The 72,089-nt window shown below is 34.1% G+C and overlaps 1 protein-coding gene and 1 long non-coding RNA gene across 5 annotated transcripts; both read right to left on the reverse strand.

The window, feature by feature from the left end:
* Positions 1 to 19,525: 19,525 nt before the first annotated feature.
* On the reverse strand, positions 19,526 to 53,150 carry LOC143236740 (CKLF-like MARVEL transmembrane domain-containing protein 8). Of its 4 annotated transcripts, XR_013019733.1 has the most exons (6): positions 52,803 to 53,150; positions 49,611 to 49,784; positions 48,704 to 48,802; positions 41,850 to 42,015; positions 25,374 to 25,516; positions 19,526 to 25,172 (listed from the first exon to the last, which is right to left on the reverse strand). XR_013019733.1 is itself a non-coding variant. In XM_076475211.1 (5 exons), exons 1-4 carry the CDS (start codon positions 52,941 to 52,943, stop codon positions 41,860 to 41,862), a joined length of 570 nt encoding a protein of 189 aa, XP_076331326.1. In that variant the 5' UTR covers positions 52,944 to 53,140; the 3' UTR covers positions 19,526 to 25,172; positions 41,850 to 41,859. The 4 variants fall into 4 exon arrangements, 3 of the variants coding, with proteins under 3 accessions (XP_076331326.1, XP_076331328.1, XP_076331327.1); XM_076475211.1 differs by lacking the exon at positions 25,374 to 25,516 and having other exon boundaries at positions 52,803 to 53,140; XM_076475213.1 differs by lacking the exons at positions 19,526 to 25,172; positions 25,374 to 25,516 and adding an exon at positions 25,661 to 25,681.
* Positions 53,151 to 65,619: 12,469 nt separating this feature from the next.
* Positions 65,620 to 68,080, reverse strand: LOC143236741 (uncharacterized). Its single transcript, XR_013019735.1, has 2 exons — positions 67,848 to 68,080; positions 65,620 to 66,548 (listed from the first exon to the last, which is right to left on the reverse strand). It is a non-coding gene; the product is annotated as an uncharacterized LOC143236741 (long non-coding RNA).
* Between the last annotated feature and the right edge of the window lie 4,009 nt (positions 68,081 to 72,089).

Here is a 72,089-nt window from a genome sequence, read left to right on the forward strand (position 1 = left end):
TATTGCCAGACTCACCCAACAGAAAGATGAAGAACTCAAGAATAATAATGGGATCAGGGCCAACTGACCCAAGCTGTCCGAATTTGACAAATAGAAAACTGACATAGATGCTTTCCTGGAGAGGTATGAAAGATTTACTCAAATTCACAACCATGTTGTCTGAAGATGCCATAGAAGATGACAAGTTAAAAGTGGTCTTATTGAAATGCTATGAAGATTTTCATTGGAAGTTCAGAGAAGTCACACCTGACAAAGCAGAAACTGTTTCAGTTTGTAACACATTTTCAACAACATTTCACAAGATGGACTGCTGTAGAAAAGTCTGAAAATAGTTGTAAAGGACTGATAGATATACTAATATGTGAACAGTTCATAAACACATGCTTAACTGATATGTCATTGTTCTTAAATAAAAGAACACTGAAATTCGTAGCCAAAATTATCAAGGCAGTAGAAAACTATAAGGAAGCACATGGAGGGAATGTAACTAATAGCTCCAGTTAAAAGTCAAATCCATTAGCAGCTGACCTGAAACAGGATACCCCTAAAAGTATCAAGAACTTAACAGGTAAAAGGGAAAATAGGTACTATGCTTGTTTTAAAATGTAGCGAATTTTTAAACGAGTGCAAGCCTTTCACCAACAAGGAACAGCAAAAACTTCAACATAGAGCAGCTGGAAACTACTTATAAATATGTTGCTAGCAAGACAAAAATATTGCCTTGGATACTGCTGGCAAAGTGTATAAGCTAGGCATAACACTACATATTCACAAAAAGAAGGAAGTGCTATATCCATGATTAAGTAGTTGATGACCTGATTGTTAGATCATGTTGGCAAATGCCAGTAATAATTGGAGCATTGAAAAGCATCAAGAAGTGCCAACAAACCACCAAATCCAAATAGGTGAATGCTATAATGGGGACAAAATTAAAGTCCTACAAGACACTGGGAGCAGTGCGCAGCAGTGTGAATAAGTATAGTATCTGATGACCATAAGACAGGCAAGGTATATCTGTGTGTGCTAATTGATGAAACAGTGAGAAAGGTGGACACTTCATACTCTGTGGGAGATCTTGAAACCATGTGTATGAAGACACCCACCTAGGACTTGATGTTTGGAAATATGCCAGTCAGAAGAAGATTGGAGGAATCAGACAGCAAGAAGGCTAATGAAACATCTGAAGTCACAAGTAAAGCTCAAGATAAGAAAAATAAGCAAGACATCAAACCCTTACAAGTGCCAAAAGTGACATTCCAAATGTTTGTGTGGGCTGATGAAAGCAAAGAAGAAAAATCTTTCACTGCAAAAACTATGAGATAGTACCCAAAACAGAGTTGAGCATAAGATAAAGGAGGAAAGAACTTAAAGAAGAAAGGACAATGAAGGAGTGATGGAGCAAATCTGTCAAGGCAGTTCTACTGGGAATGTTGATTAGATCACTGTACTAACAGAATACTGAACTAAAGTGATGAAGATGGCTCAGGAGCATATTGTGGGAGGACATCTAGGAGTAAAAAAGATAGCAGACACAATCACTAACAATTTCCAGAGATTTGACCAGATTCTGAAGATCATTAACATCTTCCAAATGATAATACCTAGAGAGAAGATACCAAAGGCGCCATTTAGTGAAATGCATATCACAAAAGAACCATTAAGCAGAGTAACTGCATACTTGATTCGACCACTAACACCAGTATCTTACATAGATATACAGTACATGCTGACAATATTCGACAATGCAACACATTAGCTAGAAGGCATTGCATTGCCAAAGTTACAAAGAGAGTGTTCTGCAGTGTAGGCCTCCCCAAAAAATTCTTGAGTGATAGACAGACCCAGTTTACCTGGGAGCTGATGCAAGATGCATGAAGACTCATCAGCACTGGGCAACGTTTTACCATTTCATACAACCCCAGATGTAATGTAGTTTGTGAGATGGGGTCAATGATGTCTTAAACGTCATGCTGAAAATGTACCAAGAAAGATCCTATTAAATGGAAAGGTACCCGCTTATTGAGAAGACCCACAAGCAAATAAAGGATTTTCATCGTTCAAGTTGCTACACAGAAGAACAGTACAAGGTCTGATGCAAGTATTGAAAGAGCTTGGACATTAGACAAAGAGTTAGAAAAAAAGGAGCACACACCAATATGTGTTAGGTCTCAGAAACCAAATGTAGGTAGTTTTTAATTTGCCCAAGAGAGCTTGAATGCAACTCTAATCATTCAGAAGCACTTATATGACAAGAAGGTTGGTTGGTTGGTGTGATGTTTTATGGTGCAAAGCAACTAGGCTATTTGCGCCAAACATTTGGCAAAAAGTTAAAATTAAAGAAAATTAGTAAAACTCACAAAAGGAAATTAAGGTAAAACAAAACAAAGTTTAATATTTTAATTAAAACATAAATAGCATTAAATCCAATTTTTACATCAAGTCTACAGCAGTAAAAGAAAAACTACAGTAATACAAGTTGTAAATGGTGAAGCATTGTCGTCAAAACCCACGCTGGATGGGCGAGAGGAGGTTGTTTGATTCAAGGAACCAAACAAAATGAGCATTAACCATTCTCTCTAAGGTCTTATACAGACAGCTCATCAAAGCAATTGGACTTTAGTTTGAAGAATATTGTTGTTTTTGAATAAAGAACAAAGCTACACAATGGGCTATCTGTGCTCTGCCCACCACAGATATCGAAACCCGGTTTTTAACGTTGTAAGTCCGCAGACATACCGCTGAGTCACTGGGGGCAGTTTGAAGGAATGTTGGGATCCTTCTCAGGCTTAGAGAAAGGTATGACAATAGCCTGGCACCAGGCATCAGGAAAAAACTTCTCCTGCCAGATCCAGTTAAAAACAATGAGAAGAATAGCAAGAGAAGAAGGAGATAGATGGCACAGTATTTCATAGTGTACATCATCAAGTCCATCCAACATACTGCCAGATCGATGATGGGCCAGTTTGAGTTCTACCAGTGTAAAGGGACGATCATAGTCATAGAGACAATCAGCTCGAAAGGAAAGAGGTGATTGCTCTGCCCGGAGTCTTGATGGCTAAGGTGGAAGAAGAAGCAGAAGTGCCAGATACCCGCCAAAAGCTTTCACCTAGAGTATTTGCGATGTTCTGGGTATCAGCTACTTCCTAGCCATTAGAAAGCAATATCGAAAGGAGGACAGAGCTACATTCAACATTTTGAATCTTGTCTCATATGACTTTGGAACTAGTGGTAGAAAATATGCTGGTTGTGAATTTAATTCAAGATTCCTTCTGGCTTTGACGTCTCACCCACCAAGCATGTGCATGGGCATGCTGGAAAGTGCGAGAGTGTGGAATACCTACGAAAAGTATCCCAGAACCGGTTTTGAGCCTTCCGTGCCAGGTGGCAGGCAGGATTCCACCACAAACGAGTATATCGTGGAAAAGGTGTCGAAGTTTTAAAAATACATTAAGTAGATGCCTGTGTAATAGTCAGTTACTGCTGCCACACAATCATCTATTGATGCCTTACAGACGACGGCAGGATCAAGTTCTGCAAGAGCAGCGAAAGGGAGTCAGTTTGCTTGATACAGCTTTCACTGGGGCATGCGGGTAGGTGGCATCGACCATGGCCAGTCTCTCTCAAAATTATAGAAAAATGATCACTGTCTCGTGGATTATTGTCAACCCTCCATGAAAGTGGAAGAATAGTTAATGGGAACAAATTGACAGATCAATAGCAGTAAAGGACAGGCTAGGTGCATGAAAATAAGTATTAGAACCACTATTGAAAAGAGAAAGGTTATGATCAGAGAGCATATGCTCTACGGATTGACCCCTTTCATCAATATCAGCACTTTCCCAGAGGGGATGATATGCATTCAAGTCCCCAGGATTAATAAGGGAGACGGCAAATGTTCAATGAGAGCATCAAGGTCCCATTGATCATAGGTCTCTCCAGGCAACAGATAGAGAAAACAAACAGTGATGGTACAACCCAAGGAAACACGGATGGCTGTGGCCTCCAAGGGTGTGTTAAGTGGCAAAGACAGGGTGGGCACATGCTGATCAACCAACAGTGCCACTCCTCCATGCAGTCGTCCATCACACAGCCTGTCATTTCTGTACAAAGAAAACTGCCAAAAGGTGACTGTATCAGCAGGTTTCAGAAATGTTTCCTGTAAGGAAAAATATACAAGATGGTGAGAAGCAATCAGTGTTTTGATGTCATCCGGATTATAACGTAAACCTCGACAGTTCCATTGTATTAAGGTGGCTATTTTTATTTATGTGTAGACAAATTGGGTAGAGAGCCCTTCTGTTTATGACCACATCTTTTTTCTTTATTCGAGGGAGGTCTCTCGACCTCCAAGGATAATACTCTGGTTTGATTGGGCATGTCTTTGCTGTTGGAAGAAGATTCCAGCAATTAAGCATGTGAACAATTGATTGTTTTGCATCTTGGGGTGGGAGATGCACCCAAGAAACTGTCTGTACCCAGAACCAAATGAAGTGGATCTTGTATTTGCTGAAATGTATGTTAGGGCAGAGATAGGTGTTGAAGTTGATTCATTAACTTTTTTAACCATGGAGATCAAAAGACTTTCCGTTTGATTTGATAACTATTCTGTGGTAGTGGAATAAAGTGAAGCAGCATACTTCCGATAGGAAGAGGTGGACAGCAAATTTCGATTCTCATGGTAAGTAATGTTTTGAATCGTTTTCAAATGTTGCACCTCGTTTTCTTCCAACCACTTAGGGGAAGAACGAAAGGAGGATGGGTGAGAGCCATTGCAATTGACACAATGAGGGTCAATTTCACACTCATAGGCATCATGGTCCTTGCCACATGATGTCTCTGAGTGACTAAACTGCTGACACTGGAAACATCAGAGAGGGTTTGGAATGTATGGCCGTACCTTGTAATTAAGATAACCTGCCTTGACGGTGGCAGGTAAACGTGGTAAATGTCAGAATGAGGACATTGGTTGGCATCATAATTCAATCTTTAGGAGCAGAGATACACCTCACTGTAGAAACTCCTTGAGTGGAGAAACCAGCAAGAATATTGGACTAGGGGATGTTTTTCAAATACCTCTCAAGAGTAACTCCTCGTGAGAAATTCAAAAGAGTATGAGGCATAACCTCAATAGGTATATCCCCAATTGTCTTTGAACGCATGAGGAGTTCACTTTGTTGAGAAATGGATGTTTCCACCAATGCCACTTTAGTGAAATATCTTTATTGACTTTGGTGAGCCAGCAAGTCCCTCAAGTTCTTTCTGAATGAAAAAGGGAGATATCTGACCTAAAGCATTGTCTGAAAGATAATGTAGTATAATAAAATAAGGTACAGGTGTTACAGATGTTGAAGATTGCTGCTCAGAATCTTTAAGACATGGTCGTTTATCTATGGACTGTTTTTCACTATTTTAAGTTTTTATTTGGAGGATCCATAACAAAAAAAAATTAATATTTTGGTGTTCACTGACCCCACCCACAATGGAGCCCTATGAGTGGATGCACTACAATGCCAAACAAGGACACAACAGCAATGCCAGGGTTTCGTGAGCACTATACCCAAACACCAGCATTGGATACGTTTACAACACCTGTTGAGAACATCCAACAGTGGCACTTTATTCACCCTAGCCTAAGTGGTCCTGCTGACTGACCATAGAAGCCATCCAAAGGCTGCCTGTCTAAAGGAATTCAAGGCCAAAGTTGTGTGTTAGGGTTGGACCTCTCAACCACCAGGATCCTTTCCTCCCCTCATGGTCGCCACGCATGGCAAACACGTGGGTGGATGTTTAGATCTCAGAGGAGATAAACAGAAAGAACAAAAACTTCCCTGGGAGGTCCTCTCATCACATACAGGAATTCACACTAAGGGGTGACAATAAAGTAAGGTTTGACGTTTCGAAGTCAGATGCATAAATATCTCGGTTCTTTTACCTATATACAACACCCTAAAGTATAAGTAACCATTTGAAGTACAGGAAGTGGTCAACAGAAAATAAGCTGGAATATGGATGGGAAGACTAAGATCTTCCATGCCAATCTGTTGTAGAAGTACAGTAAGAAAGGTAACTGGAAATTGCAGATGTGGCTGTCATTCAGAAACAGATGATGATGACTTTGTAACAGAAGATGAAGACCCACCTATTAGAAATAAGATTACTGGGTGGAAATGAAATGTACAACGATGTCATGTTAAGTGAAGAACTGACTGGCAGACCAAAAGAATATATACAAAAGCTATTATACCAGTATGCTGATGCCTTCACAGATAGACCAGGTAAGACAGGCCTTTTGCAATACGACTAGATGAAGCCTTATAATATGCCTTATGTCACATGAGACCTGATCAGGCAAGCAATCGAGGCAATGTTAGAAGCTGGAATCATTGAAAATTCGAATTCAGCCTACTGTTCCTCAGTGGTAATCAAGATGAAGAGAGGTGACTCAAACTGTTTCTGCATAGATTACTGGAAGCTGAACTTTGTGATGAAGATTAACTCCAAACGTATGATAGAAACCTGGATGAGGTCAAGTTCTTTATCAAGATCAATCTCACTAAAGGTTATTAGCAGATCCATATAGAGATGGAATCTAAAGAGAAGGCAGCTTTGGTGATACCAGATGAATGAGAATACCACATTGATAAGTCAACTTGGCAGCAACTTCTAATCACACGCTTAAGATGTTGCACAAAATTACTCACATTGAACATCATGTGGACATTTTGAACCACAAAGCCAAACGGGGAAATCAGTTGAAAAAATTCAGAATGCTGTTTGGGTAACTGAGAAGATCAGTTTTGACAATCAGGTGATCTAAGTACAACATGATTATTCTGAGCTAGACTTTGTTGGACACAAGGTGGGCGACTGACAGATAACTATGGAAGAGGAAAAGCTAGTTTCATACAAGCTGCACCAGCTCTGACGACCAAGTATTAAGTCGGATCCTTTCTAGAGTTAGAGGGATACTATAGGAAACCCATCCCAAATTATGCTGAAGTCACTACATAAGTAAGTGGCCTAAGAATGGACAACCAAACAAGGTAAAGTGAGAACAGCCACAGCAGATGACCTTTCAGATGTTGAAGAACTTGTTAACATAGATGCCAACTATTTCAAATGACTGAATGCAATGATTGCAGACAGAGCACTTTCACACTTTTAGTCCTTTTAGATTTGCCAAAAACAAGACAATCTGGTGAACGAGGCCTCTTTTTTTTTTCCACTTGTGAACGATCGCATTGGTGTTTCTATGCCGCTAATAAAACGAGAAATACCCATCTACGCGAGCGCTGATTGGCTGACAAGCACTGATGACGTAACTATGGATTCCCCCACCTACCCAGTATGAAGAAGCACCGCACTCAAACTATTGGTAAACGTCGAAGATACAAATATTTTTTATTATTTCAAGCACAAACACAATTATTGCAAGTAGTCATTTGGGCTATATCTTTTATTTATTATCAAAATTTATTTGTATCTCACTAGAAATTTTTTCACTTCTTTCAAGCCCTGGGGGAACAATTTATTACTTTATTGTATAGGCCTATATAAATATAATAATTTGGGAGTTGCAACAAGTAATATTTGTCTGTATGAGCGTATTGTCGTAATGTATACACCAAAATCGTAATGGTTGGCATCTATGCTTTTAAGGAAGTCAACAAATTCTTAGAATGTCAGTCATCAACAAACTGTTAATGATTCAAATTAATGCTTCAAACATTATAATTTGAGCAGTAGTAATACAAGAACATGAAAACAAACTGTTTCTAGTAATGTACATAAGCAAAAAGCTGTTAAATGGTGAAAAGAACTACTCTAATTGAGTGACAGTACCTGGTCATCATATTTTCAACCTAGAAGTTCCAGAACTGCCTTTATGAGAGGAAGTTTATCTTCCAAACAGACTATCAGCCCCTTTCATACATCCAGAGGTGTAAAATGAACTGTACAAGGATCATGAAATGGGCATCGTATATTCAAAACTACTAGTTCTATATTGAAGCCATCAAGGGGATTTCAAATGTTGTGCACAAACTGAAAATAATGTATGTAGTGTTAAAAAAAAGAGGTAAATAGTTTTCTTGAAGAGGGGATTGTTGTTAGATATACAAGACCATTTCATTTAAAGTGAATACGGTTTTGATTTAGATAGTTATAAAATATAAGTGTTAATTAAATTCACTATTTTTTTCAGTTGATAATTTATAATAGGTTTGCTCATGTAACTGTGTACAAATCATATATTGTATAGTTAGTCATATATTTTTGCATGATGTTACTCGAACCTTCTAACACTTTCTTGTTGTTTCATTGGGTATTGTTACATCATAATATATGGTAGTTTGTACAAAGTTCTAGGCCTCAGTAGGGTAATATATATATATATACATAGACAATAAATCAGTGCAAGTAAGTTTGAAAAAGTGAAAATTACTGAAGTAAAAGTGAAAAAAAGTTAGACAGCATACAAGTTTAGGCTTAATGGGTGATTTATAAAGCAAATGTCACAACTTGGATTGTAATAACAGAGACAGAAGAGAATAATTTGTCTTGTCAAAGTGTGTTCTAATGCAATTAAGCATGCCTGTGGTGGACTTTGATGGAAGAAAAGGCAATTATTCAACTATTTAAAACTCCAAATACAACTGTGATAACCAATAGTTGTAATGGTGATTTTAAAGTGAATATCACTGATTATATTGTAACAACAGGGCAGAGGAGAATAGTTCCTCTTGTCAATTAGTTTCCAAAAGTAACTGAATCAGACTATATGGACTCTTTATAAAAATAAAATAAAATAAAATAAAAAGATGATTATTTAGATCTCTGGATATAGCTGTAGTAATTAACTGTGTAAATATCTTGAGTCAAATAAAATCACCATTGGAGGAACACTTTTGAAATAATGGTCCTTAAAAGCTAACAGCTCAGGAGCTTTGATGTTGGTGCCTTACCTAATGAGAGAGTATCAGCTAAAAGCCTTGAGCTAGCTGTTAGAACTAGGCCCTTACAACAGTTTAAAGATATTCCTCTTCCAAAATTTTTTTTTGCCAAACAGTAAATAGAGTAAACATGATCAGCTAGCTTGGGAAAACATTAGGCAAACTTTGTTCTGTTTTCCATGTTGACTTCTTTTCAAGCATGATGCTCTACTACTGCAACTGCAAAAGGATGGCCACTAGCAACAGGTGGGAGGAAACTTTATAATTGGCTTAAATAGCATGAGAGAAGTGTCCATCGTTAGAAATGCTATACTGAGTGACGAGTGTGAGAGAAGTTTTGGAGTAAAATTCTATGTTGATTTACAGCTCAAGATGAATATTATTTCAAAAGCAGCCAAATGGAAGGTTACTCTAAAGAGAATTTTAGATGTTCTTTTCATGGGGGAGAGAGGTTTGCCTTCCATGGACCTTCACAAAGGACTAGTGCACCTGATAACGGTAATTTTTGGGAACATTTGCTTAGTCATTAATGATTTTGTTCTAAGGGAGCAAGTATAGAAAGTTGCAAAATCTCAGGTAGCAGATTACTGTGTTCAAGCCTACTACTTGTCATGTGAGTCCAAGAATGAATTCAAAGCAACTTACACTCACTCTGTATGCCACAATATTTTAGATAAAAGAAATGCAGCAAAATATTCTGCTATCACAGTAAATGCAACACCTTATCTCATTAATGAGAGACAACTTTTATCCTTAGTTTTGTATTCATCCCATCAGAATGTTTTTTTATTATCATTCAAGAAAGGTTTCTAAAATTTACTTAATACAATAAGAAGACTGGAGCTAATATTTCTAATCTAATACTTGATTGCTTAGCTGATCATGGAATACCAATAATGAATTGCAGAGCCTAAGGATATGACATTGGGTCCAACATGGCTGGTAAGTATAATGGTGATCCAAGCTCTGTTACTAAACGTTAATCCCCTTGGCTGAATTTTGACCAGAAAATCAGCCATTCTTTGAAATAGTTCAGAAACTTTACAACCTAATTAGCTGTAGCATATAGGAAAGGAGCATTCTTTTCAAGAATACAGGATATTCTTTTCATGGACTTTTGGGAACATGAAAGACAGAGTATATAATGTCAAATGTTTTATAGTTCACCTTCCTGGCATTCTGGATGCACTATTAAGAATTCTTCAACTCAGTCTTACATCTCAAACATAAAATTATGTCAAATGCATAAATGACTATGTGGCAGTTGCTTTCTAGTATCTTGATGGTTGGAATCCAGCTAAAGGTGAAATCAAGTATTACAGGCCCACAAAGCTACCACTGAAACTGAAATGAGCAACACTGAAAGACTGTTGATTGATTTAAACACACTGCATGAGAACTAGAGCTCAATTCTTCAATGAACTAAACTGGTTGCAAATAATATGAATCTTTTGTCACAACTACTTGCAAAATAGAAAACAGTTCCTAAGTATTTTCATGATAAAAAATAAATATGACTCCTTGCCTAATGGTGAAGAAAATGAATATGTGGTGGAAACAAAATTATGATGAAACACACTGTATAATACTATAGATTTTGTTATTGCTGGGCTCACTATAAGATGTAGGGTTTACATGGATATTAATCAGACTTATTTTTTTGTGGCAACATCTGGATATATTGGAGAATGATCTATATTCGAACACTAGGGAATTTGTTGTCAAGAGGAAATGAAACAACCAAAGATCATTCATAAAGCTAACTTTGGTGACACTACATTAAATCTTTTATATCTTCTAAACAAACCACAGATTCAAGCTACATCTACTTTTCCCAAATATTTCTATAGCCTTTGCACTTTCTGCCTAATTCCAGTCACAGTTGTAGAAAGATAAAGGTATTTTAGTAAGCTGAAACTGATAAAAGATTATTTGTATTTTACCATTGCTTAAGTCTCACTGAAAGATCTGATAATAAATCTATTTGTGCGTGTGTTTTTCTTATAGCAAAGTCACATCGGGCTATCTTCTTAGCCCACCAAGGGGAAGCAAACCTCTAATTTTAGCATTGTAACTATGTATACTTACTGCTGTACTAACAGGGAGCTAAAATAAATGAACACTACAAACCTCCTCTGTATTTAACCAGTTTTATCTTATTTTGCTATTACACAACTGAAATATTTAAGGATAATCAAGTACTGCTTTCATTTATTAACCAAATTAAACAATCATGAAATTTATTGTACGAGTATTTCTTTTTCATTATATTCTGTTATGTAATAAAATTCTTTAATCAGTGACTTTTGTGATTTCCTTTCAGGCAGCAGTGTGTTTATGTGATAGAACATTTGCCAATTGTATAGTAAAAATACATATTACTGATTTCTTAAAAATTTTTAGTCAATTTTCATCTCAGTAGTTTGTTGAGATGTTATTAATAATGACTTAGGGATATATTGAATTTGTTTGTTATGCATAAAATGAATACAATAATATACATAATAAAATACTGATTAAATATACTTTATTTTATAAAATAAGCATAAAGCTTTATAATATCTCGCAAATTTTTGTATTGAATTAAGGGAAACTAGTGACTACAACAAATCTATGCAAATACTGCTTTTAAAATTTCTCAAAACATGATATCTAGTTGCAAAATCTATAACACAAAAACAATAGGTTAGTACAGTATGTATGCCATGTTAAATCTCTCAAGATGATATGTGATAATTGCGTGATTTAAATTATTCTGGTAAAGTAACTACAAAATTCAGCTCATTGACAGTTATTTCGTACATACCTATCTGGGTTTTGGAGAAGAGAGACATGTATAATCCTTCTTACCACTGGCTACAAACTGTACTTATGACATCATTTATAATATACGGTATTTACAAACAATTAACATATTATTATATACATTTGAATTTTTCATATACCTATTTTTTCATGAATGTGGTATTACTTGCTTTAATGTGGTTATACACCGAATATAAGTTATTATGTAATAAACACCAAAACTAGAATATTGTGGTATTACATTTAGTAAACAGCATAGCAGTAAACTCAAGACTTTGTTATGAGAGAAAAACCATGTGTTCTATGTTTATTTGATGTTGGTGAAGAACATCTTGAACTCAGTTTTTAAATCAAAGTTCTTATGAGTGTGTGATTTTTTATTAAAAAGGTGAAAGTTGCAAATTGTTATTCCACATTGCACAATCAGGGAATAACAGTGTAATAAGTGTTTTCATAGTTATGGTGAAAAATGAATATATTCATTTAGAGATAATTTTTGCTAATTTGTCAAAAAATTGGAGTGATAATAAATAACTTGTTACAAAATAACTATGCATCCAGCACAAATATTTGTTTTTGTTTTGTGGAACTGAGCTACTTCTGAGTTTTGATTAATATTTACTTTGTATAAGTATACTGGAGTGACTGCACATTTTATATGTACTAAATGAATACACCTTTGAATTTGTGAGTAAATATTAATCAGTAAAAACAAAAGTTTTACTCTTGTTGCATTTAACTTGTAATAAAAGTAGTTTGATGTTGAAATGTTGTCTTAAAATATGTGTACAAAGGATAAATATTAATACTAGCATTTTAAATTTTACTATCAATATCAGGCTTCCAATTTTGACACTCACTTCTGTATTTGAGAGAGTCTATAAAAATCATCATAAACATCTTGATGATCTGATTATTTATCATTCTGAGATAGGACGTTATTTAATTTTAATACATGTGCTCATAATTTTGTTCCTCTATTAATACTAGTTAGTAACATACTTCTATAGTAAAAGATATTTCAGTTAAAAAAATGGTATAAAAACTTTATGATAGTTTCAGAATTATTCTTAGAGACAAATTATTTTAATTTTAAGAACTCAACCCAATAACAGAAAATTCTCTCTCCAGTTTGAAATTGAGTTATTAAACCATTCTTCACTAAAACTAAAAATGACTATTAGAATTAGTGATAAAATACACTAATAATACCTCCTAGTCTTTTCAGAATGAAAAGATTACAGTGTTTCAGGTTTTTTTTTCTTTTAAGTTAATTTCCCTTACCATAGTTAATATACTTTATAAAAACTTATTGTGTTGGTTTCATTGTTCTTCATTTATTGACTTTTGAAAGTTAATACAACACAATGCTATGGTAAAACTAGATTATTTCAGTTTAAGAAAGCAAAAAACTGCATCTTATTTTATATGTTCTAAAAATTAATTGCATATATATTTTCTGAATGAATGTAATTAATTTAATGTACTGGGAACATTATTTTAATTTTGAAATTTTTATAATTCAGTATTTTGGTGGCAAGAAATAAAGTTACAGAAAAAAAAAGTCAGATTTTTAATACCCAAATACAATGTAAAGTAATACAACAAAAGACATTTTAAATTTAGTCAGTTATTGAAATAATAGCATGGTATGTGACATTATATGAAATTACATCACACACACACTAATAACACAACTTATAAAACTGTTATACAGGGTGTTCAGAAAGTCACTGTGCAGTTTTGTAATCATATTTTATTCAGTCTATTTCAAGCCAGCAACTGATAGCGGTGTTTAGAAACAAAATAAGAAGGATCCAGGCCTGTATTGATGCCAACGGGGATCACTTTCAACATTGTTTATAATTGTCATTCATATTTACCTCCTGTATTCTATATTGAAAGATGTCTGTTAATAAATATGTAAGTGCACAGTGACTTTCTGAACACCCTGCACAAGGAAATATATATAAAAAAATAAATCTGGAACAAAACTACACTTCTAGTTTACCACTACTTATAGAACACAACTTTACATCTGACCTGAGGACAGTGGCATATTTAGGTAGGGAGCTCAGCCCCAGGGTCCATTGCTTTTATGGGAGCTCATTCATAATTTTATTCTGTATAAAATTACATGGAATGTAGGCCCCACAAAAATTATTAGCCCATGGGCCCACACAACCTTAAATTTCCCACTGCCTAAGGAATGTGGTGCTTAACCTGACCTAACATGAGATCAGTTTTGATTACAGTCCAGATGATTTCTTTTACATTTTGTATGTTCTCCAACATCATTTTATATAAGCATTTCTTGATTTAAAGTTAATGCTTTTTAGTTAAACAGCACTCTTCCTAGAGACTGTTAACTTGACAAGTACATTTATATGTAAGACACAGTTAAGTGCAATTTTCAGGCATATGAAAATTAAGTAATCATATAAATGAGTGGACTAATTTAATAATTTAATTTCTATAAACTTAGAAAATTACAAAAAAAACCTTTACAAATTGTGACATTTTTCTTAACTTTATAAACCTAGATTCAATTAGTCCATCCAGACAATATTACAAATTTTAAAATTTGAACAAAGAAGAAATAACAACATTAAAAACTCAACAGAAATAATAACAACATCATAACTAAATCTGATTAATGGAATAACATTATGATGGATAAAGGGGATTATCTAAGTAGATAACATTATGGATGATTCAAATAAAATGTTTAAACAAGATCATACAAATTTTACAGAACTGAAATAGCAAAATATTTATCAAAATTGAACAAAAATAATTTATAAATTCAAATATATTAATAAAAAGTTAGACCATCAGGAAATCATCTGATGATTTTTACATACTCCAGAAAGCACACAAGGAAAGATTTTCATTAAGTAGCTTTAACATACAAGGGGTATGTCAAATAACAATGATGTCCAGGATGTTGCACAAAGTACTATACAAAGATCAAAGTAGTGGAGTTAATTGAAATGAGTGTATTATATTGAGCATCAGATTGTTAGATTTAAGCCTTTGACTTGTGCAGGTAAGGAATTATTGGAGAGGAGAGAAGGATAAACTTAAGGGGTTGCATTTATACATGATTCTCTGACAAGGCATGTGGATAAGGTAGTCAATAAGGTAAGTAGGGAGAAAATAATTAGATTATGCTGATCAGTAGCATGTGTTGTTGATGTAACTGACAAAGCAAAAAGATATAATAATGAGTGCTAATAATGCTGCAGTTTTTGTTGTGCACATAGAATCTGATGGTATAGGGAAAGGTAGATCAGAAGAACTAATTGATAAGTACAAAGGGTTGATAAAGGCATTTTAAGAAAAAATCATAATTTAATTGTATCATAAATATTGGTGAGAATTAATTGTGGGAACAAACAGGTTGGCTGACAGGCTTGTGGGAAAAGGGAATATTTTAGAAAAGATGGTTCACATTTAAAAAGGGTAGGCCATAGTTTATTTGGAAGGGCTATATATTAACTTATTTGTAAGTAAAGTTTTATGCTAGAATTAGTTAAGATAAAATAAATGCAAAAAAATAAGATGTAGAGAAACGTTTAGAACAGAAAATGAAAATAGGAGTATTTCTAAAAACAGGCTTAGTTGTTACTATTGAAATGCTATAAGTAAAACACATGGCCTAAGAATACTGGTAGGAATGTAGAATTTTAATGTAATGGGAATAACTAAAATATGGTTAAATACAGACAGTTTTGATAACAGAAATGTCTTTGAAATACAGGGTTATAGGTTATATAATATGGATAGAGTACTGGAAAGAAATGGAAAAGTGACTTTATATGTAAAATGTGAGTTAAATCCCATTGAAGTTGAGATATCAAAGATGAACTCATTTGTGTTTATATCAGCAGATGTGAAGGGAAAAGGATTTTAGTTGGAATTTGTTACAGACCACTAAATGATACTGAAGAAATTAATAAGAAACTTTTTAGTGAAATTAAGATTTCAGCTGTTAACGAGATCATAATTATGGGCAATTTTAATTTCAGGCATATAGATTTGGAAATGTAAAATCACAAGTGAAAAAGTTTTGAAAATTGTTCAAGATGGTTTTCTTTACCAATTGGTCAGGGAAACTACTAGAAATAATGGTATTTTAAGATTTCTTGTTTGTTTTTGAGTTTTGTGCAAAGCTACACGAGGGCTATTTGCACTAGCCATCCCTAATTTAGCAGTATAAGACCAGAAGGAAGGCAACTAGTCATCACCACCCACCACTAACTCTTGGGCTACTCTTTTTACCAATGATAGTGGGATTGACAATCACATTATAACCCCCACAGCTGAAAGGATGAACATGTTTGGTGCAATGGGGATTCGTACCCACAACCCTCAGATGATGAGTCGAATGCCTTAACCCACCTGGCCTGATTTATTGTTAAATCCTAATAAAGAAATGGTTGAGAGAATGGTAATTAAGGAATATCTGGATACAAACTGTCATTTCTTGATTAGGTTTGATGTTTTGCCACAAATGGAAATCAGGAATAATTATATTATGGTTATACATTTCAAAAAAGCAAATTTTGAGGGGTTGCAACAAGAATTATCTCTTGTGAACTGAGAGGCTTAATTATTTAAAGACACTGATCAAATTTAGAAAATGTTTAAATATTCAAGATTAACGTTCCTTACAGAAAGAAATAGGTGACACCAAATAAAAAATCAGGTTGGTTCATGAAAACTGTAAGTTATAAATGAGAAGGAAAACATAACATTTTAAATTGAGTGGTGTGATGGAAGATTTAGAAGTAGAAGAAATATGTTCACATGAGAAATTAACATATCAAAAAGAATGTGTGAAAAAGATTAACTGAAAGTATAAAAATTAACAGTAATTAAGGGTAAACAAAATTTTAGGACTGAGAAAGGACCTTTTAAGAATGATAAAAGAAGACTTGTATCTGATGATAATGTAATGGCGGGGCTATTAAAATTTGCTTTTTCTTCAGTTTTTATTAATGAAGATTTATGCAGTATTTCTCATATATAACAGCTGATAAATGGAAACAAGATACATTTGCAGTAATCAGTTTTTTAAGAAAAAGACTGAGAGGTTTAACAAACAATAAGGTACCTGTGCCACACATTTCCCCACAAATTTTGAATGAAATTAAAGATTGGATATGTGAGCTATTTACTAATATTTTTGTAAGCCCTTGAATAGTCAACAGATACAAAGGATTTAAAGTTAATTAGTCATTCTTCTTTTCAAGTGAATTAATAAATATTATTGCAGTAATTATAAGCCTATTAGTCATACATCAGTTGTGGGAAAAATCTTGAGAAATCTGATACAAGATGCTTTGCAAAATAATTTAACAAAGTTTAGAATTTTATTGGATACTCATTGAGGGAAAATCTTGCCTTGCAAACATTTTGATGTTCTTTGAAAACATTAATGCTTACACAGGTGAGGGTAAGGGTGTAAATTTAAATTAGAGTTTCTTCATTTTTTACAAAGAATGTGACAAGGTGCCACATTAAAGGTTTGAAAACATCTATCTCCATATATGCAAGGGGTAAAATAGCTACTTGAATAGAAGAGTAGCTAGATGGAGAAAAGCAGAGTTCATTGAAGTTCGATTAATGTTGCACATAGGATACCTCAGGTCTCAGTATCAGGACTTTTGCTCTTTTTCATTTACATTAATGAATGACACTGATAACAGGAATGGTGAATAAATTAGATTAATGTGTTTATGATATTAAGGTCTTGGGTGTTGCTAGCTGTAAAGAGGATGCTGCTGCTTTATAAAATAATTTAGTGAGTTAGGTGAATGGCAGATGGGTTTTAATCATAGTAAATGCCAAATGATGCAAGTAGCTTATCCTAATTTGAAGTATAACTACAATTTGTGTGGGAATAACCTCAGCAGCATCATTAGAGCAATGGATCTTGGTGTAATAAATGATCAGTCTCTCAAGTCATTCAAGTACTTTGCTGTTGCTTGTGGAAGAGAAAAATATGATTTTATGTTGTATCTACAGAAATATTGAATAAGTTTAAAGAAGTTATAAATTCATTGTGTAAGTCACTGGTCAGGCCATATCATGTTCAGTCTTGGCCTCCTTATCTCCAAAGGATGTTGAATTGTTGGAAAAGATTCATAGGAGGATCACTAGAAAATTGCCTGTATACAGAGGTTGTGGTATCTAAAATTGTCTTCTCTTGAGAAAAAGAGTAAGAATGGATCTCACTGAGATTTTAAGATTGTAAAGGGAATTGATAGTGTTGATGTATCATCTTTTATTATACTTAATGGTGAAAATGGTAGGACTAGAAGACACAAGTAAAAAATTTGGCATTGTAGTGCTCATCTTCAGCTCAATTTTTTTTTTCTAACAGAGTGGTTTGGCCTCCAGAATGGATTGCCTTCAGATATTGTGGAAGCAGTAAACTTAAGTTTAAGAGGAAGCTTGACAACTATATGAAGGATAAGGGCTAGCTTTAATTTTTATTTAACTATTTAATATTTCTAGTTTAGAGAATGAAACAGCGAAGATGGGCCAATAAGTCTTTTATTATCCCTAAATGTTATGTTAGTGTGTGCTGTTAAGCCAATCTATGCATATAAAATTAGTGAATTTGTGTTTAATCATAAACAAATTTTATGATCAGGGTAATGGTATGGCAATATGCTGTAGATTGGTTCCTTCTTTAGCTAAAATTTTATCATGAAAAACAGTGGTTGGTAAAATATCTGAAGCCTTTTACAATTCTGTTATAAAAAAATATAAGGCATAGCACAGATATGTTAAAAGCAACAGCATTGGAAGAGTTCAAGAGGAAGCCTAATACGTAAGAGTATGAGAAGTCAAAGGTAGATACATGCAAATGAGTGTTTGAAAAATTCATAGGGCAGCCATTATGGGCCAAGGAGCCCGTACTGTTCCTCAAATTCTAAGTTATGTTAAAGATATTATCAGATATACAAGACTGTTTATTGTAGGTAAGATTAATTTATTTTGTGAGTTAATATTTCATGATTGTTTAGTTCTTTTCATAATAAGAGAGTTAAAAGCAGACAAATATTGGAAGTTGTGTTAATGAATTACTGATGTCAAGGCAACAGATTTCTAAACACATGAATGAGAAATTTAAATAGTTGCAACTAGATGAGAAACCAGAGAAAGGGAGAGAATCAAAGGTAAAGGTGAACAAAAGAGAAAAGTTGGAAAATGTAAAGTTAACTCTGGAAGGAGTGAACAGCCTAACAGTTGACATGTTAAAGTGAGATTAACAATTTTCTGACACTTTAGGAAAATAATTTGTCTCATCAGAGTGTTTTAAAGCAATTGAACCTGCTTGTGCAGGCTTTGATAAAAAGTAGACAAGTATCTGTTCAGGATACAACTGTAATAACTCATTAGGAAGTGTAACTGAATTATACAATGATAGTGTGATAAAAGAGAAAAAAGAAATAAATGAGTTATACACTAATGGTGTTAAAGAGAAAAATAGTTTGCTTATCATCTGAATTGGCCTACATGGACTTTTGACAAGAAGAGAACTGTATGTTATTTAAGATACAACTATGACATGAATAACGTGAATAATTTTTGTACACATATTTAGTTTGTTTTGAACATATTTTAAAACAAGTGGAGTGCACGCTTTTCATTTATAACTGAATTTATCAACAAGTCACAGATACCTACTGTAGAAGAATCTATAGCCCAACATAACCATATACATACTTTAAAATATGAAATACAAAAGACAAGTTTCCAACAGATGTTGATCATGTTTATTAATTCATGAAGTACCTAAATAACAAATACAACAGCATTTAATTGACTATGACTAACATCAAGTTACAAACCTTCTGTATTTTAAACATGTTGTTCCATACTGGTGTTAACATAGAGTACAAAGTTTATGACAAGAAAACATTTACTGGCTTGTATTTCTACTTTGTAGTCTTGCATATAAAATCTCAAGAAGTTATGAATTTTTTGACAAATAATTTAACATGAAGGAAAACTTATGTAAGAATTATTTTGAATGACAGATCAGTGACTTTATCAATAAAAAAAAAAAGAAAAATCACCTATAATAATGTTTTAAAACTCACTATCTACAGGTTTAATTTAAAATAGTAAACATGCTTTGTAAGTGAAATAATAAAATATGTACCTTTAGTCTTACAGCTTATTTGAAGGAACTATAAGAAATAATGACAGAATATAACAACTGTAAATATCAAATGTCAAAAGACTGTAAACACATACTAAAGCACATGGCAATGACTAGAAACTTATGTTATTTTGGTTCTATCTCCCCTTTGGAAAGGAAATAGCCAATCTGAAGGGGTTGACACAGATACTTGTAGATATTTCTATGAGAATGGTTTTTTTTTCTCCATGTAAATATTTAGTCTATGATATCTGCACCATTAGATTTTAGTATACTGTAATGTTTTTGTCTGAATTTGCCACAATATGTAAAAATTAAATGCCACTGTCAACTCAGAGGCCATGGTGCAGGATTCCTCCTGTTTTTGTCATCTACCCCAGAAGCCAGGGGCCACCTAATTAGTGTGTCTTAAAATAAGATTGTGAAAAATAACTGTGTCAAAATTTTTGCATTTTTTCTTTATTGCAGGCTGGGTTCAATTTATCTTCACAGCTCTTTGGGAATCTGCTTCTTGACAGCTCTTATAATCAATTACAGTGAGAGTTACCTGTTCTTTTTTTGTTTTTTAACTTGCTTCTTACATTCTCATAGTAGTAACATACTCATTTTCTACATGAAATGTGTTGATAATGAATTTTATTACAATTCTCCTTAAACATGTGAATAAAATATCCTATGGTTACATATTTTTTCCACACTAATATTAAGATTACAATGGAAAATTTGCTAAAGACTTAACACCAAGTTTTCTAAAATTTTCACTTTCACTGAATACAGATGAATCACTGGCCTATAGATAAGTCATTACACCAAAACACAATGTAGCTATATTTAATCTTGAGTCACTAAATTCTTTACAAACATAATTGCAAATAGATTTATTTATCCCACATATTTCATAAACTTAAAGTCAGAAGGAAAAGGATATTAACATAACATAAACAACGTATAAGTAATAATTTAATAGAAAAAATTTACTGATAGACATATAAGACTGGTCTTCTAGTCATTATGCATTATGTTTACAGCATAAAGAAATATAACATGTATTAATGTCAGATTACCTAATTGATTAGAGGAAATACATCAAGTCAACAGTAACCACTACTAACTCTTGTCTACTCTTAACTGACAAATATTCTTATAGAACATCTAAGGTCTCAATGTATGAAACTAATTTTTATGGCACACAACAAAACCACAAATTCTTGGATTAACAGTTTAGGCACACTGACTACATAAAACAAAAAGGAATTTTAATAAATATAGTTGTATTGTTAGGAAAGGGGCTGCATTAACATCAGTCATTATTACAATAAGTTGTATAATAAAAACACTTATACTAATGTAAGTATGAGATTCTATCAATTTCTGTTACATATTAGGTAAACAACTAATATTTAATAATGTTTTCTCAGATCATCAAACTTTAACAGGAAGTATTAACATCTTCATCACATTATTTAAGTATTAAAAAAACTGCTTTATATTTCAATCAACCAAATAACATTTAAAAACATGATGTAATTCCACTAAAATACAACATGTATATAACAAAATTATAAAAATCTCTCTATTCATATATACGTATACAGATTTAGTTTAGTACGTTTTTGAAATTTTAATACATGCACACTAAATGCTAAGAAGAAACTACCAACAAGTTTCCATTTAATGTGTTATTCGATAATAAAGTATAAACACTTAGTTTAAGTATGATCAATCAAAAACACTGTATATGGAAATTAATTTCAAAGATACACATAGAGTAACGCCACACGTTACTCATAGTTAGTTCAAACAATAAAAAATTTTAAAACACATCTGGCTTATAATGCCTCCTCAGAAACATTTAAAAAATTCTAAAATTCCAAATAAATGTTATATTAAATGTTGAACAAACAAAAACACCAATAAAGGGTTAGAATTTTTGTGGTCCCATAAGCTATCAGAAAAAAATATTCTAACAGGAATTGAAATAAATTTGTACAACGTGAAAGACACAGGTAAGCAAAATTTTTTTAGTCAGAATGTTATAATTTATTTAAAACATTTGTTCCTAAATTAAAACAACTGTAAAGGAAAGAATGAAATTCTTTATAGAATTTTAAAACTGTGATTTGCAGAGAAAATCATGTGTACAAACTGTGGTGATAAATAAAAGCCTTTAGGAAAAAAAAAAATTAAGAATTACAAGAAAATCCTTATGAAGAAATTAACAATAATTCTACCAATAAGTTTCAAGAGTTGATAAAAGTTAAAATTAACAACTGTGTAGCTTTAACACCAGAATAAAAGAAAGAGTTAATAACCACAAGATATATCTACAGCTGCAAGGTTAACAAAATCAATGATGTTTAAAGATCAACATTATTTAATTTAGATACATCAATATACACAGTAACTAAATTTATCTATAAAAAATATGCATCTTTAAAAGAACAATACATATATATACATCAACAATTTCACAGAATTTGGAAGAAAAATTAAACAAATAATGTTAATAAAAATGATTTACTTCTTTCATTTAATGTAGTTTCTTTATACACTGAATCCCCAACTGTAGTTCACTTATTGTTTAAAAGTAATAGACATTATCAACCTAATAAAAAGTTGTGTGAGAAAATCCCTTTTTTCCAGTAAATAATAACTATCATAGACAGGAGAAATGGCTAGTTATGAGATCTCTACTGTCACCATTATTGAAGGATTTATGTATGAATGAATTTGAAAGTAAAGCTTTAACTGAGTCTAATTTTACACAAGAAATTTGGATACCATGATGACTTTTGTGGTATGATAATATAATTACCTAAACAGCTAAGAGACATCTATCAAATTCACTTATGGAGAAGAAAAAATGATAGTTTACCTTTTCCTAAATGTATTAATTAACAGAGTAGGAAAAAGTTAAGAGACTTCTTCTTGTTGTATACCTTTCTATGTGATAATGCTGATACACCAAACAACCATTGTATAAAAAAAAAACAGAAAATATCATAATCCTATTTTTACGTATACAAAACTAAATAAAACTGTGTTCTAATCAAGAGTTAGATAATAAAATACTGTTGTTGAAACATGTAAAGGTTGATATCATTAACAGAATATTTAAGTAATTTATGAGACACAATTTGTGATAAAAGTAATTTGATCAAAATATTAGAAAAACTAAAGGTTTACTTTTATTGTATACATCTTTACCTTGTACAATTTTTAATATTTAAAAATAACAAATTTTTACTCTATATATAAATCCATAAAAAAGTTACACAATTATCAAATAAAGCTAAGGATAAAGTGAATATAATGGGAAAAACATATCTACAAAAAATTTGTGAATGTGAAAGCACATACATAGGTCAGACTAAAAGGAACACAAAACACAGACTGAATGAGCATAAGTAATATATTAAAAATAAAAGATATTCCACCATTAGACAGACATGTTAGCATGTTAGTATAACACTACAATAAATCCACTGGAAAAATATTATATTTTTAGTTCAACTCCAAAATTACAATACAAGAAACATTCATGTATGACCTGAGATAACTAAATTAAAAAAAATAATTGTGTGTTAAATAGGGATGAATAATTAAAAGAGCAAATATATGTAGATGACAAGATACTGTGTAAAAAAACATGAAGAGCAAAATGTCACATAACTGAATAGAAAGTTTTAAACAGTGTAATACTCTTATGGATAATCGTGAAGGTAAAGTGTTGAAATATGCATAGTGTAGTTTAGATTATGGATAAGTCTCAAATAAAATTATTTTCATTGTATAAATGTATGTATTCTTTTGATTGTTTCATTCTTTTGATAAATGCATATAATTTACTTTTATAGGAAATATACTACAATCCAAAACAAATTTTTGGATCTCCTTTAATCAGGAATAGTTTAAAAATGACATCTTAAGTTCTAGTGTTATTAATAAAATTCCCTTCAAAACATAAAACATTACTTTTATATATAAAGCCACAGAATTAGTTAATTGAAATATCTAATTATTTTAAACTTTTTTTCTTCTAAATATATAACTTTGTACATCGTTTAAAACCACTTACACAGTACAAACTGGAATATATTTTTAAGAGTACTCAAAAGATTTAATTATTTAATGTACTACCAAAACTTGTTGATATTGTAGCTTGTGAAATACTTTAGTATCTTGTTACCAGTTATATGCAAAAACCTCTATGAATGCCAGCTGGCAAATGCATGTTTAATGTTAGAAATTTGCCTCGAGAAAAATATTTTATCTATTGAAATATGCTTGAAAGTAAATATGTTGTACTCCTTGCAATATTTTTGGCTACCACGTACAAGTTTCAGTGTTTACATTACATTGAATCTCGTAGAAAATGCTTATTTACCAAGTATATATTTAAACCTCTTTTTAGTAAAGTAGATTTGCTTCTTCACTTAGTATATGGTTTTTGCTAATTAATACTGTGTAATATACAAAAAGAACAAAAATGTTTATGGTAATAATAACTTGTTAACAGAAAAAAATCAGATGCAAATTCAAAATCTGAGGTACAATAAAATATTCTAATTTAACTAATGTCAGACTGAATTTTAACACATAATTGAAAACTTTCTCCATGTAAATTTAAATTATAATTCTGTTACAGAGTATACGTGCTACTTCTGCATGACAAAAAGGCTGTATCTTGATAAATACTCCTGATATTTAATACTGACTATCCTAGTGAAAGAAAATTCTAGGATTAATTGCTTGGGTAATTTACATATAATAAAAAAAATCACTTTTAGTTTACTTACATGACTAAAATGCTAATAAAGATTCAAGAAAACAAACCATCAGTCTAAAAGTAGCTGGAATTAGTCTGTTGTCAAATATACAATATTTAACAAACAGAAACATAGCTATCTTGACTTTAAATATAATACGCAGGAGTTAAGTTCATGAAAAAAAAACACCACACTGCTAAGCTAATACTGACAGAAGAAGTCATTACAAATTCTACACAGGTAACAATGAGAAGTTTTAAATACACATCTTACACGGACAATATTATGATATTATTTAAACAATTTATCATTACACAAACTAAATACCACAATAAAATTATGGTACCACACTAACATGCATCTGATATCTAAAGAAGACAAATGTATGTGTACAATGACCAGAAAAACACCCACATTCTAGAGAAATTATTGTTGATTTTACACGTCCTGTGTCCATCTTTAGGCCTAATAAAAACAAAAAAACAGAAGTTCTTTAATTTTCCTTACATATTTATTTCTCTGAAGAACCAAAGTTAAACATTTGTTTAATAAACATAAAAGAAATCATTGTTAGAGTTGTAAATGATATAAAAATAGGAAATTACACATTTAGTTGTACATGCTACTGCTTTTTATGAGAATGGTATAATACACACAAAGTATTACCTTGAATGCTCCATGTTATAATAAAATACTTTGAGCACATTTATTCTGCCCTAGAAGTACAAGTGTCATAAAGCAGGTCACCTTGTATTCATAAGATAGTGACAGTGCTTGGCTTAAAATAAGCACTGGATACCAGTCAGTATCTGATGAAAATAAGAATGACAAATCTAAGAAGTTTTCAGATGTACTGTAAAGCAAAAAAATTACACCAAAACATGAAATATGAATAAAAATATAAACCAGTTTATTTTACCTTTTAAGTGAGGCATAAATACTGAAAGCCTACAAAGCCTCAAAAACATATGGGTCTGAAATTTCAGAAAATAGTCATGTAAGTCCAGATATGTTTTTTTATATCCCCTTTAATTTGTTCACTTTAAGTCCAAATAAAGAGACATGTAAAAATAGTATTTCAGCTTTGTCCTTTTTTACAACACTTTCAAGAGATCTTTAGTTCAAAAGTTACTACTTATGTAGATGAGGGTAAGAGTAGATTTGGTGCATCTATATTTTCAAAAAGCAGTTAACAAAATGCCACATAAAAGGCCTATAAAAAGAATTATATTGGTAGGTATAAGAAGATAAGTTAGCTAATTGAAATAAAAGAGTGACTGGATGTAAGAAATGGATTTTGGTCAAACTGGATTAATGTCACAAGTGTGTTACCTCAGAGCTCAATGTTAGGGCTTTTGCTCTTTTTGATTTACATCAAAAATAGATGAAAGAATGATCAATAATAGTTAGTTAAATTTACACATTATATTTAGGCCAGGTGTTGCTGGTTGTGAGTATGCTGATGCTACTTTACATAAAGATCTAGATTATTTAGTGAATTGGGCAAATAACTGTTAGATGGGTTTTAGTTACAAAAAATCTAGATAATGCATGAATATTTGGAATATTGTGTTCAGTCTTGGTCTCCTTACCTTAGTGAGGACAATGAATTCTTGGAAAATGTTTATTGGACAGCTACTAGTACGGTGACTAGGATGGAGGGGTTGTCATATGAGGAGAGGTTAAGATCCCTGAAATTGTTTTTTCTTGAATAAAGTTTAAAAGAATTTGATTGAGGTGTTTAAGATTGTTAAAGGATCTGAGGAGCTTGGTATGATATGAGTTCATACACACACTTGCACAAATTAAGTATTTGCAATATAACTTTTGACACAGTGCATGTATCTTCTGATTATTTGGTAGGCTTTTAGTAAAGACTACAAGTATTTTGAAGACAAAAAATCAGAGTTTTCAATGAAATATTTCTTTGTAAAAGTATCAAGTCTGTTTTGTCACTAGTCTAAGTGCAAAGTGATTTCATGTTATTATTAAAAAAACAATTCATCTCAAAACTCTTAAATATTAATTGCATAATCTCTAAAACCTTCTAATCACATTTCAAATATTTGTTTTCAGCAAGACTATATTTTACATTATTTTTTATACTCCAACTATGCAGTTTTGAATTTCTCCCAAAGCTACATGAGGACTATCAGCACTCCAACTATGTGGGGTCTGTCACATGACTAACTTCGTAAACATCATAAAAAAATTAGGAAATATTCTTATAAATTATGCTTTATTCATGCTAGAATGACTACATATTATAACAAAAAATACAATGGTTTAGTCTAAGCCTAAATCTCAAAATGCTATATAGTTACATATATGTATTTATTACATTTTATTATACTGACCTTCCAGTCATGTTTAGCTAACATTACATAACTTGCACTGACATGGTGCACATGCACTCATGTTACATATCAAGTAATATAAAAGTGACCTTTAGTCTTCCCTGTGTTTTAGTGGACTAGTATTTTGTAATATACAGTCATGTTTCAATTATTATACATTATATATATGTATATAGATTATTACTAGTTAGAAGTAAATTATTAAACTTATTTTTCTTACAATATAGAACAATAAATCAAGAAGTAAAGCAAACAATTATGTCTTCTTGCTTTGTACTTTGTACTTCAACCTTTGTACTTGGTTGCTCATGGATGTAGGTTACTAAGCATTGTAAAATTTTGCATGCTGAGAATATCATTTTTTTTTTCTTTTAGGTTTCATACATATATAGTTGAATAATCCAAAAAGCATAAATAATTATATTGATATCATAGAGTTACACTATAATTTATTAGGCCTAGTAATTAAGATATCTTTAGATTTTAAAAAATAGGAAATACTGAGCTGACTAAAAAAACAACATATCTCATTCAAATCTTGGGTCAAAAGAAAGCAGAAGCCTTTTATAAGATAAAAATGACTTAGTAAACCACTCTTAGGACATCTTAAGCTGTTGGTTGGTTATCCACATTATATATAGAAGTAAATGTATATATGGGACCATTGCCAAAAACAGAAAGAGGAAAATAGGGCCACAGTGTTTGATTCAGTACATAAACCATACCTCAGCAAAATAAAAAGATATGATATTTGCATTTTATATTCTGGCTTGATAATATCATTGATTTGAGTACCTAAGTTACATGCAACTACAGACTCAGTATTTTGACATCACAAACATCTAATTTTAAACAGTGCTGCATTAAACATACCATGTGACTCACTAAAATGTATATTTGTATGCTTTATTTCAACATTTACTTTTAAATTAAGAAATTAACTCCAATATAATATAAAAGTTTGAATTATTATCTAGAAATTGATTCCAAACATCTTGATACAAATTTAAAAAATAGTTCAATAAAATTTTAAATGGAAGTCAACAAATGCTTGAAGGATGGGACAGGTTTGAAACTAAAACCAGCAAAATGTGTATTCACGTCTGTGGAAATAAAGTGTCTGGGTCACATTGTTGCTAAAACAGCATCAGTGCAAGATTGGTCTTAACTTATAAACAAACAGAAAGACTGCAATGTGTTTGGGTTTGCACAATATTACCAATCATTTGTGGCCAATTTTTCCAAAACCACCTCATAAGTTTCAATTCTTACTAATGCAGAGACATAATTCAAGTGGAGAGAGCTTTAGTAAAAACCTTATATTGATGTTGCAACAAAATTGTCCATTTCTGCTAGATATTAATGCTAATGAATGTTGAACCACAGTACTACATAGTACAAGGTGTAACCACAATTGTTATATATATATGCTTCTAGCTCCTAAATGCAGATATTGTATGATGAAAAATAGTTGGTTAGTTGATTTAGTGTTTTATGGCGAAAAGCACCTAGGCTATCTGCGCCAAATGCCAGGTAAAAAGGTAAAAGTAAATTTAGTAAAATTCATAAAAGGCAATTATGGTAAAACAAAACAAAGTTTAAAAAAAACACACATGAACAGCATAAAACCAATGTTTACATCTAGTCTACAACGTCAAGAGAAAATCTACAGTAATTCAAGTTGTTAAGGACTTCCTGCAGCTTGAATGTAATAATCATAACTCACCAGAAAGACAAATAGGTAAGTACAAAAACCACCATTAGCCACCTGAAATTGGCCTTTCCACTCCTTGTTTTGAGTTACTTAATGTTATGGCCAGTTTCTAATTTGAAGTTGAACTAGATGAACTGTGATTTTTAAAAGGGAGCCACATTAAAAAGGTGTACTGTATGAATTAAAAAAAAACTTAAATGGCATCAAAAAGATTAATGGCCTTTAAAAAACTAAAAACATTACTAAGGTGGACAGTGTCACCATCACCAATAACACTGTCTAACGTTATGGACAAACCTGGGGACAGAACATATTTAAAATGATGCTGTCATTGAGTCGTAACGGCAACAAGAAAGTAAAATGTAGCTTACTGTGATCTGAGTGTTACACAAACTACATGCTGGAGCACAAGTTCCAGATAAAAGAAAATGATGAGTTAAAAAACTGTGACCTATGCATAGTCTAGTTAGAACAACTTCCTTTTTCCAATCCTTATGGAAGTAAGACGGCCAATGACCAACATAGGGTTTTATTTGGAAAGGCTTGTTTTCACGTTGCTCACTAAAAGTCGACCGCCAGTTGGCACAGAGCCGGGCTTTGAATACAGGACCATAGTCCATGTATGGGACATGCACAGCAGTGATAATACCAGAGCAGATAGACTTAGCTGTGGTGTCGGCGAGCTCATTCTCACAAATACTAATGTGGCCCAGTATCCTGCAAAACTGGATAGAGGTAGATGTTAAAGAGAAATGGGCCAGTCGATTTTGAATATCGGCAAGAACAGGGTGTGAACCAACGTGAAGTGATTCCAGGGCCAGTAGAGAACTAAGCAAGTCAGTATAAATCGTGCAGTTTGAGTATTGCTTAGCTTCTATGTGATCCAGGGCAAGAGAAATGGCATACACTTCAGCAGTGAACACAGAAGCTGTAGAGGGGATTCTGCACACAACCACCAAACCACAACAAACCATGGCAGAGTCCACACAGTCACCTGATTTTGAATCATCTGTATAAATAGGAATGGAAGGATGGTTTGAAAAATTTTAAGCAAATAGCAGACAGTATTTCCAATCAGGAGTGTCTACTTTTCTCAGATGACTTAAAGACAGGTCACAATTGGGGACAGTAAGAAGCCATGATGGGATGGGCTGACATTATCCAAGGACAGACCCAATTCATCCAACTGTGTCTGGATACAAAGGCCAAAAGGAGCAAAGGCAAGTCATCTCTTCTAAAAAAGTACTGCTCACTGAGGAAGGAAAACAGAACCCCAGGGGGGATGCTTAGGTAAGGAACGAAGTTTCAAAGCATATAGTAAAGACAGCTGCAAACGGTGGAGGTGATTGATTGATGTAGTATTTTATGGCACAAAGCAGCTTGGCTATCTGCACCAAACATCCGGTAAAAAGGCAAAAATAAATGAATTGTAGTAAAATATATAAAAGGAAATGAAGGTAAAACAAAACATGATTGAAAAACAGAAAAAGCATAAAACCAATGTTGACACCTAGTCTACAATGTTAAGAGAGAAAGCAGAGAAAGAGAAGTTGTAAAGGACTTTCTCTAGCAAAATGGTAATGATCATAACCTGCCAGGAAGACTAACATGTAAGTACAAGAACCACCGTCAGTCACCTGAAGTTGGCCTTTCCAGTCCTGGTTGCGGGTTATGTGTCATAACAGCCATTAACAAAAGGTACAATAATAAAAGTTTAAAAGACATGCAACAAAATTATAATAACAACTCGCCAGGACGACTAACGGGTAGTTCAAATGGATAGTTCAAACAGCAGCGTTATTAACCTGAAGTCGGCCTTTCCAGTCCTGGTGACGAGTTATTTAATGTTCTTGCCATTTTCCAATTTCAAATTGAACTAGAGAGATTGAGATCCTGAAAATGGAATCACAATTAAAAAGGTGTAATGGATAAATATCCAACACTTAAATGAGATTAAAAAGATTAATGGCCATTAAAAAACTAAAAACTTTATCTAGGTGGACAGTGTCACCATCACCAATAACACTGTCCAATGTTACAGACAAACCCTGAGACAGAACATACTTAAAATAGTGCCGTCACTGAGAGTCGTAACGATGGCAAGAAAGTAAAATGTGGCGTACAGTGATTTGAGTGTTACACAAACTACACACTGATGCAACAGTTACAGATAAAAGAAAATGATAAGTAAAAAAACTGTGACCAATGCGTAGTCTAGTAGGAACAACTTCCTCCTTCTGAACCTTACGGAAGCTAGACAGCCAAAGCCCACGGCAGAGGTGCAAAGAAGGTTCATGAGACTGTGCATAAGCTCTGAACTGGGGAAGTACTAAAGGCCCCAGTGCAGAGCTGAAGTCCTTTATGATGAATAGGTTCTAGCATTTTTAAGGCCAAAGGTCTGGCACAGCCATAAACCAGTGATCAATAGTTGAGTTTTGATTGAATAAGAGTACGAAATATCTTTAGCACAGAACATCGATCCACTCCCCAAGTGGTGGAAGAGCGGACACAGAGGATGTTCAGTGCTCTTATACATTTGACCTGTAGCTGCTTGATATGTGGAAAAAAGGTTAGCTTATGGTCAAAGATAAGCCTCAAAGAACTTAGTCTCAAACACCACAGGCAACACAACTTCACCGATACATAGTTTGGGATCAGGATGAATATCTTGTTGGTGGCAAAAGCGCATGCAAACGATTTTAGAGAGAGAGAAGGTAAAGCCATTTGCAGTGGTCCACTTCAGTAAACAATTGAGGGCAGCCTGTAGCTGCTGCTCAATGTACCTCATGTTCAACAACTGACATGAGATGTGAAAGTTGTCGACATAGAGCATGTTTGGAACAGTGAGAGGCAGTTATTCAGTGATGGCATTAATTTTTATACTGAAGAGTGTGACACTCAAAACACAGCCCTGAGGGACTCCAAGATCCTGTAGAAAAGAACAGGAAAGTGTCTAACCCACACGAACTCGGAATCTCCTGTCCATTAAAAAAGTTTTAATAAAAATGAGCATATGGCCATGTAAACCATACATATGGAGGTCTCGTGAAATGCCATACCTCCATGTTGTATCATAAGCCTTCTCAATGTCAAAGAATATTGATACAAGATGTTGTCGTTTGAGAAAGGCTTCTCTGATTGACATTTCAACTCGAATCAGGTGGTCCATGGTGGAGCACTGTCATCGGAACCCACACTGGGTGGGTGAGAGGAACCAAACAAGATGAGCATTAACCATCTTCTCTAAGGTCTTACAGAGACAGCTCATCAAAACATTTGGACAATAGTTTGAAGGAATCTAGGGATCCATCCCAGGCTTGGAGAAAGGCAGGACAATAGCCTCGTGCCAGGCATCATGAAAAACATTCTCCTGCCAGATCCAGTTAAAAACAACCAGAAAAATAGCAAGAGAAGCAGGAGATAGATGGCACAGCATCTCATAGTGTATATTATCATGTCCAACCGATGTACTGCCAGACCGATGAAGGGCCAGTTTCAGATCCACCAGTGTAAAGCGATGATTATAGTCATAGAGACAATCAGCTTGAAAGGAAAGAGGTGATTGCTCTGCCTGAGTCTTGATGGCTAAGAAAGTGGAAGAAGAAGCAGAGGTGCTAGATACTTGACAAAAGCATAGAGTATCAGCGATGCTCTGGGTATCAGCTACTTCCTGGCCATCAGTGAGCAAGATCGAGAGGAGGACAGAGTGACATTGCCCACTGACCTTTCGATTCTTTGTAACTGGTGGTAGAAGATATGATGGTTGTGAACTTAATCCAAGATTCCCTCTGGCTTTGACGTCTTACCCACCAAGCATCTGCATTTTTGAGCCTTCTGTGCCATGTGGCAGGCAGGATTACACCATGGGTGAGGATATAGTGGAAAACGTGTTAAGGTTTCAGGAACATATTGAGCAGCTGCTTGTATAGTACAATCAGTTACTGCTGCCACACAGTCGTTTATAGATGGCTTACAGACAATGGAAGGATCAAGTTTTGCGAGAGCAGTAAAAGAGGGCCAGTTTGCCTGATCCAGCTTCCACTGGGGCACATGGGTCGGGTGGCATCGACCACAACCAGTCTCTCTCAAGATTATCGGAAAATGATCACTGCCTCATGGAATATTGTCAACCTTGCATGAAAAATGGGAAAATAATGAACGGGAGCAAATTGAGAGATCAATAGAAGCAAAGGACTTACTAGTCACATGGAAATAAGTAGAAGAACCAGTATTGTAGAGAGAAAGGTTGTGATCAGAGAGCATACACTCTACATTGTGACCCCTCCTATCAATATCAGCACTTCCCCAGAGGGGATGATGTCCATTAATGTCTTTCAGGATGAAAAAGGGAGATGGCAACTGTTGAATGTGAGCATCAAGGTCTGATTGAACATATGTCTCTCCAGGTGACAAGTAGAGAGAAAAAACAGTAGATATCCATCAATATATCAGAAACTGGGCAGGGCAGTTCTCTGGAAGCTTTCTGGGCAGCAATATTCATGAGGTGACAGGCACAGCCCATAAAGTAAATGCTAGGCCGTCATCTCGAGATGTGTCTCATCACACTTTTACCTATACCAGACATAACTGAGGCATTGTCTGAAGAAAAACTAAGACAGTTTTTCCATGAAATTTTCTTCTTTATCAGTTCATGGTCCAAAAGCTTAAAAATATTCTCTCCCGTTAAAGCTTCTTTCCATTCCACTATTGTCAAAAGAGAACAAACAATTTTTCCAAGCAAGATACCGTACAACCACTGGTACAGTTTTGAGTCATCCATGTCTGTGGATCCATCTGTGGCTAAACTGTAAACACTGTTAGTAAGTATGCTTGAAATCATTTTGTCATCTTCAAAACCCAACATTTGTACAATGGCTGTAGTTTTGGTTCTAGAACAGCCATATTTTTCACCTTATCAGAGTCTGGGAACATTTTTCTTAATAGATGTCCTGCATCATCAGTTACAGCTAGGGGTAAATTATGAGCAATGACGAATTGAGTGAACATCACTTCTGCATTTATGGTTTCATATTCTGAATTCTTGCTCCTAAATGTCATTATCTGCATAGTGTTTGTCTTTGCCTCAGCCTTTTGTTGGTGAGATGCTGATTTTGTATGTCTGGAACAATCGTTTATCCCGCCATGCACCACAAAAATATCTATGTAACAAACTGTACAAAATGCATGACTGTCACTGACTTTTGATGCAATGACCAGATATTTTGTACCAGAAACAAGACAATCTGGTGAACGAGGCCTCTTTTTTCCATCTTGTGAACGATCGCATTGATGTTTCTATACTGCTTAGAAAACAAGAAATACCCATCTACGCGAGTATGAAGAAGCACTGCACTCAAACTATTGGTAGACGTCAAAGATACAAATATTTTTTATTATTTCAAGCACAAACACAATTATCACAAGTAGCCATTTGGACTATGTCTTTTATTTATTATCAAAATTTATTTGTGTCTCACTAGAAATTTTCTTTTCACCCCTTTCAAGCCCTGGGGGAACAATTTATCACTTTATTGTATAGGCCTATATAATATATAATAATTTGGAAGTTGCAACAAGTCATAATATTTGTCTGTATGAGAATATAGTTGTAATGTGTACACCAAAATTGTAATGATTAGCATCTCTGCAGAAACAGCTCATCAAAGGAATTGGCTTAGAAAAAGGTAGGACAATAGCCTGGCACCAAGCATCAGGAAAAGCATTCTCCTGCCAGATTTGGTTAAAAACAACTAGAAGAATAGCAAGAGAAGAGAGCAAAGCATCTTGTAGCATATATTATCAGGACTGAGCAATATACTGCCAGACAAATGAAGGGCCAGTCTGAGTTCCACCAGTGTAAAGGATTGATTGTAGTCATAGAGGTGATCAGTCTTGAAGGAAAGAGGCAATCACTCTGCCCGAGCTTCGATGGCTAAAAAGGTGGGCAACAAAGCAGAAGTGCTAGATACCCATCAAAAGCTTTCACCAAGAATACTGGCAATGCTCTGGGCATCAGAAAGCAAAATTAAAAGGGGTACAGAAGTATACTGCCCACTGACCTTCCAAATCTTGTCCCATATGACTTTGGAACTGGTGGTAGAAGAGATGCTGGTTGTGAATTCAATCTAAGATTCCTTCTGGCTTTGACATCTTGCCTATCAAGCATGTGCACAGGCCCACTGAAAAGCAATGTGGTTCAACAGTGTGGGATATCTGTGATAAGTATCCCAGGCCCATTTCTAAGTCTCCCATGTCATATGGCAGGCAGGATTCCACCACAGACAAATACTGTAGAATATGTATTGAAGTTTTAGGTATAGATTGAGCAGCTGCTTGAACAGTACAGTCATCTATTGATGGCTAACAGACAATTGAAGGATCAAGTTCTGAGAGAGCAGCGAAAGAGGGCCAGTTGGCCAAGAAAAGTGAAGGGGAGCAGACAGAGTGATCAATAGCAGTAAAACACTGACTAGGTGAATGAAAATAAGTATAAGAACCAGTATTGAAGAAAGAGAGGTTGTGATCTGAGAGCATAGACTCTACAGAGCAACTACTCTCATCAATATCAGCATCTCCCAAAGATTAAAAAGGGAGACAGCAACTGTTCAATGAGAGTATCAAGGTCTGACTGGTCATAGGTATCTCTATGAAACAGGTAAAGAAAACAAATAGTGATTGTACAGCTTAAAGAAACATTGATTGGTTATAGCCTCAAGGATATGTCAAGTGACACAGACAGAGCTGGCACATGCTGATTGACCAGCAGTGCCACCCCTCCATGCACTCATCCATCACACAACCTGTTATTTCTGTAAAATGAAAACTAGTGAAATGTGATATAGGTAGGTTTCAAAAATCTTTCAGCTAGGAATAAATCAGTGCCTTGATATCATCAAAATTAGACTGGAAACCTCAACAGTTCCACTGTATCAAAATGGCCATTTTTATTTACATGGAAGAGAATTGGGTGGAGAGTCCTTTTTATTTTTGACCAGGTCTTTTCTCTTTATTCTCTTCAATATGAATAGGTCTATTGACCTCCATGACTCCTGCACTGAGCCGAGTGGGCAGGTCTCTGTTGTTGGAAGAAGATTCCTGCAACTCAGTACATGAACAGATGATTGTTCTATATCTTAGGGCCAGAGAAGAAGATAGACCTGAGAAACACCTGAATCTTGAACAAATGGAAGCAGATACGGGGAGCTGTGGGAAGTAATAGTGGGCACAGAGATGGGTGTTGATGTTGACTTGTCAACTTTCTTAACCACGAAGGGCAAAGTACTTTTCATGTGGTTTGAAAATGGCTCTGTTGGAGGCATGGAGAAATCTATTTGCACTCCTACAATAACAGAAGAACAGAGTGTAGCCATATATGTCCAAGATGGAGTGGAAGACAGTAACTTTTGCATTTCGGGGTAAAAATGTTTTGAATCGTTTTCAAATGTTGTACTTCTTTTTTCTCCACTCACTTAGGACATGTACAAAGGAAAGATGGATGACAGCCATTACAATTAAAACAATGAGGGTCCATTTCACACACATAGGCATCATGATTCTTGCCACTGCAATGAGCACACACATCAAGGAACCACAACATGATGTTTTTAAGTGACCAAACTACTGACATTTGAAACATTTGAGAGGATTCAGAATACATAACCATACTCTGCAATTTAGATAACCTGCCTTGATGGTGGCAAGAAGACATAGTGATGTAAACATCAAAATTAGGACAATGGTTGGCATCACAATTCCATCTTTGTAAATGGAGATATGCCTCACTGCAGAAACTCCTTGAGTGAAGAAACCAGTAACAATCTCAAATTTCTCTCAACAACAGCTCCTTGTAATGAATTCAAATTACCACAGGGAGTAATCTCAATGGGTATATCGCCAATGGCTTTTGAATGCAAGAGGAATTTTGACTGACTTTGGAGAGCAAGCAAGCCCCTCTAGTCTCTTCTGAATAAAAAAAGGGAGACATTTGCCCTAAAAGATTTGTCTGATAAAGAATGTGACATCAAAAGATGTTGAAGAAGTTGAAGATTGCTGTTCAGAATCTTCGAGATGTGGTCATTTACCTATGTCTGTTTTTTCACTATTTTATTTTTATTTGGGAGATCCATAATAAAGAAGGAATATTTCAATGCCCACTGACAACACTCACCATGGAGCCATATGAGGGGAAGCACTACAACACCAAACAAGGACACTACAACAATGCCAGGGTTTATGAGCATTATACCCAAACACCAGCATCAGAGAACATCCAACACTGGTACTGGTTGACCCTAACCCAAGTGGACCAGCAGACTGACCCTGGGGGGTCCACCCAAAAGCTGCCCATCTACAGGAATTCAAGGTTGAAGTGGTGTGTAAGAGTTGGACCCCTCAACTACCAGAATCCTCTCCTCCCTTTCACAGGTTGCCATGCACCGCAAACACATGGATAAATGTTTAGAACCTAGAGGGGGTAAATTGAAAGAACAGAACTTTCTCTGGGAGGTCCCCTCACTACATACAGGAATTCACACTGAGGGGAAGCTGAAATGGTTGTTTGGGATGAAAGATACAAAATGATGTGAGGAAACCAAAGAGTACTGGGGACTAAAATAATTGTTGTCTCATGTACCAAAAGGGGATTAATAAGGTTGCCTTATGCAGGATAACGATGGAAAATGTAAAACCCTTGTCAAGTACCAGATCAAAGCATGATTTATGCTTGGCACTTCTGATCAAAGTGGGTTCAACCTCCTCTCAATATACCATTGCTGATGTGTGTGCCATTTCCACTGACAAATGTTCATCATGGAACTAAGTACAGACTGAGGCAGATACATGGCAACCTTAGAACTCAAATCCTGATGCTGTGTGAAGGACTGCACAACCTCCATGCCTGAAGCCTGAGGTTTAGGATGGCTGGATGTATAATGTGAGATCATGACTGCTGCAACAAAAATGGCCAAAGAGAAAGCGTGAGAGGTGAGCACTTCTAAAGGTACTGCAGAAGTTGGAACCATAGTATAACTGTCAATCCAGTGCTATCAACAGGACCTAAAAATGAATTGGAACAAATAGTAGATAAGGTAACATCCAAATCAGTGGGAAAATAGAGATATAATCCTGTCCTATTGTAATGGAATGCATTTACTGTCAAAGCCTGAGGATGAGGTACCACAAAACAAATTATCAGTAGTTGGGTGTTCCAGTGAGTGGCCAACATACCAATCATCAGTGTTTCAAAATTTAGAAAAAATCATGATGCAGCATCTATGCCATCAGAATAATCTGTTTTTGTCAAGACAACTGATTTGTCACTGAAATGCTCATCCATGGAACATGGCAAGCTAGTAGGATGAAATGATAGAAGTGGTTCCAACAAAAAAAATCACAATTCAAAAACTGAGTGCCCCTTGATGGGAAATGTAAGACACCACCAAGAATCATTGAAGTGAAGCCTGTAATTTTCCTCTTAAGAAGCCCAGACTATGAGACACTTCCCTTTGAACAGCAAGAAGGTCTAAAACATTATTTAGGGAAGCCTTGTAGTCAATGAATAAACCCTGTATCTCTTGAACATTGAGATAAGAACCCCACTCCTCTGTGAAAATATGGATCTCTGTGTGAGTTAGCAGCAGAGAAACCCATATTGTAGCATTGTTTTGAATTAACCACCTCTCAAGATAGTAGATAATGATCCTGAATAAGGTAACTGGGGAATCCAGTGAATTGCTGTTCATGATCTACTGGTCATATAAAGATCCCTGAAAGAACCTCTTTTGTGTTCATCCCAAAGGAATGAGAGATTCACATGACATCCACATTCCTGAAAAAGCTTTTTAATCACCCACTCAACTGGGAGAAGGAGAGATGAGTAAAAGTTGGATTTGGAACCAGATGATAGTCTGTTGAGCCAAACTAAGATATGTGTTGAGAAAGATACCCAGACTGATGGTATATTGTCTTTGAGTGAGAACAGATGTATTTGATATTGAAGCCTGCCTTGAATGTTTCTGAAAGTACAATCTAAGTGCGACGTTCTGCCAACTGAAGAGATAATGCCAACGGTCACCAGTCATTTATAGAATGGTGTGTGTGCACTGACTTAAAGGAGGTGACTAGAGAAAACTCATATGACTTAGCAGAACACATGTGATGCTAAAGCTAATCAAAAGGGCGGGACAATGAACTGCTACATCTGACCCTTGTAGATAAAACACAGATGATGGCAAAACACCACACCACTGTGGAAATGTGCAGATAGGAGTCAGTAACATTAAAAAATGCCAATGCAGAAAAAGGAATGACTCACTTCTGAGCCTTGGAGGACCTAGGAATTCATATAACAAGAAAGACTGAGAAATTGAGCCAAATTTCATTTCTTCTTGGGAGCAACAAACAGATGGGAATAAAACCTTGAAAAAAACTGGTATAATTCTCTCCAGTTCTCTAGACTAGCAAAACTCTGAAAACAGCCCTTAAACAAAGTTTCAAAATCTAAGGATCTGCAGAAGTTGGAAACCTACAGGTTGGGTGGATGGGGCAGTGAAGATGTGAAATAAATGACTCAAAAACCTGTAGTGCTCATAAATCCATGACTAAGGTTTTCCACACAACAAGAAATATATTTTGAAATAACATATTGTCTCCATATTGGCTCCATGGTTAGCTAATGTGTTTCTGTGCTACCCTAACAAACAATGGTTGAATTGAGGGAGTGCTTGAACAGCTTTAGATATATAAACTACTTCTGTCATCTTTAGTGAAGTGGAACATCTATATCAGTTATGTGAATGTCTTACTAGTCAGAAAAAATATATAAAACAGTCAAAATAAAGAGAACTTATTTAATGAGGAACCCATCTTTAACAAGTTACTAAATAAAATAAGGCAGGTTTGTTAAAAGTATACTTCACTCTGTACCATACAATTATCTAGAAAGAAAAAAAATGCTAATAATTTATAATATCAATCAATAAAATAACATAGAATTTAAGGTCAAGACACTTGTTTGTCTACTTAGGACTCCAACAAAAACTTTTAAATAAAATAAAATAATTAGTCAGGTGTTATCATTTAAATATTTATCATGCTTTTCCTTAAGTTTACCACATTCATTTCATCTGAAAGAAAACCATTCAAAATGTAATTCATTCAGGAAAATAAAGCTGCTTTAGATGAAGATGATTCTTACCTTACCAAAATTGTAGTTGTATCCACTATTCACCAGTAATGTATCACCACTGATAATTCTCTAAATTTTAAAGATCTCAATCAGATTTCCTCTAACTCTTCTTTTTTCAAGAGGAATCAATTTCAGATATTATAACCTCTCTTAATATGAGAAATTTTCTTAACTCTGTGTACCTTTCTTGTGCACTTCTGAAACTTTTCCAACAATCCAGCATCCTTCATAACATATGAAGACCAAGACTGAACACAGTACAAGACAGATAACTAACTAGCAACATAGGCAATGAAATCAAAACCCCTTCAGACTTGTATTCAGCATTTTTATAGATACAACATAAAACCCCATCTGCCCTGCAACCAGCAACAGTATACTTCTTGGATGGCTGAAGAGACTAATCACACAGAAAACAAAGATTCTTTTGTTTTATAACATTTTAAAGTTACCACAATATAAGTTATACTTATAATTCAAATTATGATATTCTACTTGTACAGTACAAGACAGATTTATTACATGACCCTCACTATGAAGAAAACAATTTTAACTGCTAAATCTTTCACATTTATTTTCTGTGTTGATTTTAACTGTTAATGACTGAAACAGAAATCTGCTGCAACTCTAACAACAAATCACTGCTTGTGTCATTAGACTCTCTACATAATACTGTAACACAATACTCTCAAGAGCAGCAAAGCATATGTGAAGAAATATGACAAAGTGACCCACACTACAAGAACATGATGTGGAATTCATCAGTTTATGTATCCTTCAATGTTTACAACAAGCATTCTTAAAGCCATTAGACTGCACTTTGAATCTGTAAAAATATTTATTATATGGTTTGAAACATTGCAAATGCTTAAGTACTGATCATCCTTCCGGGACGTTTAGAATTCAGTGACATATTAAATACAAATATGTTATTTATGCACATAGTTATAAAATCTTATTTTACGTTCAACAAACTTATTAATCAACCAATAAATACTATTTGTTCAAATGTTAGTTATTTTTATTAAAACATAGTAGAATACACAAAAATTTTACAAAACAAAGAGTTTGGGCACTTACACTGTTATGAGCATTTGTGTTCATGCATAATGTGTGTTAAGCCTCACATATTTTTCCGAGTATAAGTTAAGATATTAAACTTTATACACTTGAAATATACATTTTACAAAACAAAATAATTATCAACTTACTACATTAGTACATACAAAATCCCTGTAACTTTTATGACTTTAAAAAAATATCCCATTTTCTTTCAGAGCAAACAACTTAATCATTACACAGTTTCATCAAAATTATAACCTTCTCCTTCAAGCTATTTACAAACAACTGTCAGACTTACTTACTTACTCAGGGAACTTATCTTTTTCTTGATAGTGAACACTTGGTCAATATAATTAGATGAGTCTAAATGCTATGTTTCAAAAGAATGGAGTAATGGGAGAAACCTCTCCACTAGACTTCCTGAATATACTGACATCTCAGCAAGTCAAATATACGGAAAGCACTTATTTTATATTCTATCTTGTATGTATCTCAAATTTAAGTCTGTAATGAATTAACCACTGTATGTGTTGTATGGTAAGCATAATAAAATACAAACTTAGCAATACGAAAATAGGAAGTGCTATGTGAAAAACAAAAATCTACATTTATTTTCAAATCAAGAAATTAAAACATAAATATTAAAATTTGAATTATAAACTGCATTTTGATACTTATTTTATTGAGATAAGTACTAGTAAAATTATTTAATTTTTTTAAAATAACTTTCTAAAAGGTCATGATGTGCTATTTAACCTGTTTGCACCAAAAGGATTCAAAAAAAGGAAGCGGAACTAGTATAGTTTACTTGTTGAGAAACTTACTTGACTTCGATCAATAAGCAGGGTAAGAAGGACTTGTTGGAGAAGTTGGCTGTGGTGTGGTAGCAGGTATACTTTTCTCTCCTTGGGCAGGATCTCCCCTCTTCCAGGCCTTGTATTTGTAATATGTGTCAGCTCCATAAAGAAACATTGTCAGAAATCCAAAGAACTGTAATATTCAAAACACTTGTGCTTTATGATACAGCAACAATATGTTCTGATTGTAGGGTGTTAACATTGTAAGAAACCATTACATACTATAGCACAACTTTCTTTCAGAAGACTCTGAAGTTAAACTGCAGTAAGCCATATCTGATAGTACCACCATTGTGAATTTTACTGATTAAATACCTTCAAAAACAGATAAAATACATTTAACTTGTTCTAATTAAATGATTCAAAAGTATGATTTTGTGGCGACTCACTTGTTGAAACAGGGACCAAAACAGTTTAAACTGGCTTTGCTTAGAATATGAATTTTCTATACATTACTCACGAGGTTTGAAATGTGAACACTTAAATATTAAACCTGAGTATAACTGAATTAATACATTTATTTAACTTAAAGATCTCAGAGCCCAAAAACCAATGCTTTAAGCAGAAACCTTATGTAAGACCATAGATTAGCTGCATTGACTTTTTTCATTAACACTCCTACGAAAAGACGTTTCTAGTCCTGATTTCTCCAAGCCCGTTCCCCTGGCTGTGGTTTCGCTAGATAGTAGATAGGGACAGTGGGAATCTCGTTAATCCATTCATTAATGGATTTAAATGGCAATTTCATTTAAATACAAAATTATTAACCTAATATTAATAACCTTTCAAGTTGCTCTGGGGCCTATTAGGCCCCACTTTTTGTAGGAGTGTTAAACAAAAATGTTTGTTACAGCTACATTTATGGATTTATTTCTTCAATTTTATGATTATTGCTCATTTTAATTATTTGACACATTAAATTCCTAGTTATCAACAGGAATAAGCAACAGACAAATATAAGAACATGCATATAATTTACTTATGAACCCTTTCAGTTGAAAGATTTTTTCACATATGACTTTGGAACTAGTGGTAAGAGATATGCTGGTTGTGAATTTAATTCAAGATTCCTTCTGGCTTTGACATCTCACCTACCGAACATGTGCATGGGCATGCTGGAAAGCGATATGGTGTGAGAGTGTGGGATACCTACGAAAAGTATCCCTGAACCGTTTTTGAGCCTTCCGTGCCAGGTGGCAGGCAGGATTCCACCACAGACAAGAATAACGTGAAAAACGTGTTGAAGTTTTAAGAATACATTAAGCAGCTGTCTGTGTAATAGTCAGTTACTGCTGCCACACAATCATCTATTGATGCCTTACAGACCATGGCAGGATCAAGTTCTGCAAGAGCAGCGAAAGAGAGCCAGTTTGCTTGATACAGCTTCAACTGGGGCACGTAGGCCAGGTGGCATCAACCATGGCCAGTCTCTCTCAAAATTATAGAAAAATGATCACTGTCTCGTGGATTATTGTCAACCCTCCATGAAAGTGGAAGAATAGTTAATGGGAACAAATTGACAAATCAATAGCAGTAAAGGACAGGCAAGGTGCATGAAAATAATATTAGAACCACTATTGAAAAGAGAAAGGTTATGATTAGAGAGAGCATATGGTCTACAGAGTAACCCATTCCATCAATATCAGCACTTCCCTAGAGGAGATGATATGCATTCAAGTCCCCATGATTAAAAAGGGAGACTGCAAATGTTCAATGAGAGCATCAAGGTCTCATTGATCATAGATCTCTCCAGGCGAGAGATAGAGAAAACAAACAGTGATGGTAAAACACAAAGAAACATGGATGGCTACAGCCTCCAAGGGTGTGTCAAGTGGCAAAGACAGGGTGGGCACACGCTGATCAACCAACAGTGCCACCCCTCCATGCACTCGTCCATCACAAAGCTTTCACCCAGAGTATCGACGATGCTCCTGGTATTAGCTACTGCCTGGCCATCAAAGAGCAAGATCAAGAGAGGTACAGAATTATATTGCCCAGTGACCTTTCAAATCTTGTGTCATATGACTTTGGAACTGGTGTTAGAAGATATGCCAGTTGTGAACTTAATCCAAGATTCCTTCTGGCTTTCACATCTTACTCACCAAGCATGTGCACGGGCCCACTGGAAAGCAATGTGGTTCCAGAGTGGGAAATATCTACGGAAAGTATCCCAGGCCTGTTTTTGAGTCTTCCATGGATGAGGATGTAGTGGAAAATGTGTTGAGGTTTTAGGAATACATTGAGCAACTGCTTATATAGTTCAGTCAGCTGCTACTGTCACACAGTCATCTACTGATGGCTTACAGACAATGGTATAATCAGATACTGCAAGAGCAGTGAAAGAGGGCCAGTTTGTCTGATCCAGCTTCCATCAGGGCACGTGGGTCAGGTGGCATTGACCTCCATGGATCCTGCCCTGGGTTGATTGGGCAGGTCTTTGCTGTTGGAAGGGGATTCTAGAGTCTGAGAACATGAACAAATGATTGTTTTGCATCTTGGGGTGGGAGAAAAAGATGTATCCGAGGAAATGCCTGGAGCCAAAGGATGTGGATCTTGGGGTTTGTTGGAATGTAGTAAGGGACAGAGATAGGTATTGAAGTTGATTCATCAACTTTTTTAACCATGTAGGTCAAAAGACTTTTCATTTGTTTGGAAAACAATTCTTTTGGAGGCACAAAGAGATCTGTCTGCACTCCCACTGTAGTTGTGGAATGAAGTGCAGCAGCATACATCCAAGATGAGGTGATGGACAGCAATTTTCAAGCCTCAGGATAAGTAATGTTATGAATCATTTTCAAACGCTGCACCTCTTTTTCTTCCAAACATTTAGGGTAAGAACAAGAGTAGGATGGGTGAGAGCTATTGCAACTGATGCAATGAAGGTCCATTTCCCACTCGTAGGCATCATGGTCCTTGCCACTTCAACAAGCACACATCAAGGAACCACAACATGATGTTTTTGAGTGACCGAACTGCTGACACTGGAAACATCAAATAAGGTTTGGAATGTATGGCTGTACTCTGCAATTAAGATAACCTGCCTTGATGGTGGGAGGTGGATGTGATGACGTAAATGTGAGAATGAGGACATTGGTTGGCATCATAATTCCATCTTTGCAAGTGGATATACACCTCACTGCAGAAACTCCTTGGGTGGAGAAACCAGTGAGAATCTCTGACTCAGGGTGTTCTCAAATCCCTCTCAACAATAACTCCTCCTGACGACAAATTCAAAGTACCATGAGGTGTAACCTCAATAGATGTATCCCCGATTGCCTTTGAATGCAAGAGGAGTTCACTGTGTTGAGATGTGGATGTTTTCACCAACATGTCACCAGATCAAAGCTTCTCTACTGACTTTGGAGAGCCAGGAAGTCCCTCTAGTCCCTTCTGAATGAAAAAGGGAGACATTTGCCCTAAAGTTTGTCTGAAAGTGAATGCAATATAAGAAAATGAGGTACAAAAGGTTATGAGGATTGCTGCTCAGAATCTTCAAGATGTAGTTGTTTACCTACAGAATGTTTTTTCACTATTTTATTGAGGTTTTATTATTGGAGTATTTACAATAGAGAAAGGGAAATTTCGGTGCCCCATAAAGCTCTACGAGGAGAAACACTACAATGTCAACCAAGGACACTGCAACAATGCCAGGGTTTCATGAGCACTACACCCAACACCAGTATCAGATAGTTATCCACAACACCTGTTGAGAACATCCAACACTGGTACTTGGTTGACCCTAGTCCGAGTGAACCAGCCAATTGACACAAAGGGGCCCACCCCAAGGCTGTTCATCTACAGGAATTCAAGACCAAAGTGGTGTGTTAGGGTTGGACCCGTAAACCATCAGGATCCTCTCCTCCCCTTCAAGGATTGCCACACATGACAACCATGTGGGTGGATATTTAGATCCCATAAAAGGTAAACTGAAAGAACAGAACCTTCCCTGGGAGGATCCCTCACCACGTTCAGGAATCCACAAGGGGAATGAACAAGAAACCAGGTAGAATGAAGGAAGTACTTTACCAAAATATGAGTAGCTTCAAGAAGGAACTTACCATTATGACAAGCCAACTCCTGTTCAGAACGAGCAGGAAGAAGCCAGTGATCCATGTAGCTGAGAAAGTGGAACTCCAAGGATATTAAGAGTGAAGGTTTGCGCCAACTGACAAAAGACATGAGGTACAAAGTTATTCTGAAATGAAGGAAACATTATCAGTACAGCTTCCCATGATGGGCAAACTAAAGATAAGGATGAAATTGCTCCAAGATAGGAATATGAAGATGAGTGTGAGAGACATCCACCTTGGTCAATTTAAGACTTGTATAAAATGCCAATCAATGAGTAGAGTAGGATTTCATAGTGACCTGGGGGGCATGGAATACAGATGTGATAGGTCAATGAGAAACCTCCCAGAACTGGCCATTTTGGGAACAACAAACATATTTGATAGCCTGGAGGATGAGAAAGGTTGCAACTACCTTGGAAGGATGCTAGCATGACCAGGGATCCCAAGGAAAAGGAAGAAAACAAGCATGCTGGATAATGAAGAAGGATACAGAAGTAATGATAATAACTTCTGACTATTGTCTGTGAACCCAAATATTAGATATAAATAGGCTCCATCAGATGAGCCCCCACTGAACCCAAACCCACCAGGTAATCATCAGAACTGTTGACAGCATACCATGAGGTGTCAGGAAAATCAACAAACTGCAACATACAGGCAAAAGGAACAGGTAAGAATAGATTAGGGGAGATTTGACAGACAGGATATGGTACCACAATTAGCTATGACAGTATAAATATACCACTGGAAAAGAAAGGGTGGAGTGCTGTGAGACAGAAGCAACCCTCGAGCCCAAAAATACCAGAATTGTGTCAAACACAAAAATTGCAAAAATGGGGTCATATGAAAGGCCCTAAGATAAATATCTAATGGAACGTGTTTGTGAGAAAAAAACAAAACATCATGACCCAAGAGAACCTAACAACAAAGAAATCACATCTACTGTGCCAGAGCTAAACATGACAAATGAGCCAATATGAAAGTGAGACAGGTGAGAACATCCATAGCAAACCCCTCAAGGATCCAATGGAAAGCCACTGGATGAGAGATGGCCTGAAGATAGGTACTGCAATAAAATCGGCATGGTAAAATAAATATTGAATACAGGACATATGTGAGGTGTCCAAGAAATTTGTGAGCTACCTACACTAGTATAGGTGGTGCAGTATGATTTGTGTAGGGTAGTCACATGCTTAGCACACCTTGCTGCAATAGCTCAAAAATGAAGAGATATGAAAGACTGGTGTAATGTGGAAAAATGTTAGCAATGCTTATTTTGCAAATGAAGGTCAAGCTAGCTTTGGATGAGAAGGTAGTTTCATTTCAGAAGTAAGAATACTAGTGTACAACAGACATACAATTCTGTAATAATAATTTGTATGCAGTAAACCCTTATATCAGAGAAGACCATACATTAAAACTGTATTATAATAAACTAATGGAATTTGAGCAACCCACAAGAAAGATAAAAGTTTATTTAATATTTAAATAAAATTCCATCAAGTTTTATTTGTATAAATCAGAGCTAATTTCCAGTGAAATATTTCCAAAATTCTTAATACTCAGATTTAGTTTTTCATTTGAATAAAAAGTAAATATTAAGTGGTGAGATTTAGATTTAAAATGTTGTGGTACTTGTTTCAAAATCAATGCAAAAATTCTTGGAATTAAATTATAAAATAAGAAACATGATATCATCTTCAATTTTATTTTCTGCCACACCTAATTACAAATCGATTAAAAAAGAAGAAAAATTAAAAACACAAAGAGAACAAAGTTAAAAAGTTTAGCATTACAATGGAAAAAATTCTCACTGTTAAAATGCACTTTACAGAACTTGTACCTGTCCACAGCATTAAGATTTTGTTTAGATGTCTTATAACTGAAACTCTTGACATCTGGTCCATTTACTAAATCAGTCATCAAGTTTTCTCTATGTTTTACAGTAACATCTTGCCAACCTGTAAAGACTAAGATGCATGTTTCTATACTATTGCATCTATTTTCTATTTTTATTTCTCATAAATGTAGAACCTTTATTTTTGTACAAAAAACTTATACTGCAGTCATGGTACAAATTTACGCATTTAGGCAGTTATTAAATGGTTAATACTTTCAGTCATATTTTAATGCTTCATCACACTTCCCACTCTGAAATGAACAAATAATTCTTTCCTTGTATGGCATTATACACAGTACAAGTTAATATTATATGCAATCTAACAGTAGCTCATACATCCATATATATTCTTCCTAGAATAAAATAAAAAAATGTTTAAAGCTTATTTAGATAACACTAAATTAATATACTACCATCATGTCTCATCACTTTGAAACTACTTCATATGATTATCTAGTACCAGATTCAAAGCTATTTTCACATGTAGAAGTACAAATCTTCATTGTTCTGAACTGAGGAAGAAGTGTTAAATAAAATTTAACATTTATTAATTTCCAAGTCTAGAATTTGTGCCAGTTCTTTCAAACTTCTTTTCATATATTTGATGAATCCTTCTAGTAATTCACTGTTATTCTCACTAGAGGAACAGCCTATACATAACAATAATCCCTCTAGCAAGATCTGTTAAACTGCTAATAGGCAACAAAAGAATAAAAACAATCTCAAATAGCAACCCATAAAGCATCTTCAGTTATCATCATCAAAAACAAGTAAAGCTATCATATATCTGATTGTAAATACCACTTCAACACCAATATGAAATATTTTAAGTAACACAACAACATACTTACTCCAGCAGCAGCCCAAGCATCATCTTGAGTTCCTTTCACAGACACTACCAAAGCTGCAATGAAGGAAAGGACAGTCCAAATTCCACAATAGGCAAGTTCCTGTACATCCAGAAAATATAGAAAAATTAAAAGCTACACAAAAAATCTCTATGGAAAAAAACAACACACTTTTGAAATTTTAGAATAACAAGTTAGGAAAAAACTTCAAATAAATGGAAGCAAATGACAAAGAATAACATCACAAACAGACCACATTCACACTTATATAATGTATATCAAGTGTTAATTAATCTCCTGAAATGTGTTTCTACTTCACTGACAGTATAGTCTTGAGAAAGCATACAAATCTTTAAATTTAAATCAATTACACTACATTATAGAAACTATGTTGCAAATAACAGTTTGACAACCAAACCCCCAGACACTTTGACAGACTATGTTAACCTTCCTCAGTAACAAGAATAAACATCTGGATTTTGATAAACAAGGTTTTTAAATTCTTTGAACAATGTATAAAAGAGCATATGAAATTTAGTTCCAATAGATTTTCAGATATTTATCAAAATTTTGACAAATAATGTGCAGTCAAAATGAATTTCAGTAAAACATGCAGTTCCAACAATAAATAATTTTGTTCATCAACAAACTCAAATCAAAAATCAATTTTATCTGCAACTGAAAGTTATACTACAAATAAAATTGCAATTTTTGACTCAGTTTCATATCATTGTGCTATATATATATAAACTAATATACTAACAAAAACCACCTGTAACTTAAAATACAGAAATGGACAATCCAACAGTAGTTTCTTGATTCTCACACAATGAACATCAGTAGACAACAGTAACATTATCCAACTGTATTTCAATCACAAATATAAATAATTATGAAAATAACCATTTACCAGACGAATCCATGGAATAAAGCTCATTTTCTCTATCACATGAAAAAGGTAGAATACCAGAAGTATTAATGTTATCCAGAATCCTGTCATGGCCACAAAAGCAAACCAGCTGCTAGGTGAACATGTGCTACATCTTGATACTTCCACACAGATAAATCCCAGAAGATCAAACACCTAGTAAACAGCAACATAGTTTTTCTTTATTTCATACTGATACTGTAATCAAATATTATGATTGTTAATAAAAACATTGTTTTAGTCATTTATAAAAAAAACAAAATTCAGTTTTTCTAATATTTAAAATGCTTCTTTAACACTCCTACAAAAATTGGGGCCTAATAGGCCCCAGAGCAACTTGAAAGGTTATTAATATTAGGCTAATAATTTTGTATTTAAATGAAATTGCCATTTAAATCCATTAATGAATGGATTAACGAGATTCCCACTGTCCCTATCTACTATCTAGCGAAACTACAGCCAGGGGAACGGGCTTGGAGAAATCAGGACTAGAAACGTCTTTTCGTAGGAGTGTTAAAATAACTTTTAGTAAATAATTGTAAGAAAGTCTATAAATACAATCAACATACACCATTAGAAAGGATGTAAATAACATGTATTTAAAATCTCTGTAATAAAATGCACACAAATAAGAAGTGTATAAGTTGTGCAATTAAAGCACCAACATTGCAGGCAAGCTTTAAATACAATATGATTTAAAAAGGCAAACTTATTATCTAATTGTATGTGATACAAATTTAATATAATTTGCAATACAAATCTAAAATCAATAAATGACAATTTCAAAAAATATGAAATCCACTTTTTTTTCCCTGTAATTCCTTTGGATTTACCTTAATACACTTATATAATTTACATACACATTCAAAAATAGTTACACTGTTAAAATATTAATTCATTCAAATCATACATATATATAATTTTTAAATTCTTAAATTTCTTGTTATTGCTTAATTCTATGTCAAACATGTAGTTTTCCTAAAATAGTTTGCTTAAAGTTGTTCTATGAAACTTTTTTAACAACAAAAAATATAATTTGCATGTTATTTTGTCAGAGCATGATACTAGTGTCTGATGTAGTGATGAAATCCATGCACAAAATAGCTTTTTCTATCAAAAACCAGGATGCTATGTTTTGAACGCTAGTTCACAATTACAAAGAACATGACTATTCCAGTACAAAAATATGGCAAAGATGACTTAAGCTACTGTTACTTCAAATTAACTACATTTAGATCTAAATAAAATCACCTACTGAGAACCGTGTAAAAACTCTGGACAAGTACAACTGAAGAAACTCACTAGGTTAGTGGTATTTGTCAGAATATTTGTAAGACTAGATGCCTGTCTGATTAAAACAACAGTTAATCATCATAACACTCACACATCTGACAAGTAATTGATAAAACCACCATCACATAAGCTTTCTTAGAGCACTGGGACATTGCTACTTCAAAATATATTGTGGATGTTGAATAATGAAGTACAAGAATTCTTGGATATCTCCAACAGTAATAAAGAAAGGAAGGAGGGAATCTAAATGAGCAGTGTCAATCAGAGGTGAGTATATTTAGTCAAGTATTCATGAATTCATTTGGCCACAGACTGATAAATGTTTGGAGAAGCTGGAAGGAAGAGCATCCACTGGCTCAGGAGCAGCTATACAAAACAAAACAGAAAAAAGAAAAATCTTCCAATGAGATTTGTTTTCCACAAACAGGCCTTACTCAACACTGAAATCTCAGTGTTATTTTGTAAACATGAGTCCTCAGATATCCAGCTAGAAGATGGAATGGATAAAGTCACAGAAAACAAAGTGTAAATGCTCAAAGCTAGAAGTTAAGCTAGGGTATCATCCTCTAAACTCTTTTAAATTCTTCCATTGTCTTACAATCTCATTTCCTTCTGTCCTCTTCAGAAACCTTTTTTGTTTTTTGCCTGCCTGGTATATTCCAGGGGCTTCTGTTTCCACTGTTCTATGGGCATATGGTTATTTCTTGCATTCTCACAAAATAAGTCCTACATCCTCAGTTTCTTCTTCAGGACACTGTCATGGTGAGTTAGCTTGTCAGTGGAACAGTAATTCCTCAAACACTCACAATTTTTTGTTTAATACGGTTGTGCTTTTCAATTCCCTCCTCTGTTGAGCCCTACCTGCTTCTCTTCAGTTGCAAACTATGAAATGTCTCACATGTAGCATCTCATTCTCTCCTCCTCTTACTGTAAAAGAGGTTTTTTCTCTTTTGTGGACATAAGATTCTCTTGAAGATCTCATTCTGGTAAGTCCTCATGCATCACAGTCAATTGATTCTGACAGATCAATGGATCCCTGTTTGGGATCTTTCAGATGACCCTTTTATCCTTCCCCTCCCTTACAGACTAACTTTGGTAGGTTGAATCAGAACAATATTACCATGAGTTTTCTTCTTCCACACCTAAAATATTACATGTTATAGATGCTTCTATTTCCAGTTCGGGATATATCTCAACACTTAGAAGGGTTCAAGACAGTGGTATCATTCCGAGTCCTTTTACCATCTCAGTCTTTTAAAACTTTTTGCTGTTCATTAGGCTGTCTTTCATTTCCTGTGGACTCTCTGAAGCTGGTTAGTGATGGTTCACTCTGATGTATCTAGTAAGTTTTACATTGTCTGTTACAAAGAAATTTCTTAGCCATTGAGCTACAAGGTCACATGATGTCTGACTTTCAATTATCATTCAATTACTTGGAAATTGTGGATCAACATGACAATTCAACTACTGATTTTGCAACCAACTGTCTTAACTTTAAAACACTCTGTGCTTTATTGACCTTGTGTTTTCATTTTTGAATGCCAGTTTTAATGAATTTTAGTAATATTGTTTGTATATTATGTGTGTGAGTGTGTAACTATATATAGGTATGTATGTATCACTCACTAACTAATTAAAATACTAGGAAGGAAAGTGCAAATTAGTACTTATGCTACAAATTAAAAATATGGGCTAAAAATGTCTAGTGCAAGGCCTGTCACAAGAATTTCAAATCTTATTCAAAGATATAAGTACAATATTTACAGTTCTATATGGTTACATGTAACAAAATTTCAGACTTTCTGCATATTATTTTATATAACCTTTTTTCTAATTATTTGTTGTTTTATATATATTTTTGCAGCAAATTATGATACCTACAATTTGAGCAGCTTTGAGGACTCCTGGTATTGTATGTAAGTAGGTACGGTCAAAGTGGATACCACTCTTTGCTTTTGTAGCAGCAGCAGACATGGCTGCATTAGTTACATGACTGGAAGGGAAGTCTTGAGATTCCATCATAAGTTCAGTTGCTGCTTGGTTCCTACAATTCACTCTTTGATGTGGTTTTTTACTTACATACTGTGAAGTATAAAAGATTCATTCCATAAACTTTCATGCATTTTATTTATTTTTAAAATAAATACTTTGGCACCAAAGTATAATGTAGCTTCATCTGATAACTTTTGAATGTAGCAAAATTGAATATTCTTTTATATAAAACAGCAATGGACAGACAATATACACTAGTAACACAGCCCAACAAGAATTTAACTTATTACATAAAAAACTAGAAAAAGAGAATCACAGTAACAAACAAAATTTATTTAATTCAATGGACTTTTAGAGTTTAAAAATTCTATCATCAGATACTATAACGTACAATGAGGATGGAACATAATATATACAACTGAAAGTGTAGTTTCTCACAATCAGGATATATAAACACACAGAAAAATTACTGAAGCACAATGTACATATTGAAAAGGATAAACAAAATAAAAGGTGTTTCATTCTACATACATATAAAATGGTTCTTTCTTTGAAATAAATATAGAAGAAACAAATTTAGGTAACCATTTCTTAAGGGTGGATATTCAGTCAGTATCAGTAAATTTTATGAGTACTTCATGAATGGGAAAACCCATTTTAAAAAGATTGTTCATGAATTACGGCAGCAAACTGAGTATCAAAACACATTGTCCTGATCCTTACTTTGGTCTGTAATTAATCTTGCAAACTCTGTCCCTTTTATTGAAGTAGCTAGACCTGAAATAATTTGCAAGTATAGATAGCATCTAAAGTTGATCCCTTCTTACAAGATTACACATCAGGAATATCTGATATAAAGTTCTCTTATTCTCCAATTAAAATGATAAGAGCATACAAAATTGCAAAGCATTAAACTTTGGCATTTTAAAGGTATGAGATGCCTGCAGTATAAAACTGATGTGTAAAAGCAATGGAAGCCATCAAGTAAAGAAAGAACACCAACACAGTGTACTCCATGAGTTTCATATGTCAAAGGTACTAAACTAAATTAAACAGCTTATCAACAGATGTACCCCAAGATCATGGCAGTCCATTGCACCTAAAGTAAGATATGCCTATGGATTTGCAAACAAGATAAATCATACTGATTCAGATATACAAATGCAATAAAAAAAACCTTAAACATACTTTTCCCAAAGCACATAACTCAACAGGATTTTACAGTCAAAACTGTACAAACAGTACTGGGTAGGTGACAAATGGAAATTGTAATCAAACTGAATGAAGCATACATATGTGTGTTCACAAAAGTCCAAATATTTTCTGTCCTATTGCCAGTGATACATTTTAAAAAATGGTCTGAAGTACATATTATGTAAATATTTTCTAATATATTTATTTTTTCTGCAGATTACGTCTGTGATGGTAAGGTGAATATCAGAAAAGTCAAGAAAAATACCAAGGTGAACTCTACATAATATTAGGCTTTATTCATCCTATATGCCAATGAGGTGCAACATCATCAAGACAAAGTATCCAACCACTCATGCAAATCAAAATGTCAATTCATCCTAAGATGCAAAAAGAAACATAAATTCATGTTATACCATTCAGAGATGTTTCACACTAAAATTTTTACTTTACTTAAACAGGACCTTGGAGGGCATTAGACATTGGGAAAGATGAAGAAGAAATAGGAGAGAGAGATTTGGCTTCAGTATATTATGAAATAGGCTCTTGGAGTAAAAACTGCTTTGCAGAGTAAGTTCTTAACTAAGGCCATCACATAAAATACAAACAGTGGAAAAAGATGTTTAAGATCTGCACATTTTGTCCATGATAAAACTAGCCACATATCCTGCTCATAATGCCAGTTCTTCTGTAACTTAAAAGTACAAATAGTTATTTATGCTATTTGCACTTATCTATACTGATAAAAGAAGCATGACTTTCTGCTTGAAACTACCATATGTTTATAGAGTAACAGGCTACTCTATCGTTGGTACATGCAACCATCATTTGGGGAAACAAGACACCAATTACACGTGATTTATTTAAAAATCCAGTATAAGGAGACATGAGGGACACACATATCAACCAACTTGAGGAATTTTTAAGTACAGGAAGGAATAAATGACACTGAGTCCCACACTACATAAGAGGCTATTCATTTTAGAAACATCTAGGAACATGAAAACAAAGGCTTTTATACTACATTAATGTTTAGAAACATGAAAGATAACACTTTTCAACACAGATTGACAAAAAGGTTTCTACTTCCAGTAACATTTCTTAGTTCCATAATGTTTCTAACCTTAACATCTAATCTACATAACTTAGGTAACTTTAACAATTTTTGCATTTATACATCATGGTTCTTCAGGCAGTATTATCAGTTGAGGAAAAGTAGCTATTAAAATTTACATTGAATTATTGTAGTACAAATCTTGAATGTATATTTAAAACTGCCATTTTGTACTCTTGGATATCTCAGGCACTTAGCTGGAACAACTGGACAACCTGGAACCCTCTGGAGCAAGCTCAAGGCCAGGACACCTTGATGTCAGAGATAATTTTGCTTTTCATCCACAGATGTCAGATTTTAAATGATCTGCAGCATACTCCATGCAAACTCGTGGGAAGCAACCTTTGGGGTAATTGGTTCATCAATTAGAGTGGATCTGTCTTTCTTTAACAAATGGTGCCAAGTGACTCAGAACTGGATGTAAAATTATGTAAAAAGGTTATAGGAAAAGTTATTTGTGTAAACAAGATCTCATCCTGTCTTCTTTGCCTTAAATAAACATCTTTTCAACCAGATTACAAGTATCAATACATTCACATCCATGAATACATTTGTTTAGACTTATACAATCATCTAGTTAGAATCACTGTATGCAAATATCCTCTCATGACTCAATGACATACAAACAATGTTTAACACAATGTGTATTGTTCTTGACAGGTATACTAAACATTCGACTTTCATCAGCATTCACAGCTAATATTTTGCAACACATCCATAAGTCTATAGCTTGCTTCATAAATAAGCTCAGTTGAAGCATGTATTTATTTTCAAACAGCAGTTTAATTAGTAAGAAGGTTCAGTTGAAGCATTTATTCATTTTTAAATGTTTCAGTAGCACAAAAGAATATTATATGCTTATTTTCTTTTTAGCTTATACAAGTGAACATTTTTTGTTCCTCTAAAATTTTCCCTTGGAGCTGTTAAATGTAGCATTCTATCTTTGAAGTTAGACACAGATGTGCACAAAGTACAAATAACTAAGAGTTAACACATTAACTGTCAGGATTATGGTCCCAACACTGGTTCCTGTATGACACCAAATATGTTGCCAATCATGGTAGCATAGTCTCAATCCTGTCTACTGTTACCTGCAGTCAGCTGAAGAAAATTGATAGACTGTTCAACAACTATAGCTTTCTTGATACCAAGAGAGATACTAGTACTGAAGGTTGAAGACGAAAATGTGTAGTATGAAGGTGATCTCTCTATGATAGGAGGCATGCTGTTAATACCACCCCACAGCTGGGACTAAATGTTGATACAAATTTTGGGATTCCAAAGAACCAATAAAACACTACCTGTGAATATATGGCTGTCTAAACCATGTTTCTGAGATGTTCCTGGAGAAGCTTTGTGTTTATAGCCCCAGATCACTAAAGGTAAGCAGAATAAAATCTCTTCCACAGGTAAGGAAGGCCTGAACTGCTCCTTTAAACATTACAAGAAATTAACTGATGAAAATGGCTAGACTCTGATGACTTTATTAAACATTTAGATAAAGATTATACTGGCAGTACTTATTTTCCCAAGAGGAGTTAGGTGAAGTAATACCAGGAAGGGACCCAAATGATAGTTTCAATTGTCAATAAAGTTGATAACCTCTTGAAAAGTTGTGTTCACTCTTTTCCAAGCTATCAAGTGGCACTTCATGACAGTAGTTATTCACTCTATCATGTGATAATGCAGTAAATTATTACAAAATTAAGACTGTTTGTTGATAACAATACTAACAGAACTAAACGGGCACTGTAGCCCTTACTTTCTAAGCTGTAAAGCAATATTATTGAGTAATGTCTCTATAGCCTTGTGATGGCTGCTTAATCATTGTACTATTAGGATATTTTTCACTCTTGATCAAAGCTACCTTCATAGGTCAGAACTACAAATATACCATAATGAAAACAGATACTTAAATTAATATACTATTAAACTATCTTACATATAATGACTAGAATGCATTGTCACTTAAGCTGAGTACTCTTGCCAATTAATACTTTCACCTGTAAATGCCAAATATAATGCCTAGAACAACAATAGTCTGAATGACTGCAAGAAGTTCAAAAACATTTGTCAGCTAAAAGCATGGCTCCCACACCTTGAGCAGAATCTTTGTTTGTTTGCAGTCGTTTTGCATCTCCAAATTTTCTACAAAATCATAGGCTGCAGAAAGGGCTGACTCAAATGCCATTGATCTGTATTCACCAAACCATTTCAGAAGTTCTTCTAAGTGTATAACAGTAATGTAAAGATACACATCATCATTTTGCCATAACTTACCAATAGCACTGAAATTTACAAAGATATCATACTTCATAATTAAAGAGCATTTAAAACCATGGGATGCAATCTCATGAATGAAAGACACATTCACAATTTTCAAGTACTCCTTGTAAAGTGGTTTGGTTTGTTTTGAATTACACACAAAGCCACAGGAAGGCTATCTACACTCGTTGTCTCTAATTTAGTTGCGTAAGACTAGAGGGAAGGCAGCTAGTCATCACTGCCCACTGCCAACTCTTGGGCTACTGTTTCACCAACAAATAGTGGGATTGGCCATCACACTGTAAAGCCTCCACTGCTGAAAGAGTGAGCATGTTTGGTGTGATGGGGATTTCAGCCTGCAACCCTCAGATTATGAGTTGAGTGCCTTTAACAACCTGGCCATACCAGGCCTTGTAAAGCATTGGAAACCTTTGAGTTGAAGCCTAATTGCTTGCACACTTTTTATGTGGTACTCCTATCTAGTTTATGTAAGGGGTTTTGAAATAATATTACATTTTTCTTTTAATACATGCCATCTGATGGAAGATGCTAATAATAAAATATAAATCCTCTGAAATAAACCAAAATTTCATAAGTGCTTGTAAAGAATGATGCAAAATCTCCTAAGACCAGATTCCAAATATGATATCCATGTGGGCAGAAATAGCTCATAGATTTACTTGCTTTTACAACAAATTTTTAACCACATATGTTTGCACCATTGTCATACTCATAGCCATGATCATAACAATCAAAATAATTCTAGTTAGATTATTTCCAACTGTTTTGGCATACCAATAGAATCTGATAGAATGCTCTTTAATTTTCTCAATATTACATTCAACACAGCATAAAGACAGTGATCTCTGAAATTTTCAAATGATTTTAAACAAGGACTCAAGCTTTCCAGTCTGGATAACCTTGAGAAGCAATAGCTGTTTATGATCTAGGAATTAAACAAGCAAAGCAAAATACACAGTTTTTAGTTTGAAAATACTATTCATCGTTGTTGTGTGACATTTACTGGTGTAAAGCAACTAGGTTGTCTGTGCCAAACAGTCGGTAAAAATAACACAAGTAAAATATAATAAAAAATAACATGAACTTAAAAGTCAAACAATGCCCCAAAATTAGGTAAAAATAAAATAAAAGTAAAAATATTAATAGCTTATAAAAAAACTAAAAGACAATCAAGTTGAACAGTCACCATTACCAAAGATACCATCCAGTATCAAGGGTAAACCCACAGCAAATACATGTCTAAAATGGTGTTGCCAAGACACCTTACCCAAGTCAATCCTTATGGAAACTAGAAGGCAAAAATGAACAGTAGATTTGACCATTAAAAGCTTGATGGGAATTTGCTCACCCCAAATCAAATGCCTGCTGGCTCAAAGTTGGGCATTAACCACAGGACTAAGTCCATGTTGGGACAAGCATGGCTGTGATAGTATCAGACAGATTTAGCAGTGGTGTCAGCACATTCATTCCTCAAGATATTGATATGGCTATATATCCAATAAAACTGGACAGAAATGAATGACAGAGAAAATTGAGTCAGTCATTTCACATGGCCTAGGAGAAAAGAGTGAGAACTAACATTATGCAATGCCACAACCAGCAGAGTGAAGACAATCAATGTAAATTGTACAATTAATGTACTGCTTAGCTTCTACATAATCCAAGGCAAAAGAAATAGCATAAAACTTCATAGTGAACACAGAAAATGTAGAAGGAATCCTGTGAACAATCATTGAGCTACAACAAACCATGGTAAAGCCCATAGAATCACTTGATTTTAAACCATCTGTAAATATAAAAACAGAAGAATGTTTTTAAGGATGTTAAGTAAAAAAGAACATGATACTTCCAGTTAGGAGTACTTGCCTTTCTCAGGTGACTCAAACAGAGGTCATAAGTGGGGATGACAATCATCCATAATGCAATAGGTGGATCATCAGACTCAGCAACTACATCCAATGACAGACCCAATTCAGTCAGCTCTGCCTGCATACAAAAGCCAAAAAGAGAAATGGTAGACCAACTATTCCAAAAGAATACAACTCATCAAAGGAAGAAAATACAATTCCAGGTAGGATGATGTAGTAAGGATCACAGACGATAGAATATTGCAAATGACAGAAGTGAAGGTTCCTGGGAGTCAATGTACAAATTCTGGACTGGCAAAGTGTGGAAAGCCCCATGCCGAGCTGAAACCTCAGATGGTGTACAGGGTCCGTAAACTTGGATCATACAATGGCACAACAGATCTTCAGCATGAAACATTATCTACTCCCCAGTAGTTGGTTTTAAAGACATGGAGAATGTTCAGTACACTTCACATGAAGCTGTTTGATGGGAGGAATGAAAGTCAACTTATTGTCAAAGTTATGCCTCAAAATCTTTGCCTCAAAGACCATAGGAAGAACAAAATATCAAGACAAAGCTCAGGATCAGGGTGTATACTCTGTTAGTGGCAAAAACATGTGAAAAGGGTTTTTCAGAAAGAAAACATAAAATCATTTGCTGTGGTCCACTTCAACAAGTAATTGAGGGTAGTATGAAGATACTCAAGAAACCTCATGTTTGATGACCAACACAAGATGTGGAAATCATTGACATTGAGCCCACTTGCAACAGAAGGAAGTTGTGTGATGATAGCATTAATATTGATACTGATAATTGTAACACTCAAGACACAGCTCTGAAGGACTATAAGTTCCTGTGTACAAGAAAGAGAAAGTGTATAATCCATATGAACTTGGAACAGCCTGTTCAGTTAAAAGTGCTGGATGAAAATGGGTAAATGGCAATGAAACCCATAGGAGTTGATGTCCCACAAAATGCCATACCTCCATGTGCTGTTGTAAGCCTTCTCAAGGTCAAAAAACATGGAAACAAAAAGTTCCCTCTTGAGGAAGACTTCCATGATCAATGTTTTAAGTCAAATCAGGTGGTCCACAGTGGGACAATTGACAGCACTCTACTGGATGGGCAAGAGATGGTAGTTAGATTCAAGGAACCAAACAATATGAGCATTAACCATCCTCTCAAAGACCTTACAGAGACAACCAGTCTAAGCAACTGCATGATAGAAGGGCTCTTGAGATCCTTTTCAGGTTTAGAGAAATGGAGGACAAAAGCCCAGTGCCAAGTATCATGAAAAACATTCTCTTACCAGGTCTGGCTAAAAACAACCAGAAGAATAACAAGAGAGACAGGAAGGAGTTAGTGCAGCATCTCATAATGAACAACATCAGGTCTGGCCAGTGTACTGCCAGACTGATGAAGAGCAAGCTCGAGTTCCACCAGTGTAAAGGGGCAAATATAGTCATAGAAACAATCAGCCTGAAAGAAAAGAGGTAATTATTCTGCCTGAGACATGATGGCCAGAAGGGGATGAAAGAAACAGAAATTCTATAGATATAAGAAAAGATCTTGCCAAGAGTACTGGTGATGCTATGGACATCAGTAACATCCTTGCCATTGGAGAGCAAGATGAAAAAGGAAAGTATATTTTCCATCGACTTTCCAAATCTTGTCCTATACAATTTTGTAAGTGGTGGTAAAAGAAGTGGCCACCAGGATGTAGCTAATTAGAAATTATAAAAATATCAAGAGGGACCTTTTCCAACTGTCTGATGAATAAAAGAGTAACAAAATCATCTTTTCTACAAATAAAATATCAGGATGCTCAACAAAAATATTCTAGATGCAGAAAAGGAATTTATCTCAAAATGCAAGATAAGTGAATACTTGTACAGAATTTTCCCAGTAACATATCGAGTGTTAGAGAGACATCCATTTGTAGTAGTTTCGTTGATAACTCAAAAATATTACAATTCTTGATCATAATGTCAATCAGAATATCTTCAATGTCATTATAGTTACACTTGTTTAAGGAACATAGAAGTAAAAAATTAAAAGTAAATTACTGAGTTATCAACTAAACTACTAAAATGGATGTCTCTCAAACACTTGATATGTTACTGGGAAAATTCTCTACGAGTACCAATAAGTGTGTATAAACCCTTCTGGACTCCTCAACCAGAAACTTTGCAAAAAGAAATCAGTTATTCTTGAGAGAGAATCCTACAGATTTAAGGTAATTTTTCACAATAAAGTGAGAGCTGAATTCACAGGAGCTAAAGTTAAACAAGTCTGAGATAAATGGCACAAATCACACAGATACTGAACTTTGAGAATAATATGCATAGTTTCTGGATGTTAACTATCTAAATGAGGAACTGCTTACAAAATGCAAAATATATCCATATGTGAACAAAGTCTCCAACATGGAAACAGTTAGCTAACTACAGGGTGTTCAGAAAGTCACTGTGCACTTACATATTTATTAACAGACATCTTTCAATATAAAATACAGAAGGTAAATATGAATGACAATTATAAACAATGTTGAAAGTGATCCCCATTGGCATCAATACAGGCCTGGATCCTTCTTATTTTGTTTCTAAACACCGCTATCAGTTGCTGGCTTGAAATAGACTGAATAAAATATGATTACAAAACTGCACAGTGACTTTCCAAACACCCTGTACTTTGTCAAAATCTACCAGAAACAAAGCACTGCAGAGATGTCATAAGAAAGTGTACATGAAGTAACAATACATCAAACACAAGATGAACACCAACATACAACTAATAATTACATGACATAGAAGCTGATAGTGGAAGAATTTAACAAAATCATAATGACAGTGAAAAGTAAAGAGGCACCTTGGACTGACAGAGTCAGCAATGATATGCTCAGACAGCTTAAACTAAATGCATCCATTTGGTCTGTTATCTATCTTCAATGATAACTGGTAGTCAAGCAGAAGACAAACTATCTGAAAGAAGCTCATATCACTCCAATTCTGAAAAAAGAGATGAGCAAATTATATCAAGACAGCTATAGATCCATGAGCCTGTTTAGCTCTATCAGAAAATTGCTGGAGAGTATAATAAACCAATGTCTTGAGTCCAAGAATCACATCAGCAAAACACAAACAGGTAGAAAGTGCCTGTCAGTAGAGAAAAAAAAAAGTCTGTGGTTTTCTCCAATCTCACCCTAGCTTCTGGTAATGTGAATAAAAATGGCCTTCAACTGAGGGTGTTGGAGATGGAAGTTCTGGGGCCAAATGTTCAAGCAGATAAAGAACTTCCTGTTATACAAAACAACATAGCTCATTTTGTTTCTATATGAATTCTGAGCCTTCTAGCAAGAAAAAAAAAATCCACCCATGGACTTTCACTTTATTTGCACCATCAACCTCTAAAACTGAACTGAACTGTGCATTGGCTAGTGTCACTGTATTCACACATTCACACTGTGTCATGCAGCATCCATACTATTTATTTACCCTAAATTGTAAAGGGTAACCATGTTAGCATCAGGGACAGTCATGTTTATGCACGTTGTAATTATTCCAATTTTGATAATCTTAACATTTATGACATTTCTTGTCAATTTACTATGTACATTTTCATTTCTTCACTTAATACTTTTTCAATTCTTACAGCAGCTATGAAAAAAAATCTGTAAATTAATTAGTTTTAGTATTAGCATTCTAAAAATAGAGGAATAATTGAAAATAGTTTTGATCAAGATCTATTGTTCTGAATACCATATATTTAAATAAATACACAAATTAAATGAGCTACTGAATTACACTACAATGTTTATATTCATTTTTTTGCATTTAATGGCACAGAGCCCAAGATGATTAGTTATGAATGTGCTATAACCATCTGAAAGTTTGTAAAGCAGCACTATAAACTTTAAATGCTGTAAAATCATTTTGAAATACTGGTATTTAATTAAAATTTACTTAAACTTTCTTCTTACTACTTCAGTTGCACTTTTTGCAGGCAATTCTTGTTCAGCAAGATGATATATTTGAACTTTTATACATAATCTATAACTAAACACTATCACATTACAAACATTGCATAAACTCAAATGCGTGTCCACCTAAACCAGAGGAAGCTCTATTCAAAACAGCAATCTGTATTTAAGGCTAACTGTCCTTCCTAAGAAATGTTCATCATTTCTTAACTTAAAAGGCTCTCAGAACAATTTTATGTTACTTAACATGTTTAATATACTTTCAATATGTCTTTCCCAAACAAACTCATTTTTTAATTTTTTTCTACAATTAATAATTATCTAAAATTTCCATTTCTTTAGGTCCCCAAACAATTTGTACGTTATTTTTTTGCAATTCTGACTACATAACCAGGCATGTATCTTATGGTTCCTTCCTCATGAGGAGAAAGCAGAAGGCAATTTTGTGCAATTTCATAATCAGTTATCTTGTGTAGGCCTATGTACTTGAAGGTCATATCTGTGTATCACGTACATCTAAAACATCCATAGAACCATTAGTAAGTTCCATGTAATATTTTGTAACATGTAAGCTTGATTTTCCATTCTAGGCTGTACAGTTTTCTGCTGTATTTACTTCATAGCACATGAGCAATATTTTACAAGCAACTGTAAACTGTGAAACAGTAAGGCTACTACTGCAATTACAGGATGACCTAACACCAGAAAAAAGAAACACACACAAAAACAAAAGGGTGTTTCATGTGATCCTGGCTTAATTTATGTCCACTGATATTTTAGTGGAGGAGAAAATGATGACATTAATGCTCTTTGTAAAAGTTGTATAGATATGTTTGCAATTAGAAGTCCAATAAATGGAGTCTTACATGGAGTTGCATACATTCTCTGTCCAGTGAAATATTTTAATTGAAAATTATAATTTTCTGTTTCTACTATAAAATGTATCCAACATGATTCATCAGAACTTGTCATAATTTTCTTGTAACTTTTAGCCAATGGATTTCTGGTGTTGAACAACAAGGTAATCAAGTTTTTAAATGTAAAAACAAGTTCAAGACTATTGCAAAATTATATGACATTTGCAACATTTAACTTAAAATTTATATTGAGAAGATAACTTTTTCTTCTATTTCTTAGGTACAAGCTTTTTTCTTTTGCAATTTGTGGAAGTCAGCAATCAACTATAATTTAATAAATTCTCTATCACCACTTTTTAAAGTTTTTTTCTTGTGCAAAAATGTTTCAAATGTATTTATGTGTCTCATATACCAAGTATGACATCAATTTTGTGTCTGTCATTGCTAGGATGTAAAAACCATGGCTGCTGATTTTGTAGTGATATACTGAAATCATGTTCATTTAAAATGAAGATGTGGCAACATAGGGCTTTCACAAACAAGTGCCATGGTTGTAATCTCAATATCTGATAGTTTTTATAATATATTCTCACCAAGCTTACTTCTTGTTCTGCCATGCCATAAAGAAATAGCCAAAAAAAAGGCACTTTCCATTTGTTGTTTAGAAAAACAACCATAAATACCAGTACAACACAGATTTCACCATCTTCTGTATCCACACCAACATCAAAAAAGCCAAAAAATATCTTTCCATCCCACTCACGTGTGTTCTTATGGTCATTTAATCAACCATTAAAACACAATTTTGCTGGTTCATTCTGTTCCCTTTTTACTACTTGTTGCAATGCAATAATATTCTTGTATGAGAACTGTTGACTCATTAAACCATTGATATCACTTTAAACTGACAGGTAAATGCTTAAAGGAGGACAGAAAGTACATCTCAAAACTACATTGCTAAGTTAAAACATGATAAAATTGAGAGATATCCTTTGAGAGTTTTTTTATCCTATTAATAAGCAATGGTTTTTTATTGAATTTTAAAGGAGCATCAGAAAAGATAATATTCAGCATATCAAAACCATCAGTGGTTATTTAATTTTTTTCATTATTATTCCAAAGTCATCTTTAATGAAACAAGAGTTCATTTTAAACTCCAGTTCTTTACTTGTGAGAAAAAAAAAATCCTAGCTACTTTGTCCATTTTCACACTTTATTCTTGTAGAATTATCACTTGTATACTAACCATGGTAATGAAATGTGATTTTTAGCATTTATCGGTTTAGTTATTGTACTTGATAAAACTGCATCAACTTTGTAACAACAACTTTGTAAAGTGTGGTTGAATTGATGTACCTTCATACTGATATTTATTTTTGGTCACCTGCTAATAAATCAAAACATAATTCAATCAATAATTTTTCAAAGCAATTTTTTTTTCATTATAAGGAAAACCCATTTATTGTTTGAATACTTCAATCATTATTGTACTTTGCATTAACTATTAACTACTACAAAAATGTTATAGTACCATTCAAGAAGAAAATCTGTTTAAATAGACATTGCAAAGAAATCCACTGTAAGTCAACTTACATATAGCATTATCATTAACACAGAACCACTTCAAAATTTCAACTGGTTTCAGAGAGATGTGTTTTGAATCACATATATAGTAGACTACTATGAGTACTTAAATATACTAAAATTGTTTAACTTCTTTCCAGTACTGTAGGCTTATATGTAATACCAATTTACTTAGTTTCATTATAGCAAACTTTATCAATTAAAAGACTCAAGCAATTAAAAAAACTTTATGTAACAGCAAATTCAAACAAAACACAGAAGAAAATCAACAGAAGTTTTTCAGAATAAGCACTAATTTCCAAGTCTATAGAAATATTTAAACAAATATAACAGCATACCCCTAAAGTTAAAAATAAGATCAACATTTAAAATGCACATTAAAATTTTATTTGGCCAAAGGACAAAACTAAAAGATATGTTTCAGTATCTCTAGGAACAAAATCCTACATGATAAGTGAGTAGTTTTAAAGCAAAAAAAAGTATTTTAATTTTCCATCTACCAAATGAAATTTTATTGTGCATTTTATACACTGATTATATATTTAATTTAAGAATTTTTTGCACAAGTTGCTTTAACTGAATCTTCAGCATATTCTTTAGTTATGATAATGATATTCCTTTTGTAGGTTCTCAGAAAAAAAAAAGGACAAAATATTCTCTCTCACATGAACATTTTGGCCTGTTTTATAAAAAATAATTCTTCAAAATGTTCACAGCACAATCTGGATTCTTTTGTTGGAAATCACTTCAAAAGTTCTAGTTGCCTCCGTGGAAAGCTGTGTGAAATTTGAAAATTTATTAAAGTCACTGCATTGACAACTGCCATATCATACTAGAAATAAAATTACAAACTTTAAAACAAAAGTTACATATATTCAAAAGTCAGTTAACCTTCGTTAAATAATGTTACTATCATTAGGCCTTAATCATCTTTATATAGCAATTTAATATGCTGGCAGTGGTAAATCAACTTACATTAATTTACTTATAATTTACAACACAAAAATGTGAATTTATCAGTGAAAGACACAAAACCAGCTCTTGGTCTATTGTTACAATTCCAAGAAAACATACACCGACATTTTCACACTAGACAAAAGATCTAAACTTAAAACCCTAGACCTTAGCAAGCAAAAGCATAACAAGAGGCCAACAAGATATCCACCTTACAAGTAATAAGATAACTTTATGCAAAACTCCAATGCTCAATCCAGTTTAGTACAGTAATCAATTGCTAGTGCTCAGTCCAGTTAATTAAAGTTCAGTGGTCAATACTCCATCCAGTTTAAGAGATCAGTCATTTGCACAGGTTGAAAATTTTCTGTTTGAGAATGATCATTTGAGATTTATTCAAAATTTATCAGTGCCTGGAATATTTTCATCATATATTTGACAACAGAATATATATACTGTATGTTTCTTTATCACTTTATAAATGTTGGAGTGATTTTGAAAATGCAATATATGAGAATTTTTGTTATATTTATCACATCAAAATTTGGTTTTACTTTCATGCCACATGGGAAATGACTAGAGACTCTCCCCTTCCACTTTTTTTCTTCAAAACAATAACATTTCTCTGTGACATACATGAATGTGAGAATGACTTTAAAAGTGCAAGGAACTTTAGACTCTATTCAGCAAATGTTGGAGCTTCTAGTTCTGAGTTTTATGCTCCCTCATGGATAAACAACTCTGGAGAACCTCTCTATCCTTCTCATATTAAGAACTTGGAAAAGCTCTTGTTTTCTTCTTATAATAAATCCATACTTTTGTTTGACTTCAAAATACAAAAGTGTATAACTTTAAAGATTATTTATTTTCACATGCGCAACAAATACGGTATCAGCAACTAACTTATTACTAGTAACAGTATTCCCGATGCCAATACCATTGGAAACTACCAAATTCAACCTTACTGGTTATAAAGCTTGGCTTTAACTTCTAAGTTTAACTTACAGTCTAGATGCATTGCGTAAATTTTTGAAAATTAAATTAAACAACAAAACATTCTAATATCTACTAATAGAATAATAATACGTATATACTTTTATCAAGCTTACTTAAAATCTTACCAAATCCAATAAAATACCTCAAAGTTACAAGTATGCCCTCTTTTGACAGCAATTCTGGTAGTGCACAAATTTCTAATTCTCTGAGCTTTTTGCGACATCTATCAGCTTTAACTCTATGTTTAAAAAGAAAAGTGTGTGAGAGTATAAATACATAGTTTAACCATATTGAAGCTTGTCTTCTGTTAGAGTATATAGTAAACTAAGTTAATTTCTTACCGTAGCTACAGCAAATAACTAATCACAAAAGAACATACTCTGCTAGCCAAAATCTTAAGGCTAATGAACATAAAGAAAAAATATGCATTTTGCGTTGTTAGACTCAACCACTTATTTGAGTAGATCTTCGAAAGATGTAAATAAGAAAAGGGAAAATAAAAACCTTTTAGCATTTAATAGGGAAAATATAAACGCTATAAAGTTAGTCTAAATACTAGCTGGTCAAAAGTTTAAGACCATAGTGAAACGAAGTCCTAAACAGGGTATGAAACACCCAACAAGAGGTCTCAGTAGTGAGTTGCACGGCCATCATTGCGAATAACTTCAAACATTCGCTTTAACATGGTCGATATAAGCGTTTGCAGAAGGCTGGATGGAATGTTATTCCAAGTGGTGAAGATGGCTTCACGAAGATCATGCACTGTTTGGAATTGACGTCAATTTCTATTGACTTCCCTTGCCATTCATCCCCAAACATTTTCAATGGGATTCAGTTCGAGCGAACACGCTGGATGGTCGAAAAGAATCACATTATTCGCCATGAAAAAGTTTAACAAAGCTGTTTCGTGGTGTGGAAGGAGGCATGGCCTTTGAAGACGTTTACGGTTTATAAAGCCTTTCTCTTGTAAATGCCGTCTTATTTTTCTTGAGCTGCATTTTGCGTTTGTAAAGACCTCAATCTGGTTCAACGATCGGCTGATGTCTTGTCGGACAACCTGTCGAATCCTCCTGCTTAACGCCGGCGAAATTTTCTTGGGCCAACCACTTGAAAGTATCGTTCCGTATCCCTCAGGGTTTTTAAAGAAATTTTCAACAGCAATTTTACTACGCCCAATCTTACCAGCGATCGCACGTTGAGAGAAACCTTGCTTTTGCAGCTCGACAATTCTGCCACGTTCAAACTCTGTCAACATTTTAGCTTTCGCCATGTTTTTACCCAATGTAACACTGGAGATGTCAGTGGGAGATGTTGACAACACTAATGCTTGAACACAAATGACTAAATTTCGTTACGTGTTTACCGATTAACGCTTCGTTTCAGTATGATCTTAAACTCTTGACCAGCTAGTATTTAGGTTAATTTCATAGTGTTCACATTTTCACTATTAAATGCTTTAAAAGTTTCTGTTTTATTTTCTCTTTTCTTATTTTCATCTTTCAAAGTTCTACTCAAATAAGTAGTTGAGTCTAAGAACGCAAAATGCATATTTTTTTTTATGTTCATTGGCCTTAATATTTTGGCCAGCAGTGTATATACGTGTGCGTGTGTCTGTGTGTGTGTATCTCATCCCTATTTCTTACTTGCATTTTTATTTTTCTTACTTCCATCCATCCATCATTTTGTATTTATAAAACACATTTTGATGCTTGTTTTGTGATGTTTTCTACCCTAACTAAAAGTTAACGTATTATATTAGTGTGTGTAATAAAATTAAATATTATGTAAATTGACTTTTTTTACTCCTTCACTTCATAGATAACATAGTGTTTGTGGGTTGGCTTTCTAAAGACATAGTTCTATAATGTATGAAGCACTGGATATTCTACATCTTACAGTAATCTAATATTTTTCTGGTATTGACTAGTAAGTCGTATTTAACTCTCCACTTATGCTTTTCAACGCAACACCACATTTCTGTAAGAAACCGACTTCAAGGGGTAATTACAACGTCGTTTTCACCAGAATTATGATTTTTTAAATAATTATTACTTGTTATTATGATTAAGAAATGACATCATACATTGCTCAGAAATACATAAAGTGAATTTAGGTTTAAACTGGCGTTTGTGATAATGTAGTTGTAGAATTATTTCAATTGACACAAGACAAAATTGATGAACAATTTGGTGGTTTGGTATCTTAACGATAGTTTGTTGCCTTATTTTGGAGCTTGCTGGGTAGAAGAGTAAATGAAAGTGAACAGCAATTATCTTTGACAGTAAAATTCTCTGTCAGTGTTTACTTTTAGCATTATATTTGTGTTATACTTATTAAGTGCCTTGGTCGTTCCTACACATGGAGTCTGTTGACTTTGTGGTATCTTATAAATCACTATAATCATCTTCATTTATCTTCTTTTATCTTACAATGCTAGAAAACGGGTTTCGATACCCACGGCGGGTAGAGCACAGATAGCTCATTGTGAAGATTTGTACTTAACCTCAAGCAATCACAAATTGTAATAGTAATGGTTAAACATAACTATTCACGAAGATACTTTATATTTAAACTTTAGCAAAATATTTAAACCTGTAAAGCTAAACATCAAATTACTGTATATAATTTAGAGATTTAAATAGATATTTTAGAGCAAACAGATCTTATACAAAGTATCAATTGTACAAATGAGCTAGAGATAAGGGTTTTATACATATAATACCTCAAGAAATGTGAAGAATATGTCACACTAAATACAGAAATGAAACTATAATCACTTCATTAAATGTATACTAAATCGATACTTCATAGAATAATCAGCAATGGATTAATAATGTAAGTCTCCCGTTCAAAATTTGAAAATATTTTCAGCTAAAATTTTAAAGGATGTGTATCAATTAGAACATTGAACTAGAGAACTAATGAACTAGCAAAGTGTTTTATACATAAAGCGAGAAATAATTGCATAAGGAGCTATGATATAATATTTGCCTCATTCAAATAATGGATAAATTAAAATACTATATGCGATAAAACTTACATATGTAATACACTGTGTTATAATAATTGTCTCATGAAATACTTGTTTAGCTTGTAAGTGTTTCATTTGGCATTTATTAAAACGAAATATATGTGCTAAAAGTTTTTCATGATATATATCAACAAGAATTATGATCGATACCTAAAAGTATAGTTGTCCCACGACCCGGCATGGCCGACTGTTTAAGGCACTCGACTAGCGGGTTCAAATCCTCGTTACACCAAACACGTTCCCCCTTTTAGCTGAATGGATGTTATAATGTGACGGTCAATCCCACTATTCGTTGGTAAAAGAGTAGCCCAAGAGTTGGCGGTGAGTAGCGATGATTATTTGCCATCCCTCTAGTCTTACACTGCTATATTAGGGACGGCTAGTGCAGATAGTCCTCGTGTAGCTTTGCGCGAAATTCAAAACAAACCAAGCTTAACTTGTTGTCCCACAGATTAACTTACAAAAGCAAAACAATAGGTTTGATAAACACTCAATATGTATGTATACGTGATAAATTAAACATAAATTGAGGTATGTTGAGATCTATATTACCTTCTTAGTCCGCTTATAGTACCTTATCACATTGTTCTTCCTGACAACAATAACCTTCGTAACACTTTCTCAGAGCTATGTAAGAGCATAATTGTAAAAAAAAACACACAAAATACAAGTTAGATAAAATACATGTAGTTCTCGATTTACGCGAATTTGTTTCACGCGTTTTTGGGTTAACGCGATTAAAGGAATAACATCATTTCTCGATTGACGCGCTTGCGAATTTGGATTAACGCAGTTTTCGAGCGATTTGTGTATTGTAACGATACAAATAGAAGCATTTACTCACCGTGTGCTCGAAGACTTAGCCGATGCAAAAACTTTATTACAATAACATCCGCGATAATGAGACGCACGATAGTTGAAGTAACGTTACAAGGACAATAACATTACGATTATAGTCAGATGATTTAGGGGTCCGTTTGATCATACAACGAAATCATAAAAATCAATTTATCATGCTTCACACTGGAGGTGATGTTTCATGCAGATGTATTATGATGACCATGTGAGGATAGACGGCACTCCTGCGGTATATTGCTGGCATCGTGTATACTCTACGGGAAATAGTGTTTGATTTACGCAACCAATTCCTGAAATGTAAGTATCGCGTAAATCGAAAACTGCCTGTATTATTTTTAATATTTTGATTGTTGCCATAAAGTTTGACAAGTTGTTATCTCTTGAGCTACATCACCCTCTGGTAATTTTCTCATGCACATTTATCACAGATGATCTGATGATCCTAACACTCTTCTAGTAACCCGCCCACTGGTGATGA

The sequence above is a fragment of the Tachypleus tridentatus genome, chromosome 13 (genome assembly GCF_004210375.1).
Source record: "Tachypleus tridentatus isolate NWPU-2018 chromosome 13, ASM421037v1, whole genome shotgun sequence".
NCBI lineage: Eukaryota > Metazoa > Arthropoda > Merostomata > Xiphosura > Limulidae > Tachypleus > Tachypleus tridentatus.

Excerpts from the sequence above, each read along its gene's own strand:
- LOC143236740 (XM_076475211.1), bottom strand. The coding sequence starts at position 52,943 with ATGATGGAATCTCAAGACTTCCCTTCCAGTCATGTAACTAATGCAGCC. Across the intron at positions 49,785-52,802 it reads TCCTCAAAGCTGCTCAAATT|GTGTTTGATCTTCTGGGATT; the intron begins GTAGGTATCATA and ends GCTGTTTACTAG. Across the intron at positions 42,016-48,703 it reads ATGCTTGGGCTGCTGCTGGA|TTCTTTGGATTTCTGACAAT; the intron begins GTAAGTATGTTG and ends TGAATATTACAG.